Source organism: Condylura cristata, unplaced genomic scaffold (assembly GCF_000260355.1).
Source record: "Condylura cristata isolate star-nosed mole 26May11 unplaced genomic scaffold, ConCri1.0 scaffold00005, whole genome shotgun sequence".
NCBI lineage: Eukaryota > Metazoa > Chordata > Mammalia > Eulipotyphla > Talpidae > Condylura > Condylura cristata.
The window spans coordinates 2,830,486-2,902,574 of NW_004567106.1; positions in this window are offsets into that span (position 1 = coordinate 2,830,486).

A 72,089-nucleotide genomic window follows, 5' to 3' on the forward strand; every position below is an offset into this window, starting at 1 on the left:
TTAGATAGTGTTTATAATTGAAGACTGTTAATAGTGCTGCAATGAATATAGGACTGTATATATATTTTTTCAAATTAGTGATATTGCATTCTTTGGATTGACACTTAAGGAGTAGATCCACTGGAGCACAAAGTAGACTTTTGTTTGTTTGTTTGTTTTTACAACATTTGTGCTTTTTCCATTTCGGTTGTAATCCCCGTGAATTTCCCACCACGAGGTCACCCGTGCACCATCACCATAGTCCCATGCAATCCCCTCCTCCATTTTGATCCCACTCCCCATTCCATCCCTGTAAAATGTTTCTAGTATATAGTGGTTCATGCATTTTTCTTCTTCTTTCTGGCTTATTTCACTAAGTGTGATCGCTTCCAGCTTCATCCATGTTGCTGCAAAAGACATGAGTTTATTTATTTATTTATTTGGTTGCTGAGTAATATCCCATTGTGTATATGTACTACCTATTTTGATCCACTGATCTACTTTTGGATGCTGGGGTTGATTCCATGTTTTTCCTATTGTAAATAAAGCAGCAATAAACATGGGGGTGCAGGCAGGTGTCTTTTTGAATCAATGTTTTTGTGTCTTTTGGGTAGATACCTAGGAGTGGGGTTAGTGGGTCATATGGAAGCTCTGTTTTTTGCAGTTTGAGAAACCTCCAAGAAGCTTTCCATAGTAGTTGTACTAGTTTGCATTCCCACCAGCAGTGCAGGAGAGTTCCTTTTGCTCCACATCCTCACCCACAGACCTATTTTATTTTTATTTTTTATTATTATTTTTTTTCATACAAAAGCTGGGGTACAGGAGTGTGGTAGGGTGAAAGGATTTGTCAGAGACAGAATAAGGAGCAGAACAGGTACATTGACTGAAATACACAGTTAAGAGGGGCAGCAGGGAGACAGGAGAGGCCTGCTATGCCATGTGGGTTAACTCTCTGGACAGGGATCAAGCGTTTACTTCAGCCACTGCAGATAGCTTGATAGTGCTGAGACTCAAACCCCTACAGCACCAGGAAGGCCCTTGTTAATTTTTGGAGAAGACTCCATATTGTTTCCATACAGCCTGGAGCAGTCTACATTTGCAAGCAAAATGATGAGGGTTCTTTTTTCTCCACACCACCAACATCATTTGTTTTTTTGTCTTTTGATATTGGCCATTCACAAAATTCTGTGGTTAATAACTGTGGTTTTAATGAATATTTCCAAAATCATAAATGATAATGAACATTTTTTTCATGTGCCTTTTGCCCAACTGTATGTTTCCTTTGGAGAAGTATGTATTTAGCTATTCTGCTCTTTTTCTTTAAACAGTTTTCTCTATTTTTTTCTTGTTATTGTTGTTGAATAGTCTGAGTTCTTTTAGATATTGGATATTAGTCACTTGTCAGATGTACAAATATTTTCTCCCACTCAGTGTGGTCTTTTTGTATTCATGATTCTTTCACTGTGTAAAAGTTTTTTAGTTTGTTGTAATTCTATGAGTTTTTATTTCCTTTGTTTATATTGCCATTGGAGATAAATTCATAATGAAGTCAGTGTCATGAAGTGTTTTGCCTGTTTTCCTCTATACATTTGGTTGTTTTAGAGCTTACATACGAGTCTCATATACATGTAAGTAAATATGTAATTGTATGCTGTACATGTAAGTACACATGTACATATGAATAAATTACTATAATGCAATTATGGATATATAATTGTGCTATCAACTATATTCCATTGATCTATAAGTCTGTTTCTCTACCTGTACTATTGTTTTGATTATTACAGTTTGTAGTGTAGTTTGAAATCTGGGGTTACAATAACACCTTTCTTTGTTGTCAGGATTGCTTTGTCTGTTGAGGGTCATTTCGAATTCCAGATGTATTTCTGTAGAATCTGTTGCATTTTCTTGAATAATGGAGTTTTGAAAACTCCACTTTCACATATTGCTTCTTCTGCCTCAAACTGCCATTCCCTGAGTTACAACAATATTTCCATGACACTCCAGTCTAATCAAGTCACCCTCTTATTTTTTCCTTGGCATCTGTTGTTTTCCTTGTATATTTTCTACAAATTTATGTATTAATGTTTTCATTAGTACCTTTTATTCCACCAAAGGGAGGAAAGCTTTGTTCAAGGTCTGAGTCAGCTCAAGCTACTGTAATAAAATACTACAGATTGGTGACTTAATCAGAAGATTTATTCTGCACAGTGCTAGATTGCAGATGGGTTTTTTAAATTTTTTTTTTGTATTTTCATATAACAATGTATGTTTGTGTGTGTGTGTGTGTGTGTGTGTGTGTATGTGTGTGAGAGAGAGAGAGAGAAAGAAAAAGAGATCTATCACCTCCTCTAGACCTATCACCAAAGATCCTGTTTCAAAAATACAGAAAAATACCAGGAGTAGGTAAATATAGGATGGTTTCTTTGGTTACTTATGTCTTGAGAAAATTATTGCTTGCTTACTTTCTGGTTTATAAAGAAAGCATGACTTGGCCCTGGTGGCACAAAGGTTTAAAGTGCAGCACTTTAAGGGGGCTAGCGTTGCCCCCTTGGATGCGAGTTTTGATCCCTGCCCCAGAGGTGACCCACATGGCACAGCAAACCTCTCTGGTCTCCCCCACTGCTCCCTTCAGCAGTGTACTTCGTGGATCTTCCTGTTCTGCTCCCCACTCTGTCTCTGGTGAATCCTTTCACCACCCCTGCACCTCTGGCCTATACCAATATACATCAATATATACCAGTATACATCAATAAATAAATTAAAAGAAAGAAGAAGAAGAAGGAGAAGAAGGAGAAGAAGGAGAAGAAGAAGGAGAAGAAGGAGAAGAAGGAGAAGAAGGAGAAGAAGAAGAATACATGGCACCATAGGGCTGTTAGCACCTCTCTTTATTTATAAACATAGCACAAGGAGCCTTAATCCTCACATGCTGTGAGTTCATGCTGTTGATAAATGAATAAGTAAGGGACTTAACATTAGGGTGTACTGTCCATTAAACTTACTTACAAAACAGGAGTTCACAGTTAACACTGGCAGGATGGTAAAGAGCATGTTAGAGAGAGGTGGTTGGGATGATTATGAAGATGATTATGAAGTGGCCAGTTTCATGACATTCCACATATTATTTTTTTATTTGTATCCATGTTTCAACAGAGATAGGAAACATTTGATTTCTATTCTGCCCACCCCCTCCCCAAATCATACTGCTGAAAAGCAGCCTGCAGTGGTAAGAGGAAGCAGCTACCTTTGGCCCACTACACTAAGACCAGTAAGGCAGAGGAGATCATGAGACTGGCAGAGACAAGATATCCAGGAGCTGAGTTTTCCTTATGATTATATTCAAGACCTTTACCCTTTGTGAAGCCATAGAACTTCACTTTATAGCATAAAGTGTTTTTAAAAATATCACATGAACTTAGGCATTGAATAAATTGTTACATTAGTAAACCTCAGGAAATTTTTGTTATACATGGCAACCAAAACCAAAAACAAACAAACAAACAAACAAAAATGTAGTTAATATCACCTACACAAAAAAGTATTTTGAATGGAACAGATACGGTTTTAAAAAAATCTGTTCTGTAAATAATGATCTTAGATAATTATCCTTACCAGAAAGTAAAGATTTGGTATGTTTCTCATGCATAATCATTGACAACTAGTCTGTTTGTACCAATAGCATTATATAAAGCAGAAATAGCAACATTATATTATTAAAATCTTTTTTATTTTTTCAAAAAAGGATTCCACTATACTTTATATCACATAAAAATCTAAGGTAGCATGTGTGAACTGTTTAAAGAGCCTGTTAGAGATTCTTATAATAAGAAAGGCTGGGAAAAGTAGTCATATCTTATCAAAACAATCTAAGAAATCTTAAGAATGCTGCTTTTCTAGTAATACATAAATATACACGAACATGAGCAAGAATCCAAGTAAAGAAACAGTTCTTATTCATAGGATTGACAGTTTTATTATTACATCAGCCCGAAATAACATATAATGGTGTGTGAGTGTGCACTGGAGTTTCTAAAAGCAGCTTTTAAGATAGGCTTAATGTGAGAAGGGTTCAACTTTCTTCTTTGAATTCTGGAGGATGGGGTCTCCTGGGGATAAAGGGGAAAAGGGGAGATAAACTTTTAATGCAGTCTCTATTCCTGACACAATGTTTTATTTACGTTTTCAGCAAATGTATTATATAGCTACATATACCAGGTTCTGGGCATACAATGAGGACAGTGACAAGTACACAATTTGCCTTCAGAAAGATTGGAGCATTGTCAAGAAACATTGTGTTAGCATGGAGAATGACACAGGAAACTAAGAGATACTTAGCAACAGTTGAAGAAGGGAATCTAACAAGACCAAGAGTGGGTGTCATGGAAATCTTCCAGGAGGAAGAAAGATAAAAACTAAGGGGGTAGGGATAAGTAAGACACAATCAAGTAAGAAGTGGGAGAGTAGATGATGCTGAATCAATCCTGAGAAATCCTTTCTGGATGTGACTTTCTTAATTTATATTAACCATGAGCTTTATTCCTCTCAGATGACAAGCAAAATATGAGCAGAATAGACCTCTCTGGTCTCAAAACAGTGTTTATTACATTATAACTGTTGGTTGAATTTTGAATGTGTATAAATACTTGAGTAAGAGAGGTCATCTAACTGGGCATACTTAGTTGGGACCAGTCAGAAGGGTAAGTATACCCAGGGAGCTCTACCAAAAAAAGAGGGTGAAGTGCCACATTTTTGTGCCATACCTTCTGTTCCAAGGAACTCCCTCCTTTCTGGGTTAGGCGTCAGAAAATAAAAGTAGCTTATGAGTTGTACCTGAAAATATGTGTATGACTATTTCTTGTTGTTATATATAACTAAAGGAATCTGAGACACTTCTGTACTGAGGCCTGTGAGTGATTAGTCAAAGTTCTCCAGAGAAACAGAACAAATAGGAGATATATTTGTATATATATAGGAATTGACTAATTATAGAGGCTGGGAAGTTCCATGGACTGCTGAATGTGAGCTGTAGAAACAGGGAGTTACGTGTCTGACTCAGTCTGTTTGAAAGCCTGAGGACATTAGTACAAAAATTTTTTAAGACTTCATTTATTTATGCATACAGAACTGGGGTGCAGTCCAAAGGGCCAGGGTGGTGAGACGATTCACCAGAGACAGAGTGGGGAGCAGAACGGGCTGACTGATAAAGTACACTGCTGAAGGGAGCAATAGGCAGGTTAGGAGAGGTCTGTGTCTCCCCGTGGTTCACCTGGGGCAGGGATTCAACTTACACTGAAGTGCCTGCAGCTGGCTTGCAGTGCTGCACTTTAACCCTTGCACCACCTGGGAGGGCCAGGTTAGTCTAAACTCTAGTCCAAAGACTTGAGAACCAAGAATGTTTATGTTCTAGGAGAGAAGAAAATGGATGTCACAGAAAAGAGGGCAAATCACTATCCCTCAAACTTCTTAGGCTCTCACCAAACCGGATGTTGCTCCATCCAGAGGGGTGAGGAGGTATTCTTTGCTCAGTCTACTGAGTTGATGATATCTTGTAGTGTTAGTTTCACAAACACCCAAAAAATAATGGTTTGTCACTTATATTGGCATCTTTCAGTCAAATTAACAGTTAAAGTTAACCATCACAATGACCAAGTGCCAAACTTTAAGCATCTGAACACAAAATACAGTGAGTGTTCCAGAAAGAGGAAATAGCACATGAAAAGACCCAGGGTTTATGAAACACCAGCATCTTCAGGAGAGAGGGAAAAGGTGGGGTCAAATGTAAAGTAGTGAAGAGTGAAGGGTGAGGCAGAAAAATAATTCAACAGTTTTCAAATGTGTTGAGAGGCTTACATGCTGGTAATGGAAAACTTTTAATATTTTAAACAGGAAAATATGATTAAACTTACATTTTTTTAAATAATATTTAATTATTCTAAAGAGTTCTGAATTGTTTTTCTGCTATCTTGATTTTTTAGTTACTTGTTATGCAAGTACATGCAACATTTACATATTTATGAATATTTGATGAATAAATTCATGCTATAACTTTTGAAATGCATGCTGTGTATTTTTTAAAAAAGAGATAACCCTTTGGCTGTGGTGTAGTATACTCAAATGAGAAAAGACTCAATTGAGAACAAATCTGAAAGGAAGAAATGTAATATAAGACAGGAATGAGGATAGATGCGGGCATCCAAAAAATTTGAATTGACATATTTGGTGCTTTATTCTCTGTGTGTGTGTGTGTGTGTGTGCATGCATGTGCTTATGATATGAATAAAAGGAAGTTGAACGTGACCCTGAATCCCTTGTTTTCTGTTATGAAGACTGGGTTAATGCCAGTGCGATCACAAAGGAAAGGAATACAGAAAGGAGTAGAGGGGTCTAGGGTTATTCCAGAAATTACTCCAACTGGACTCATCTACTTGTGTGTGAAATAGAATGAGTGTTGTCAAAATAATAACTGGGAAAATTTGAAGGGAATGTTTTAGGAAATAAATGCATTGTCAGGGAAAACTTTAAGCAAAATTGACTTTGACCAAATTCATCTTTATGTCAACATCCGTTCCTATCCCACCCACGTTAATCTTGACCTTTGCTTCTGAGCTTTAGGTATGAACAAAACCACTGTTTTCTCCAATGTAAAATATAGTGGACCTCTAAGAACATCCAGCTTCAAAAAGATTTAAGAAAAAGATTGAGGCTCAATCAAAAGATAGCATTACTCATTACTATTCATTTTTCAAACACCAAAACCTATGTCTAGTGTCATAAGAAGGGAAGATTCATCTATCTAGTTATCTATCTATCTACCTAGCTATTTACCTTCAATATTACACAGTATTTTTCATCTCAACTAATAAAGAAGTGCTATCAAAATAACCTTACTAATGATGATAGCAACTTTAATTTCCTCTATTTTCTACTTGTGCAAGATAATTTCACAAACATTACATCTGACATTCACATAAACACTAAAGGCTGATCTCCATTTTCTGGATGAACAAAGTAAGGGCAAAGTTACAAGGATCACAAAGGGAGTACAGAACCTCCAGTTTGCCTCCTTTCTAAACCAGGTAGCCTACATTTGTAAGGCAATGAGAACTTATTACAAAAACAAATAATTTGAAGAGTAGAGACAAGGGCAGTAACTTTGGTTTTGCCCCACCCTTTCCTTCAAGACTAGGATATTTTATGCCAATATTCATTTTTTCTCTATGCAAAATTTGTTTTTCATTCATCTGTTGAAGGGCATTTTGAATGAGCTGTTGATAAAAAGTAGCATATTCAATGTTCATCAGATTTTATTGTTAAATCAGATTTCATTATAAGAATATTCCACAATTCCCCAATGAGTGGACAGCTCTCTTTCATGTAGTGCTGAGACTCCATATCTTTTTATGCCCTGATAACACAGAATACACAGGTATTGTCTGAGGCCTTTGCATTCTGTTGACAAACAGGTGTCGAGAATATGAACTCCATAGTCATCTTGACCTGGATGTAACTCCTTTACTGAGAAATGTGACCTTACCTCCGTGCAAGCAAGTTGGCAAATGTAGCTGAGGACAGCTTCTTCTAAGCAATCACTCCCTATGACACAGAGAGGAGGCTGAGAGTGGGGGACAGTTAAGTGTCCTTGTCATGATGTTTAACCCACTGAGTTTTTTCTTTACGGCTTCTAACTTTGGAGTCATGTTTAAAACATATGTCTACACTTAGTGATTAAAGAAATATTAATGAATTAAATATTCAATAGTTTCCTAACATTTACATGATCTCATTTTATTTAACCAGGTAGCCAAATTTCAATATCATTCAAATAATGTATTATTTCTCCCCACTAACTTGAAAGGACATTTATCAAATACTCAATTATACAACAATACACTATCAATAATACACTTGACTTTATTTCTGTACTTGAATATATTTTATTTTGCTTTTTTTTCATGGCTTTATACAAACACCAAAGCATTTTATTTATAAAATTTTTATGTTTGAAAAAAAATTCTATATTTCCCCCTCCAAAATTAGTCTTATTATGGGCCCTCCCTCATGGCACAGTGAGTTAAAGTGCAGCACTAAGAAGCTAAAGCCACTTTAGCATGAGTTCAATCCCCGCCCAGAAGGTGATCCACATGGTGGGGCAGACCTCTCCTGAACTCTTCTGCTCCCCTCAGCAGTGTACTTCCTCAGTCGGCCTGTTCTGCTCCCTGCTCTGTCTCTGGTGAATCCTCTCACCGCCCCTGCACCTCTGCTCTGTTCCCCAATTCTGTATGTATGCATAAATAAATAAATAAATCCTAAAAAAAAAAAATTCCCTTAAATGCCCATTTGTAATCGATATGTCACTCCAAATTTATTTCTGAGCCTTAAATGAATCAGTAGAAGTTTAATTAGAAATGATTAGATAGGTAAATTAATAGATAATAGATTTGACAAAAAAAAAAATATTTTCTAGGCTTGCTTTTCCATTTATATATATTCATTTATTTAATTTGTATGAGTCCTTCAGTTATGTCCACATTATTGAATATTCATTATGTAGTTCATAAATATTTGCTCAATAGATGAATATATTGTACATACTTCTCATAAAATGTATTTCTATATATTTTATCTTATGTTTTCGTTGCTTAGTAAAATTGTGTTTTACTGTTACAGCTTCAAATTGGTTATTGCTGGTACATGAAAAAGCTAATTTCTTATTTTGCAAATTATTCCTGTAATCATTTGGAAGAAATGTGTTATATTGTAAAGTTTCATAACCAAGAAAGTCTCTCTATTGCTTTCTTAGATGAATGATAGAGGTATAGAAATCTAGGCTCAAAATGTTTTTGTTTCACTGTGGGCATGAATCTTACTGTTTAATATTACTGACTGATACTGAGATACCTGGTGCTGACCATTTTCCTCCTTTTGTTTATCAACTTAGATCTTCCCTGTTGGATATTTTTACATCACCACAAATTAAAATATTGTACCAAAATCTGTTTATATATGATACTCTTCATTAATCTTTTCTTTCAGCATATCTGAAAATTAAATTTTCAACACAGGGAGATTTTTTCCAATGAATCAATATTTTTGGTCCTTTTTTTCATATGCCTTATGAATAATATGAAGTCCTATTTAATTATGTCTATCTCTTAGTGATTTCCCTTGTCTTGTTATTTTTGCCATACTTATCTCTAAAAAAAATTGAGAGTTGCAAATTTACTATTTATTTTGCTGAAATATTGAGTCTTCTGTTCACTGTATTGACTGATTTTTTTTTTAAGATTTATTTATTCATACATATAGAGCTGGGGTACAGGCCAGAGATGCGGAGGGGAGAGGATTCACCAGAGACAGAGAGGGGAACATAACAGGCAGATCTAAGATGTACACGGCTGAGGGGAGGGGCGGGCGGGTCAGGAGAGGTCTGCCACACCATGTGGATCTCCTCAGGGGCAGGTGGGGATTGAACTCAAGCGGAAGTGGCTTAAGCTCTTAGTGCTGTGCTTTAACCTGCTGCACCACCAGGGAGGGCCAGACTGAATTTTAACTTGAGAAATTTTAAAATAAAAGACCCAGTTTATTACTTGTAATAAGCCAATAAGCCTGCTAGCAGACTTATTTTCTGAGTTAGTTTATTTTAATTTATTTTCCATATATCACTGCTTACATTGTAAATAGTAAAGATTTTTATAAAACACATATAGTGCTATTTATATAACTGAAAGTTTGTACCCTTTTACCAACATTTGACTATACTGCATAGCCCCTGTCACTTTTCTACTCTCTCTTTCTCTCACTTTTTGTTAGACTCCACTCTTTTTTGGATATCTTTCTCTCACTTTTTGTTAGACTCCACTCTTTTTTGGATATCTTAATGTATAACACAGCAACTAGAGTTGAGAATCTGATATTGTATATAATTTATTTTACTGGGAGTAAAACTTAAAAATACATATATATGTGTAAGCATGTATGCAAGTGTGTGTGTGTGTGTGTGTGTGTGTGTGTGTTTAGATGCATTGATAGTGGGGGAATCGGCCCACAGTGAATATATATCAAATTATCACACTGCACACTTTCAATATTTCACAAATTTATTTGTCAATTAGACCTTGCTGAGGCTAGCGAGGAAGAATTATGTTTTCTTCCCTGTCATATTTTAATCCTTTACACAATGATAAATAATTATTTAGTTCTGCCAGTAAGAATATGAAATTGTCCACTGGAACATTGTATACTCCCAAATAAAAGCATAAGTCTTCATTTTAGGCAAATTTCATTTTGCACTTCTGATACTGAGGGAACAATAACCAGAAGGTGTTGGGCACCAACTTGTCTGGCTGGTGTAACTTCACAGTGAGCGACCTATAAGACACTCCTACCTCACTCAACAGACCTTTCTCCCAAATGAAAGACAGAGCTTCCATTACCTAAACCTTTGATGAATGGAAGTAGCATTTTTATTTTCATTCATACCTCTTTTTGCAATAGCCTAAAGATAGCCAGGTGTTCTTTTCCCTCTCTAATTGCAAACAACTGTTCTTTAAATGTTCAACCGACTGTCTCAATCTATCTGCTTTAGTTAGGATGTCATCTAATCAAAATCCACTTAATATCCCATACAGGGTTTTCCTTTGCATAAGAGTCAGGTTGAATGACCTTCACTACAGTCACTCTCACCTGGATTTTATGTTTCCAAATTCCCCTCAAGCTTCTCATTTGTAACTAGTGGTTGCCTTTCTCTTTTTCGCTTTTATTTTATGTACTTGTTACATGTATATAAAATGACCCTGGTTGATCAAGAGGTGGGGGTAACAGAAAAAGACTCAAGTGATCAGTTACAAAACAGCCACTTGTTTACAAAGATAGTTATGAAGAGATATTTTAATGGCAAGGAAAGATTAAAATCTGGTTATGCTAAGAGGTCCCATCTAAATTAACATTAGCAGATGGCCCTGATAATATGCCTCTGAAAAGAAGTATACATATAAGCACGGACTCTCAGCCATTTATGGAGTTCACTCCCATGATACTAAGCACTCTCCAAGTTTTTGGTGAAAGCCACTTGGAACTAACTATTGCTCTGAGAAGTGGCTATTACCTCCCTGTTGATGGATAGCTGCCAGGAACACTTCAGAGGAGCTCCTATACATGATGCATCACCAGTCCTGTGAGCCTTAACAAGAGGCTCATAACCTTCCCCCTTTTACTGCCAACTGAAATGTATGCTTACATTGTTGTCATGTGGATTCCACCCAATAAATTGTATTGTGGTTACATGCATTTGGTTTGAATAATAAATGAACATTTTCTGTTCCAGTGGAAGTTAGTACTTTAGAGAGATCTAGACCCTTTATATGACAATACTTAAGTATTTTTTTTTTATTTCTTTGGTCCTTTCAATGGAAATATTATAAAATATGATGCTAAATGGGTGGCATCATTATTATCATGAACCTGAAGTCTACTTTTCTGTATTAGTTGGCATGGTCAGTAACATTAGCTCTAAATAGAAGTATTTTTATGCCATGAATGGGAAGAAAAGAAGGAATGAAAGAATGAAGAAAAAGTATCTGGACAATGAAGTAGAAAAATACTGCAGTGACTCACAAGATTATGATTAACTTTTTCTAAATGAGAGTAGCTTGGTAACCAATAAAAACAGTGGCAGATACCTCATAATACTAGAATATTCTGAAGGGAAATTCACAGTAAATAGAAATGTACTAATATAAGTCTCATTTCACCAAGATAAACCATTCAATCTGCCAAATTCATCCTCTGAATTTACAATAGCCCAAAGTCTAGGCTGACCTTTGAGTAACAAACAGCTGAAGTTTATGTTCTTTTTGCAAAACAATGGGGTACTTTCAGCTTAAAAGTTTCTCTCCACAGCTTGACAACTTGCTCAGGTGTTGCAGATTTAGTCAACCTCTCATCTTGCTCAGGTGTTGCAGATTTAGTCAACCTCTCATCTTTACAATGCAGTCATTTAATTACAAAACTTCACTTAACATATAATGGAGTAACTCATTGGAGGGGAGGAGGGGGCCCAGTCAGCTCTCAGCCTGTTGGCACCAGAACTCTAGGAAGACAGCTTGGTGTCCTGCAGCAGTTCTCTGTGCTGGGTGGGCTCAAATGCTCCAGCTGTCCTCCCTTCACACATGGCTTCCTGGCCCTTCCTTCAGCCTTTCCCTGTATTCCAAGTTACCTGCTATACTAGTCTCTTGCATCTTACAGAATTTCCATTTTAAACAGTTAAGTGAAACCAATTCTCTAAATCTGACTCATAATCAAGCAACACCATTTTTAAAATGTAAATTGTAAATAGTTTACTAAATGATAGTAGAGTATGAAGCAGCCATTGAAAATGTCGATGAAGAAATTTTCAATGCAAAATTTTAATACTATGGAAAAGTTCTATAGGATAAAGAAAAAAAAAAGAGCCATAAAAGAAATATATTTTGCTATATAAACAAAACATAAAAAAAATGTTTCAGAGAGTGAAAGCAAATATACCAAAATTTAGAAGTTGTCCCTCAAAATGGTAGTCTTACTCATTTTTGCTTTTTAAACATCTTCAAATACCAATTAAATTTACTGTTTCCCAGAAAAATTGGATTTTTAAGAATTTTGTAACCATAGGTTTTTTTTTTATTAACTTGAGTCTCAAATAAATCACAGTACATTTTAATATTAAAATCATAGTATTATTTCATCTAAAAATCACATATAGGTAAGAGACTTGAATATAATGGGAAATATAACAGGAATTATCTACTCTATATGGAATAATGAGAGGCTGCAATTTCACTATGTTTTATAATAATAACTCCACTTTCAGACCATGAACCTTGGTGATATAATCATTTTCAATATAATGATGATGATCATACAAAACAAAGTGTTAGGGGGAAAATATGTCCTGAACGAATTCTACAGATACAGGTTTGTGGACTCCACCTCCACCACAGACATCAGAATTACAAATCCCATCATCAAAGGGATGATTCTTAGGACCTGAGGTTGGAGTTAAGCATCCATTTTTACAACTACCAATCCCATCATCACCAAAGGGAGGATTACTAAAACCTGAAGGAGGGGCTAAGCAGCCATTTTGTTTGGATATAAAACCATGTTTCTTGGCCTGTGGCTTGTCACTGAGTTATTGGCTTTTCACTGGTTTTCAGTGTGGCATTGGGGTTCCAGGGCAGTGGAGCAGGTAGGATGCATTAAACAACTTGTCTCTCTCTCTTTTCCCCTGAGTTATTAATTTCCTTTTCCCTTAACCTTGTGTGTGTGCCTGCAGTTGAATCTTATTTTAAGTTCCTTTAAGCACATGAGTGAGGACTCACAACCAGGCAACCCAATTCACAATGGGGTAGCCCTGTAACAAAAGGAGGATGAAAACAACAAAAGCACTAGCTTCCTAGTGCTTCTAATAAATTGATACCTTCCAAATACTTTGGGTAAAAGAAACAAAGTAGTCTTTAGAAATTGAAGATCTTCACATCACATATCTCAAGATAATATATTTCACACTCCCTACTTCACAAGCAGCAAATAGTTTTTCAAAGTTATTTTTATCTGAAAGTGAAATCAGCCAAAATGAGAGGAAATCCTGTGAGAAAAGGAAAAAAAGAAAAGAAAAGAAAAAACTAACCAAAAACGCATCCTAAAACAAAAATCCTTGCAGGATTCTGGTGTGGAACGAAGAGGTACTAGGAAAATACACTTAAGATTAAAATACAGGGCCCCACTACCTGCCTCATATACTTTTTTTTTTTCTATTTGTTTTTCAATTTTGGAAAGACATATTCATCTACAGAGACAGGTGAAGGATTGGCATGTACTGTGCTTCCACAGTCCAGGACATTCATTGTTTACAAACATCCAATTCACCTGATAAGTGTCATCCTCTTTGTTGAGTGCACAAGACAACAAGGTGAAAGACTGACCTAAATTAGGGGGGGAAATGTTGCAACTTCTAAAGGAAGGAAGTGTGAACATTTTCAAGAGCAGTCACCAAATCATCAGAGTTAACCAAAAGGCTGCACAGACTTGACACTGGTTTGAAAATGGATATAGCCTATGCCAAAAATGAAAGTCATCGTTGATTCATTCATCAGCATACACTGACGTGTATGATGTGATATTCAGAAGACAAAGATAAAATGAAAACTACTAAATATATCAGGGAGTGTTAGGTGTTGACCAGAAGTTCACTATGTTTGTGCAAAGCAACAAAGGATTAAATACATATTAAATGCACTTCTTTATCTTGCTGTAACTCTCAAAGTAAATATTATTTTTTCTATTATGAGTAACAATACATTTTAAACAAATACTGAATCCTGGCAGTAAAACCAAAATTTCTTTTTCATTTAAGAGAACTTATTTCATGATTTATTTTGAATAAATTTACACCAAATTGTCCCTTTATTATGCTTTCTTTTCAAAACAGGAATTGATACATTTAGGCATGGAAAAATATGGCAAATCATAGTATTTTCTTTTTATTTCATATACAGAGCAGCACTGTTTTTATTTTAATTCAAAGATTCATCATCTAGAAGATAAACAGAAATATATTTAAATACATCTGGAGCCAAATAAAGAAACCAATAAGGCAAACACTTGCTAATATACACATCCTACGCTCTTGAAGTCCCATACCAACCGAAAGAATTATCATCTATAATGTATTATTACAAGTTACAGAATGTATTATGCCTTAATTTTTTTTCAAATTTCAGAAATAGATAGAGGGAATATTATGAAAAGCTTACAACAGAAACATTTGATTTATATTACCAAAATCATTTGCTTCAAAATTACCACTTCTCAACTAAAAATCCTAAGGGAGTTTGAGGTTGCTCTTCTGTCATATTTTTAACCAAAATCAGAAAAACAAAAACAAAAACAAAACAAAGCCATGGAAGCTTCAATACTTTCAAGCTGAAATTTCAGCCCACTGTTTATTTGTCTTTGTGCTTCCAATGTGCTAATTAAACAGAGAACTTGACATTCAAAGTTGGTTTGGAAAAAGAAAGAGGGGGCACAGCCTGTGGGGATTTGGCCCAGTTACCAACAAATATGGATGACAATAGTCATCATAATAGCTTTATTTATGACTTACATGCCTCCACTAAATTTTAAGATAGGAAAATAGATTGTTGGGAAAAGGAGAACATCTCATAATTCCCTCATTAATGTTTAAGTTGAGCCAATAAATCTATTTAATACAAAAATTCAGGATGGTTCATATCAGAATCCATTAGTTTCCAAAGAGATTATCATATTTATTTTCATATTGTGTTCTACTGCCCTGTATTTTCTCCTTAATATTATTTTTCTAGATTATCCCTCTATACAAAATCAGAAATATATTCAGATAAATATTTTGGGAAGCTTTTATCTCTTTTTTGTAATAGAATTTGTACTAAATTTAGATAAGCATTATATTTGCAAAAACATTTGATCAGAAGAAGCTGCAAAAGACAAAACTACTATTTTGCCTCACTTTTAGGTCTATAATTTTTGTTCCAATATTTGAAAACACTATTTGAAAAAAAATACATTTAGTCATTCAAATAATGAAATTTTTCTTTTTTAAAAAAGAAGATTTATTCATCAAGCATACAAGAGCTGGAGTGTAGGCCAGAGGTGCTGGGGGTGTGGCAGGGCAGGGTGCTGTTAGGGAATAAGAGGACTTACCAGAGACAGAGTGGAGATCTGAAATATATTGCTGAGGGGAGTATCATGGGAGACAGGAGAGGTCTGCTGCAGGATGTGGGTCATCTCCCTGGCTGGCCATCAAACTCATGGTACAGTAGCTGCCAATTACTTCATAGAGCTGGGACCTAACCCCTCACACCACCATGGAGGCCCCATTACAAAGTTTCTTTATAAATTCCCATCACTGGTTCCTTTTCCCTTCAAATCTAAGGGGTAGGTGTGTCTTTTTACCGTTCCTTTTAAAATGTGGAAACATAGCTAAATATGCATATATATGTACATGTTGCACATGTATCCACAAATAAATAGGGACATTTATTAACATACAGAGAATGTTCTATATATGACTTGATAATGTAATTTCTTCATTTCTTTTCTCATCCTTTCATCATGGACATAAATCTGTATGAAAATAAATGATGAAATTATATTAATAAAATAGATGAACTTTTTTTTTCTCAATGGATTTAAATAATTCATTTTAGGGTTGTGCAACTGTTTATTTAACCAAATTCCTGTTGGTGAGAGTTTCAATTTTAGTCTTGAGCATACAATCATGTCAAAATATTCAAAATACATGAAATAGTCTAAAATATAGGGTAAGCCCTCCTGTTTCTCTTCTAAAATATAAAGAGTTCTTGTTTAAGACTTCTAATGGATAGCATTACAGCTTTTAAATAATAAGTGATTCTATATTATTTGGTGCAGATTTTAATTGTTTTAAATTAAAATGAAAACTTAACTCTTGCTTTGCTTTCCCTTTCTTAATTGTCATATTTTTCCTTTTTTTAAATTCTTAAAGTGAAGAACTTAACTCTTGCTTTGCTTTTCCTTTCTCTCTCTTAATTGTTGTACTTTTCATGTTTTTGAATTTTATCAGTTTTACATTCTATTGTGTTTGATGAACAGATGAGTCTTCCCTGACTAGCGTATGAAGTAATTCCTTGATGGCATCTGTGATGCTCTGACTGAGGAAGGATGCAGGTCATGGAACCACGAGGAGAAAACACAGCCCTTGGACTTCTTGGTGACACAGAAGTCATAATGGTGCATAAATACATGCAGCTTTGTCTCCAACACAGACATCCAAAGGACTCTTCTCTAATTTTGTGGTAGCTTTTCTAGCACAATCAAGTTTAACGAAAATATGACCAATTATTGTGAGCAAAACATGGGCCCAGCTCTGGAGATACAAAGTTCTGTGCCAGACAGTGCTGCGTTTCAGTATTTCCATATCTTTCTTCCCATTTGTAGGCTGAAAGATAAACAAGTCTGTCTTTGCTAACTTCACCATGTTAATATCTAGAGTATTGAACATTATATAGGTAAACCTTTTAGGTAAAATAACACTGCGGGCCCAGAACAGAGTACTTACAATCTTTATTTCTAGTTCCACTTTTCTAAATGTTCTAAATAATTACCAAAGGCATTCCTACTTAATGCCTTCCTCATTTGTGTTACTTGGAGATATTTTGAAATATGAGGCAACCACTCTCCTTAACTACAAAGATTATTTGTGTTTGCCCAGAAGAATCTTTCTAATAAATCCTAGCATATGCATTTTAAAATGTAAATTTATCATTTATCCCCTCATCATCATCAGTAGAAAGCCGGGATATGATTCGATGTTGTAATAAATGGAGCAAACGATACTTTTGTTCCTGAACTTTTCCTCCGAGGACCTGCAATCATTTTCATCTTTCTCTTGGAATAGGAGCTGTTGATTCAAAAAGATGCATTTGGGTACACAAGACAGAAAGTTGCATGTGACTCAAGCAGGGCCTGCAAGCAATCCTTCAGTAATTCCATCAAGTCAGGAATCATTCCTGGTAGATCTATCACCTCCAATATGTACTCAAAATTTCCCTCTCCGCTTCCTTAGAGGAAAGGCCGACCTAACACTTTGGCCTTAGCAGCCCCCACAGATGCTGCTCCGTGTCTCTTCCTGCCAGTTTTGGCTCAGCATGGTGTCTCCTGGGCCCACTGACTGTCGGTTGCCATAACGACAAATCGGCAGAGGAGGGAGGCCTGGCGGAGCCATGGTTGGGCCAGGTGGAGAGGAGGAGGTAGAACAGAGAGCTGAGCCACACCAAGTCCCCAGTCCCAGCAAGAATGATCTGGAGGCAGGTGGCCATAGGAAATGAGGAAGCTGCTGCAAGGGTAGGGGTGATGTGGAAGAAGCAGAAACAGTCGTTAAAAAGTCAGGTCTCAGATGCTGCTGACGTTAAAGAGTGGTAAGAAGCTGGTGAGAAAAGTAGAAGAAAATGAAAGGGTTCAAAAGCTTATAGAGAAGCATAAGAAAAATGGAAACCAAAAAACAGCATTCTGCTGCTAGAAAAATGTCAACCTCAGATGTTATGACTGAAATAAAAATATGGGCCTTCTCCATGGCCCGTTTGTGCTTGGACTACCATGTTTTAACACAAAATTAAAGTGAAAGGAGGGAGACCAGCTTCAAGACAGAAAATATGCACACTGGTTTTGATTATCAAAGACTATTGGTGCAAATCTTATTTAAATTTGTAAACTGTGTTTCAAAATACTTAATTTGCCTTCTTCCATGAATTGTTAATGACTTTTGTGAATTGTTGAATATGTAAATGTTTGATAAACTCTAAAATGGTCTTCCAGTGTAAGAGTTTATCATCTTCTCTTGATTGTATCATTATCAATATTTAATATGATGCATTTTAATTCTCCTAATCTCCTTTAAACTATCTTTGGAAGGTTCTTTTTTTATTATTAATTATAGGATATTTTGATTCATGTTTTTCCCACAGAAGTCATAATCAAACAAGGTCAATAAGCAAACCTTTATCTATCATAGCTACTGTTATTAGAAATTAAGTATAGGTGGGATATAACTTAATTAAAATACTACTGTTAAGCAAATATGCCTTTATGCTGCTTATATTTGATTGATTGATTTTTCTCTGAAGCAAAGTACCCAGGAAAAGAAAGTCCAATAAGAAAAGATAACAGTAAATAGCTATCGCTGAAAATGACATTACAAATCAATTAACATAATATTCTTTAAACTTGAATTTGAGATGGTTCACTATAAATATTGTTAAAAGTACAAATTCTGATTTGGTAAGTTTTGGGTGGGAATAAATCAAGAGCCCTGCTTCTGTTGGACGTTAAGTAACATGAATCTATTAGAGTTTATTTAAGTATTTTGACTTGCAGAACATTTTCTTTTAATACAATCTGATAAAACAACTGAAAGTGCACTTAGGAAGATTGAAAATTTTGTGGAATGTTCATCAACCTATTTGGGTTTCTGTAAGAAGTCATAAACCTATGAGTTTTTGAATTGTTTTTTAGGCACTTCTGTGTAAAACCCTGGAAAAATTATAGCATGATAGGAAATGCATAGACTAATCTTAATGTGTCTTTAAAGCACAGGAAAACAGGACACCCAAGAGTTTAAAAAGCAGTAAACACTTTACCACATTCAGTACCTATACATTCACATATACCAATGAGCATATACTTAGAACATTGAGATGAAAGTGGTTGTACATATATTGTAAAGAACAGTTGCAGCTTGTCAGTATCAAAGTTCTATTTGGTAGGAAACTTTTCAGAAGATTAAAATGCACTCTCTACCTCCTGTTAGGTAAGATGAAAGCAAGAGACCTAGGCTCACCCAATCTAAAACTCATATTTGCAATTAAAGATATGGATGGAATGAAGATAACAGTGGAGAATAATTATACATCATTAATGGTAGTGATTGAAGATGCGGTTTAAGAATGATTTTTTGAGGAGTTATCATTCCAAGGCAATCATGGGAAATGCATGATGGAAGTAGAGACATACCAACTGAGCAAATAGGATATAAAAAAAAGTGGGAGAACAGAGAAGCGAAGATGATTGGAGAATCATTTTCAATTTGCTACGTACAGAGAGGCTCACATTTGGGCTGTGTGGACTAGGCCAGCTTCACAAGAGTGTTGAGGATAACATGGCACATCAGCTAAGACGTTAATATTTGCCAAATAAATAGCTAAAAGATATAAATCTAAATGAATGTATTCAACATTGTTTTTTATCTTCCCTATAGAAATATATAGAGCATATTTCACAAGACACTGACTAAAAGAGCGTATGCACTTCTAAAGTAAGAGGAAATGGAAGTGAGACGAATTGTTCTAACACTATCAACAGCTCTGAATGATGCTGGTAATCTTGAAGGTAATAGGACAAGAATTAAGGAGAGAACTGCAAAATGTGAATATATTTCAGTTTGCATCAAGAAACTTTCCAAATAGAAGCAAATGTAAAATGCATTAGGACTGAAATGAAAATAAATGAATTCTGAGGGATTAGAGGATGATCATTCTGTTTAGTATTTGGAAAGAAGAGTAATTTGAAATAGGAGTAAGTATTCATAAAATTTTACTATATTTACTTATGATTTTTGGTTTTAACTTCATAATTCATCAAAATTTCTGCTTCACCAATATTTTATTTTTTTCTATTTTTAGATTTGTCCCTTAATTATTCCAATTTTCTTTGTTTCATTTACTACTTAGAATTTAGAAACATTTCCCCCAAATAATTTGCATGCAAAGTATATTCACATAGCTTCATTTAATAATATACATTTAATATTTTCAAAATTTAAATGTATTTGAAAAGTTTCACCTTACCAAAAATAATGAAACTTTTTTGCAAGCAGTTACACTCCAACTCTTAAGATTTTGTTGATATAATTTAGATTTCATTTCCAAATGTTATAATTTTTAACGTTTTTAGTTTCTTCTAGAAAAAATAGTTAAAATTGTTCTGCTGTTTTTAATTTCTCACTATATTAACAACAAATATTGAAATATTAATTATTTGGTTTTAGTTACTCACTACCTTTTTTTTTTTAACACAATCTAATCTCCATTGGCTTTAACTACTCACCATATTTTCTTTTATAACACATAATCCTCATTTTTAGATTTTTAGTTTGATTCATTCCTCAGTCAGCTGGAATGCTTTTTACTTTTTTTTTTTTTAATTTTGGAATAAAATTTGGAATGTGGTTAAAAATGTTTGGAATCCTTTTAAATCTAATAATATCTGTATTGCTCTCAAATATAAGTGATAGCCTGCCTAGCTATCACATTTTTGTGTTTCAATATATTTTTCTCAAGTCTCTTGTGTTCATTTTTCCTCCCTGTGTTCAAATTGCTGAGAGTCTGATGTCAACATGATTTTTTTCTTTTTATAAACTTTTTTCCTTGTCATATTTGTAGCTTGATTTTTTTTCTTTGTAATGCATTACTTTCATTATCCCATTTTTAGATAAAAACTCTTCCCTGGGTTTTAAGTCCCTACCACCAAGAAAATATTCTCATATTATTTCTTTGGTAACTGCTTTTCCTATAATGGTTTATTTTTTTCTTGCATGTGTCTGAGTTTTATCCATTGACATCGATGCCCCTCATATTTTTGATTTAAAACATTTATCTATTTTTCCTTTTACTCTAAATTCTGGGATAATTTCTCAGTCTTTATTGTAAGTCACTGATTCAGTTTTCTGGAATATTAAACATATATGTTCTGCCTTCATGCCATACAAATCTTTGTTCATAATCCTCTTCATCCAAAAGCTATATTTTCTGATAAGTTACTTGTTCAAAAGACAATATCTCCTGAATCAGAGGAATTTTCAAAAAGTACTCTCTATTTTGAATTAAATCGGTCCAAAGGTTTGCAAAAGCATTCCTCCCACACTGAAAACACTGTGGTCATGGTAGTCATACATATTTTTACTTATCTTGCAAGAACAGCAAGATGGGCTTGTGACAATTGGTAAAAACTATCTCTACCCCTTTTAAATATGGGAATAAGTCCTTGATTTTTCATAAGTTGGCAAGTTGTGCCTCAGAGTGTAGGCCTAAGTAAAAAGCCTGCTGTCCTCAGGGGACAACTCATTGCCTGGACAGTAACAGCCATACACAGACTAAGATGTCTGACTCGTGATTGTTAGAAAGCATTCAGAAGCAGAGGTGCTCAGTCTGCTGCAGTTCCAAATGTAAATTCAAGCCACACCACAATTTTGCAGATACAAACTAAAAAGGTTCTACCAACTTTTGACAGTTAGATAGTATCACTGTACTTTCTCAAGGATGTCAGCTCTGCCCACTGACTTCTCAAAGATTCAACTATGCCTCTGGCATGACACCTGTTAGAAGTTTCTCAAAGCCTGTGAGGTCTTCTGTCTTATTGAATTCTTATCCCTCAGGCAAACTTCTCTATTTGTTGAATCATAGACTGATCAGTCCTATGTGTCCTGTTTTCACTACACTATGTTTTATGAAAATCCCTGTGAGCATTTGACATAAGTTATACTCCTATTATTTTAGTACTTTATGGAGTTTATTCAATTTCTATTTCTTTTATAGTCATCTCAATGGTAAATGGATGAGTTATACAGTACATGAACACTGCCATGTCTATCCTGTGTTGTGTTTTTTTTTTTATTTATTTTGCACATTTCTGACATAAAGGAACAACTTAATTCTGCTTTTTAAAGTTGCTCAGTGAACTTCTGAATATAATTGGAATTCTGGAATCTCCAATTCAGCTATATCCAATAGAATTTTCTGCAATGAAAGCAATGTCTTTTTGAGCTGTTCAGGTCAGATGTCACAGGCTCTTGCAGTAATTGTGTAATTAATGTTGCTTGTGCAAAGTAAAAGAGGAACTGAAACTTAACATTAATTAATTTAAATGTAAATAGCCACATAAATCTAGTAATTAGTATAGTGGACAGCACATTCCTAGATAGATACCATTTAAATTTAAACATCTTTGAAACTAAACTTACAAAATCTTAACCCTCTGTGTTAGAGAGAAGCCACATCTTTAAAGATTGCCCCCATGATTTTTTTTTTAAATAATATAACAGTTTTTTTTTTTTTACATTATTTGTGCATTTTTTTCATCTCAGTTGTAATCCCCATGGGTTTCCCATCACCAAATCACCCATGTGCCATCATCATAGGCCAGTGTATTCCCTTCCCCAAACTGTTTTTGAGCCCATTCCCTGCTCCACCCCCATAAAATGTCTCTGGTATATAGCTGTTCATTATTATAATTATTATCTCATTATACTCCTGCTATGAGAGAAAACATCCGGAACTTTTCCTTTTCTTTCTGGCTTATTTCAGTAAGCATGATTTTTTCTAGCTCCATCCATGTTGCTGGAAAAGGCATGTGTTTTTTTGGGCATTTGGGCTGTTTCCATGTCTTTCCAATTGTAAATAAAGCTGCAATAAACATGGGGGTGTGGGTGTCTTTTTGAATCAGTGTTTTTGTGTCTTTTGGATAGTTAGTAGTGGGATTTCTGGGTCATATAGAAGCTCCATGTTTAGCAGTTTGAGGAACCTCCAAACAGCTTTCCATAGTGGTTGTACTAGTTTGCATTCCCATCAACAGATCAGGAGAGTTCCTTTTCTCCACATCCTCGCCAACATTTGTTGTTGCTAGTTGTTTGAAGATGAGCCATTCTCACCGGGGTGAGGTGGTATCTCATTGTGGTTTTAATTTGTACCTCCCTTATTGCAAGTGATGCTGAACATTTTTTCATATGCTTGTTGGCCACCTGCATTTCCTCTTTGGAGAATTGTCTTTTTAGCTCTTCTGCCTATTTTTTGATGGGGTTGTTTATTTTTGTTGAGTTTCATTAGTCCTACGTATATCTTTGTGATCAATCCTTTATCAATAGTTTTCTGTGAGAATTTTTTTTTTTTTTAAGCAGTGGGCTGTTTGTTTTTTGTAATGTCTCTTTTGCAGTACAGAAACTCTTTAACTTGATGTAGTCCCATCTATTTATCCTTGTCTTCACTATCTTTGCACTGGGTGTTGTATCTTTAAAGATGTCACTAAAGTGTATGTCGTGTAGGGTTTGGCCCATCTTTACTTCCAGGTATTTTATAGTTTCTGCTTTTATGTCTAGGTTTTAATCACTCCAAGTTGATTTTTGTTTATGGTATGAGGTAGTGGGCTAGTTTCCATTATTTTCATGTAGCTTCCCAGTTTTCCCAGCACTACTTGCTGAACAAATTTTCTTTGTTCCATTGTAGTTTTCCTTCCTTTTCGATTTTTTGGATGGGTCTGTGTAGAATAGGCACTAGTTCTTTTCTGAACGTTCGGTAAAATTCATTTGTAAATCCATCTGGTCTTGGGCTTTTATTTTGGGGGAGGGTTTTGATTTGCCAATTTCCTTGCTTGTAATTGGCCTGTTTAGTTGTTCTATTCCTTCTTTATCTAGCTTTGGGTGGTTGTAGAGTTGTATGAATTTGTCCATTTCTGCTAAATTGTCGAACTTGTTTACGTATAGCTGTTCATAGTATTCTCTAATTATTCTTTTGATTTCTGCTTGATCTCTTGTGATTTCTCCTCTTTCGTTTATGATTCTGTTTATTTGTACTTTCTTTTGTTTTTCTTTTGTGAGCTAGTTTATGTTTTCGAAGAACCAACTTTTGGTTTCATTGATTTTTTGGACTGTGTTCCTAGCTTCTATTTCATTTATTTGTGAGTTGACTGACTTTTATAATTTCCTGTTTTCTACTGGCTTTTGGGTTATTTTGTTGTTCTTTTTCCAGTTCTTTAAGGTGGGACATTAGGTTGTCTCTTTGAATTATTTCTTGTTTCTTTATGTGAGTCTGTATTGCGATATATTTTCCTCTTATAACTGTTTTTAATGTGTCCCATAAGTTTTGAAGACTTACGTCGTCATTGTCATTCTTCTCAAAGTATTTTTTAATTTCTACTTTGATCTCCTCATTGACCCAAGAGTCCTCCAGTAGTGAGGGTTTCAGTTTCCATGTGGTAGGTGGGCTTCTTGCTTTCTTCACATGATTTATTTTTAATTTGATTCCTCCATGGTCAGAGAAAATAGTTGGTATGATTTCGATCTCAGTGTACCTGTTGATCTTTATCTTGTGACCCAGTCTTTGATCAATCCTAGAGAATGATCCACATGGATTTGAGAAAAATGGGTACTGAGATTTTCTGGGGTGTAGTATTCTATGATGTTTGTTAGACCAATGTTATCCAGGTCCTTGTTCAGAGCTTTAGTGTCTTTACTTATTTTTGTCTTATTGATCTGTCCATTGTGGAGTGTGTCATGTTGAAGTCTACTACTATGTATGTATCTTCTCTGATATATATTTCCATAGGTGACAGAGTAGTTTCCTGATATATTTTGGTGCTCCTTCATTTGTTGCATATGTATTAATGATTGTTATGTCTTCTTGTTTTATTGTCCCCTTAATCATAATGCAGTGGCCTTCTGTGTCTCTTTTAATGTTTTTTTTTGTTGTTTTGTTTTGTTTTGTTTTTCTTTTTTAGTTTGAACTCTATTTTGTCTGATATAAGTATAGCTGTTCCTGCCTTCTTTTTTGGTCCAGTTGATTGTAGGGTATTTTTCCATTCTTTTATTTTCAATCTGCTTTTATATTTTGTAATTAGATGTGTTTCCTGTAGACAGCGGAATGTTGGTTTCTGCTTCTTAAACCATCCTACCTCCCAATCTCTATGTGCCCACTCTAAAGCAGTTCTTTCCCTGAAACTTGGGTTCCATTATATATATATATATATATATATATATATATATATATATATATAAAGATAGATTTATTTGTTTATGCATACAGAACTGGGGTACAGGCCACAGGTGCAAGGGCAGTGAGATGATCGACCAGAGAGAGAGAGACAGAGTGGGGAGGAGAACAGGCAGACAGGCAGATTGACAAAGTACACTGCTGAGAAGAGCAACAGGAGACAGGGGAGGTCTGCTGTGCCATGTGGCCCACCTCCGGGACAGGAATTGAAACTTTCACTGAAGCAGCTGTTGCTAGCTTGCAGTGCTGTGTCCTAACCCATTGCACCATCAGGGAGGTTCCAAAATTTCATATAAATTAAGTAATTATTAGATACACTAGAAGAAATTCCACTGGAAAAAGCTGAACTGTGACAGCTCCCTCCCTTGTCGAAGGTAGACATCTGTGTACTACCCTTCCAATCTAAAAGCAGAATCCCTTCTAAGTAAAAATCTTAACAACCCCTGAGGATCAATTCCAGATAGGAAACATATTGCTGTCTAGATCAGGAATAGGCACGCTTTTACTGTAAAGGTTAGACAGTAAAATTTAAATGTTGCTGTCGGAATGCTTTTGGTCACTATAAAATCTGCCGTTGTAGCATGAAAACTGTCATAGACCATAGGTCATTTAGTACAATGTGTGATTGTGTCCTAATAAAACTTTACTAATGACAATGAAATCTGTTTTATAGAGTTTTCTCACATAATGAAATATTTTTTTTCAATTATTTAAAATATGAAAACTTTCCTTAGTTCTTGGGCACATGGAAAACAGTTATCAGTCTGGATTTAGTGGTTTGCCAACCTCATCTAGTTGACAGCTAAGTGCTCTTCAATGCCTATATTTTATAAATCAAAAATATTTTGCTGTACATTTTGCCATATATTTTTGGAGTAGGACATTATTATTATATAAGTAACATTATATAAGTACGTGTTGATTCTTTATATCTTCTTATAAAATCAGGATATGTGCATTTCATTAGGTAAAACACATAGTAGTGATAATTTCCTGAGAAATTATCAAAATCTTGCAATAAGCATGGTTAATGTGTATCTAGCTATGAAAGGAAATATAATGATATTTTATTTATATGCCCTTTAATCTATTTTTAAAAAATTTGAAAATATTTTAATAGAAATTTGAAAATAATCTATTGATTCTATTTTTACAAAAGAACCAAGATTTTATTTATATCTAAGTTGCAATCATGTTCAAGTTAGAACTATATTTATTTCTACAACTCTTCTACTAATTTTAGTTAACATTTAACTTCCTTCTATGTATATTAATATAGATGAATAAGCAACAAAAGCAAAGCTTCTTAGAGACTTGCTAAGAGTTAATTCTGAGAATTCCCCTAAACATCAGTACTATCACCCAACTACCTCTGACCTGTAACTTGCTCTCCCGTCTTACATTTCTGGTTTAGAATGTTTGCTAGTAGTGATTTGGTGGTGGGTAAATTATGGTGTAATACTTGACTGAGGTATGTAGATATTGCTGCACTTAACAATTAATTGATTAATTTAAAAAGGAACATGGAATTGTAACAGAGCATCAATCTCAGCAGAGTTCTGAGCACAAAAAGAACACCTATTTTGTATTTCCCTAACAACTGCTCACTTTACACTTTGTTGACCATTTTTCTATCATTATTATTGCCTTTACCTAAACTTTGAACTTTATGATTTACTATACAGTCAAGATAAAAGAAGACAAATATCAGTATATGATATGTGTGTACTCAAGCTTTTGATATAGGGATGTTCTATTATTCTATTATTGTGAATTTTAAGATTTTGTTTTGTTTTCCTAACTAAAGACTTGAAACACATTCTCATAAATACTAGGATTTCAACAGTCATCGTTCCTATAAATACTATCATCTTTTGAACTCTCCTGTTTTCTTTGCTTTAAAACTTAAATATTAATTTTAGTTTTCTCATTTCCTTTTTTTTTATATTCTACTATATTCAGTGAAATTTCAAGTCTTCTCTATTTAGTATTTACTTATGATTCCAACTTCCTTAATAATATTCTTTCCAAATAAATGGAAATTACTAGCAACCTCTGACTGGGCTGTTAATTACTATCCTGGGGCCAAGTTGACATAGGTAGCACTGTCAGTAATTCTAAAATAGAAAATCAAAAGTGCATACAAAATCTTACTATGCATTTTTAAGTAAATATACTAAATTAAAAATAAAGATTTTTTAAGTTATAGCTATTAGTCAGCTTTTTCTTAAATAAAATTTGCTAAAGCATTGAAGGACCAATGCAGAAAAATTATTTTTAAGATAAAATACAGAAGCAACACTCTGTCCCTCTCCTTGAACTCTAAACATAAGAAATACAAAAGCATTACATTGAAATAAGAGGAAGGAACATCATTATATTGAAAACAAAATCTGAGCCCTATTCTGATTAATCTACAAAATGATATTTATGGACCAGATATAAGAATTTTATAGCTAAAAGAGACTTTTAGTAACTTTTTTTTTTTTTTTTGGTACATAAGAAGGTTAAGTGATTGGTGATTGCGGTAGAACCAACATAGAAGGACTTAAAGTATAGTTCTTTAGATTGCTTCTAATAAGTGAGTTCCACTAAAATGACTCCATTTCAGATGGCTTTTGGGGGTCACTAACAAATTTTATATTTAAAATGTAGCTCACATTTCTATTTCACCTGCTGTTGTATGACTGAGATTATCAATATGTTAATGTTATCTTGAGCCCCAGAATATAAGTAGCAATCCTCATGTGGAATTATTCCATTTGATTTAGCAAATAGGTCAACAGATATGAACAGGTGACAAACACTCATCAACATCATCTTTAAACAAATTTTCTATACATTTTGCTAAAACCAGATTCCTTATACATGAATGATCAAGACTATGTGATAAGTATATATACATCAACCTGTGTAAAATGGGGACATGACACAGACTTCAGAACCTGAAATCTCTGGTCCAACTGAACACCTCCCAATACAGCCGATGGTTTGGGAAAACTAACGTCCCATTTGGCAAACAAATGTATACACAATTGTAGAGTATTGTTTGTGATGATGATTGAAGTTATATGTAAAATACCTATTAGAGTGCCTGACGTAATGTTAACTCAAATGCAATTTTCTTTCTTCTGTAACTCCCTGTAAAAGATCTTGCAGTAATTTGCTAAATATTGCCATTTTGGTCTGACAGAATTATTACAACTTCACATACCTAACTGCTACAGTTACTTAAACAAGGATGATATATAATTGCTGAATTATAAAACCACTAGCCCAAATGATTAAAAACCATCACAAGAAGCCCAAACTTCTCATCTCTCATGACTACTGAGCTGAAAGTAGAGTGAGTGATTTCCCTTCTGCATCCAATGAGGAGCACAGAAATAGAAGTTTGGAAGAGTCAGACTTCAGACTTCTTGCAAAATAAAACGAGTAGGCTACTTTTTTTTTTTCTTTTTTAGAAAGAAGAGAGGTTGGGGATTTGTGCTCTGACAGCTCATTCAATGACTCTCCTGAAAGTGGTGGGAAAGAACTTGAGAATCTAAACTTCAAAAGGAAATAATATGAACATAGCTCCATGAAAAAAAAAAAAAAAGTAGCCCTGCTTTACACGCCAACCCTGACAGCTATTATTAGACCCCACTGGTTAATTAGACAAACATATTTGGCTAATTTCCCTTCAAATTCACCATCAATGTCAACACATTTGGATAATCCTAAAAGGCTGGGAATTTACAAGTCATAAACATTTAACAAAATAGCTAAGCTTCTTAAAATACTTTTCCCATCTGTGTTAAACCACAGAAAATCTAACCGGAACGGCATATCCCCCAGCCTACATGGGTTTTTATTAGCGATAGTAAGTCACTGAGAGCTCGATGCTTTAAGTGTAAGGGGAAATGAACAATAAAGCAAAACAAAACAAAAATGCAGGTCTTGGATATGTTTATAATCTAAATATGTAGGAAAAAAAAAAAAAACACCTATTTGTTGTTCCATGGCCAGTTTTCACTGGGCCAAAATAGACATACTAAAACCCTAACATATTAATGTTTGCCAATAGGGAATCATGTGCCAACAAAGCTCTCCTACACCCTGGCTCCAGCTAGACCTCCTTCTGGGCTGAAGCCAGCCCTGTCTCGTGAGCTTTCCTTAAATTCACCTGTTTTCTCCTCTCTGGGCATTTTACAGATGCATACAATACTGTCTAATTCTTTCTTCTATCAGGTTTCTGCTTAAATGCCTCCAAGAGATGTACTCTGAGTACTTTCCTAGTAAGCTTTTCTCTCTTCAAATTCTCTTACATGGTACTATATCCATTTCTTTTATTCCATGTCCCATAATTTATAATTACACATTTTAATTTGTTCTCTCTTCAATGTCTGTGCCCCTCCGTTCACCCTAGTATGTTGCCTGTGCACTACTCAATACCTGTGCTCAGTAGACACCTTCTGAGAGTCAATCCACAAGAATGGATGGATGATTATATATCAATAATTTTATTATGTATCAATAAAAATGATTAAATCCATCATCCTGTCAAACTTCCACATACAGGAAACAGGATCTCTATAAAACTCTGACAAATTACTGTTTAGATTTCTAGTAAGTTTAAGATTCTACTGTTTAAATGCACTTTTTAAATTAGGATACTTGAAATATCCAGTGTATACCATGCCACACAATAATAACAACACTAACTAGAATCTCCACAGTAGTTCTTTTTTAAATCTCTCTCTGGTGTATATATACATACCGTCTTCTTTATATATGCCTACAGAAGAACTGGGGTACAGGCCAGAGGTACAGGGCAGTGAGAAGATTCACCAGAGACAGTGTGGTAGCAGAAAAGGTAGATCAACAAAGTGCACTGCTGAGAGGAGCAGTGGGTGGGTCAGGAGAGCTCTGGTGTACCACGTGGATCAACTCTAGGGCTGGGGGTCAAACCCACACTGAAGTGCTGCAGCTAGCTTGTGGTGTTGTGTCCTAACCCTTTGTGCAACCAGGGAGGGTACACAATCTGCTTTTATAAACTGAAAGAGACACATACCATTACTGCTACCTTTCCAGGTGTTCAACTCTCTCTGGCCCTCTGAGTTTTAACTTCCTAAGCATCCTAAGCATCATTCTCAAGGTCATAATGGTTCTGGCCTAAGAACACACAACTAAAAACCCACTGCCAGAGTGAACCTCACCCTCTTCACTCACACTATGGAGGTGAGTACTCAATGGAGGGCAACTGTGTTCTGAACCCACCTATTCCCTGTGCATCTCTCCCTGCTGGCACCTTCTGATAATCCCCTTTGAGGCTGATGATGATAGCTGGGGTGAGGGTTCTGCATTTTGAGACTTGTAACCACCCCCTTCATGCCTGCACCCCCAGAAGGAGCCCCCAGGCAGTCTAACAAACAGTCCAAGTCATGAATCTACAATCGTCAATCCAGCAGAACTGGATCATGGAGAGATGGGGTGAGGTATGGGAGTAGGGACTAGGTAAGTGACTTTTGGCCCTACACAAAACTTTGTTTTTGATCAGAATAAAGTATTATCACAAATAGAGGAAGGAAAGAAGGAGCCACTTTGTTATAGGACAAGGAAAGGGACATTCCAAACCCTCAAAACTACGCACACTAGATGAAATCTGCTATCTGCTGTGTCAAGACAAAACACACTAAAGTATACAAGATTATTTAAAAAAAATTATTTACTTAAGCATATAAGAACTGGGGTACAGGCCAGATATGTAGGGCAGTTAGAGTATTCATCAGAGACAGACTGGGACCAGAATAGGCAGGCAATTGAAATACATTGCTGAGGGGAGCAACAGGTGAGACAGGAGAGATCTGCTGCACTATGTGGGTCAGCTCCCTAGCCAGGGATTGAACTTGGGCTGTAGTGGTGTTAGGAGGAGAGGATGTCCTGAACGAACTCTAAAGACACAGGTTTTGTTTACTCTACCCCTTACTTCAGTTATTGAAGCTACAACTCCACCCCTACTCCATTCACTGAAACTACTACTCCCAGCAATACCAAAGGGAGGACTACAAGGACCCAAGGGCTGAGCTAAGCAACCATTTTGAAACTTTCTGGGACACACACACACACACACACACACACACACACACACACACATGCCTGTTGCTTGGTTTTTGATGAGCTTTCAGTGTGCTATGATGATTCCAAGTCAGTAGAACTGGTAGGATGCTCCAATTAACTTCTCTCTCTCTCTCCCTTTCTCTCTCTTCTCTCTCCTCTCCCCCAGGTTGTTCCTTTTCTTTCCTCTTTGTAAATAAACTCATTATTGACCTTTGTGTGTGTGCCCGCAGTGCAGCTGAATATTAACTGTGTGGGTGAGGAGCCACAGCCAGGCAACCCAGTTCACATTGGGGTGCCCTGTAACAGTGGCTGCCGACAGCTTCACAGCGCTGTGTTGTGTAACTGCTTGTGTCACCAGGGAGGTACAAGATCATTAATGGAAAGGAACTTTAATACAATTAGTGTACAACAAAGAGAAGGGAAAGAATATAGTTTCCAAATCAAGCACCTGAAATTACCATCCCCTGGGTAATTTGTTGGGTAAATGCCGGGCAAATAGGATTGGCAGGGCCACTGAGGCCCGAAAGTCTACCATAAGTGTAAAACACCTTCTGCTGCGTACCTATAGAAAAGGCCAGGGTCTGGAAGGAAAAGAGAAAAATCAAAATCAAGATAAAGGCTGCCATTGTTAACCTCCCCATTGGTTAGGTGATAGAAACCCACATCTGATTTAATTAATCTAGGACCAAGAAGCAAGCATAGTTTCTATACAGGTCTCTCTGCTGTGTGTATCTCCTCCAGGTCCCTTGGTTTTCTATCCTTCCTTTCTCCAGCATCCTATCCAGCTTTTTCTTCTCTCTGCTCAGAAACACCCTTCTGGGGTGGGGCAGGAAACCAGGAACCCCTTTTCCTGGGGACCACCTTGTTCAACTTCACTCACTACAAATCCTATGTACATATAAATTATTTTCTGTGATTTCTTATTTTTTTAAATTGAATATTTTTTTTTACATGCATGTAGTCTTCCTTTTCTATAAAGAATGAGCCAATTTTGGGGATGTCTTCCCCAGCAGGGGTGGATCAACCACATCTTTTCTGCACGTGCAGACTCTGGTAGAACTACCAGGTACCCTGAGAAGCTCGGGAAATCTGCAGCCCACGAAGAGGACGTCTCGGCTAACTGGTGTTCAAGGGCTACAGGGCCAGCAAATTTCAGAGAAAGCAGAGGGGAAGACTAACTTAACATGAATCCTGTAAGATAAACTTCACTTATATGTTTCAGGAGCTTGGGAGCCTCCCGTCCTGGCCCCTCGAAGATGGCATCTTCCTGGTGTCTCTTGGTGACAACGGGTTTTGGGGAAAGAGTCTGGGTCTCAGGCAGCAGGCAGGGGAATGGCTCCATTTCCTAGTTTGTGTTTCTCTTTCCTCTAACCCCTGTGCTGAATCTTTGATTGCCTTCACAGGAAACACAAACTTTCAACTTGTATGCAAAAGAACTACAAAAACAACAAGAATATAAAAGTTTGGTATATAAGGCCATCTGTTCAAGTCCACTTTGGAAACCTGTAACAGATATTTAAACACTACAGTGAAAAGGCATGTTAATATACTTTTTTTAAAAACATCTAAAGTAATCCGCTAAGATTAAGTGTGTCTTTTTTTTTTTTTTTTCTCCTTTAATTCCTTTTAAGGGCACTTTGCCTACTGTAGAAGGGAGAGGCTGGGATGGGGCTGACGGAGGTTCCTGCTTCAGCCAGGAGTCTGTTGCCTGGAAGCCTCTGGCCTGTCCCTGCCTGCCCTGCAGGCCATGAGGTGAAGCAGGCTACAGACATGGGCAGTTTGGTTTGGAAGTTCTCACAGGCATGGGCTCTGGGCATTTTCCCAGGAGATTGGTCTGATCATTTGTGTCTGAGCTGTAAGTTTGCTCAGGTAATATGAATAGTATATTAGCAGCCTGTGTCATTGTCTTTCTATATGAGGGGCCCGTGGTTTTCCACCAACTTGCTGCTGAAAACTGCCCGGTGGTTGTTGTGGCCCTGCCTTTGATATTTGTTAAGTCAGTCCACTCCTTTTCCTTCCCACTTTCAATCAGCCTGTTTGCTTTTTTCCTTTCTTCTGACTGAAGTTCTGTTCTGATCTTCCTTGAGCTTGGTGGAAATCTAAGATTTCGCACTTCTCTTGTGTTTTCCTGAGGGGTCTGTTTACCCTTGACAAACTTTTTCAGTGCTTCTTTGGCAACTACTTTGGAGGAGTCATGAGGTCACAGTTTGGGTAGGTTCTGCTGCTTCATGTTGCTGGTCTGGAAATGGAGCCAGGAAACCTCTCCTTGGTGTCTTTGAACTTTTCCTTGGGATTCACAGCACTGCTTCTGCCTTCCTAGAGCTTCTTTTTTTCCTGTAGATGCTGGTTTTTTTCTGTAGATGTTGGCTTCCTCTGGTGTATGAATTCATGATGTGCAAGGTCTGGTCCTGAAGCAAGGAACATATTCCAGAGGATTTGCTTGGACTCATGTAGGAAGAGATCTGTGACTGCCCCACAAATACACCCTCTCTGCAAGTGCAGAACTGCAGGGTCCCCCTTGCCCCACCCCCACCATCTCCTGTCTGGGGCCTGTACTGCTGCTTACACTGCCTCCAGGCTATCACCACCTAGAATTTCCCAGAACCAAAGCTTTCAAAAAAGATTATGTCATCTCCTTTTGACCCAACCTTTAGGAACTTTCCTTCAGTAACATCGAAGTCTTGCTCATTTATGAGCAAACTTGTTTTTATCTGTGAATGTTTTTTCATTATCTCCCTCCAAATCATTACGTATACTATGAAGTGTGGTCTTTCCCCTCATGACTCAGTAACTTTTCAATGTTCTTATGGATTCTTTCATCCTCCTACTTCTCTTAATGTACTAAAAAAACTTTCCTCCTCATACAATGTTTGGGTTATGGATCAACATGTTGCTGCACTTTCCAACAGGGTAAACCTCTAGGTTCTTTTCTTAATCAAACTTTCCACCATCCTGTATCACTGCCACAATGACCTTCCTCAGCCATTTTGAACATGATTCACCATTTTCCTTTATGTCTCTTCTGTCATTATTAGTGACCCACAAAAATGCAGTTGATATTCCGATTCATGCCCCTTCACTTTTTTAGTGATCATTCAGCTACCATCAGCCCCAATGAACAGAGTCACATACTGGGTCTTGATTGTACACCTTGAAGGTTCTATTCTGGTCTTCTCTGAGTATGATCTCATTGTAGATCACATAATCCTTTATTTCCATTTTTTGAATTATTTTTGGTTTTCCTTAGACCTCTGCTTATTCATTTCCTAATGACTTCTCCTGGTAAGGTCTAGTTGGGTCTCCTATTAGTCATTTTAATGTTCACCACATTCTGAGTACATAGTTCTTGATTTCTGAGACTGTACTTTTCCCAATCTTTATTACTTATTCCTCCTCTAGTGCTTTATGAATGAGTGTCTAGAGATTATTTCTTGGTCTCCCCAAAGTGCACTCTCTCCATGGAACTCAGCTTAATAGAATGTGGGAAGATATCCTTCACTCACTGTCTGAATCATCATCCCCATCGTGACAGGACTTTAGGTTCAAAGTTTCACAAATTATATAATGAGAGAGCTCCCATTTTTTTCCATTCTCTGTACAAACTGATCTGTTACATATACTTCTGTAAGAGATACTTCTTACAATATACAACCAAATGACCAACAAATAGGCAAATCGAACTAACAATTCCATATCAAAAATAACAACAATAATGTTGCAAATACCATTTCAGGTTTGTTTTCCCTATCATGATCTTACCAAATAGAAACTTGGAATATTATATAAAATACATCCTTTTCTCTTCTATGCAAAATTTGGGCTTATTAATAAGTGCTTAAGTCTTCACAACAAGATGCAAAACTGTTAGCTTATATATTTTTAGCATTTTATATTTTATCTATCACATTGAAGTATTTAAACCTCCTGGCCTTTTATTTTGTGCTTTTTGTTTTGTTTTGTTTTGTTTTCCTGGAAAAACTTAAACTTATTTTCTTCCACAAATCATTTTCTTCAATATTATCTACTAAATAATCTATTCTCTGCTGAGTTGTATGTTCTCTCTAAGTATATTGTTTCCATATGTACACACATCTGTTTCATTAAGCTGTGTGTTCCCTCAATATTGTGCTCATTGTTAATATGATTCTACTTTGTCTGAAATCATTGTAGTGCACATTATCTTCTTTGATTCTTCCTTTTAAAAATTGCTTATTTTTATTCTGCATCATGCTAATTATATAGTGAGCTTGTAAAATACTTTAAATGTCCTAATAGAGTAAAAAAAGTGACAAATTTATACATGAATTAAGACTAATTCATTTCAACCATAAGTATTCTATATCTCTCCATTTACTTAGATATTCCTTTCTATTATGGAATAAACTCCCAAACTTAGTTCTTATTTGTACTATGATATATTATATTGTTTTATTTTCTTCCTTAGGATGCTATTGCTCACATAAAGGAATACAGTGTTTTTAAGTTAATCTTGTATAAATTTTTATGTGCTGTACTCTTTATAATTTCTAAGGGTTACTTGTTGTTTTTGATGAATTTTCTTTGACAAGTTATCATAAAATCCATAAAAGAGTTTGTATCATCTCATCAGATATTTGCTCTGTTCCCTTTTCTTGTTTTACTTCATTGTTTAGACTTTTTTTTTTTTCATTGTTTAGACTTTTAAGGCTATCATGAATGATAGCATTTGCCTCTGGTCTCTAATCATTACAATAAATAAATGTCCAATTTAAATCTTTGATACAGGCTTTATTAATAAAAAAAGCTAATCATTGTAAAGAGATATTTTATTTCTGATTTTTTTTAAAGATTTATTTATTTGTACATACAGAACTGGGGTACAGGCCAGAGGCTCAGGGGCGGTGAGAGGCTTCACCAGAGACATAGTGGGGAGCAGAACAGGCAGATCGAGGGAGTACACTGCTGAGTGGAGCAGTGGGCAGGTCAGGAGAGGTCTGTCACGCCATGTGGTCACCTCCCGGGCAGGCAGGAATAGAACTCATATGGAAGTGGCTTTAGCTTCTCAGTGCAGTGCTTTAACCTGCTGCGCCGCCAGGGAGGGCCTATTTCTGATTTTTAAAAATTATAAATATGTGTTTTAAAATCAGATGCCAATTTTATTTTCAATTTTTAGATAATCTTGTGTTCTCTCATAGTTCATTAGTGTGGTGAATTATGTTAGTTGATTTTTGATGGCAAAACATACTTTCCTTCATAGAATAAACTTGAACGTTCTATATTGCAATATATTATATATGTAGCCATATGTATGACTATATATTATGCAAAATACATATATACTACATATTTAATAAACTGCATATTTGTAAGCCAATGACTGTGTAGAACATTGCATGTATTTTACTTAGTGAATTAAACTGCATTTAATTTCTTTATATTAACATTATTCAATATTGGTATATTTCCTACTATAAACTATTATTGGTGTCAATGTAAAACAGGCCATGTAAATTGAGAAGTTTTACTTATGTTTTTTTTTAAATCACTGTATAAAACAATGATCATCTTATTCCTGGATTCTGAAAAGAATGGACATATAATGCCATCTAAATTCTGCATTAGGCAAAATTTTTGAACATTATTTCAAATTTATATAATGGTGCTTCAATTTTTCTTGCATCATGATGCAACCATATGGTAGAGATAAACATATAAACAAATTTAAAATGAGTTGACATATAATATTCATAGAATTATCTTATTTTAAAACATCTTTTTAAATTATTGTTGTTAAATTCTAACAATTTACTTTTACTAAATGACAGATTTCCCATCTTACTTTCTGTTGACACCCAGACGCTTTTAATATTTCTATTGTCCTATCATTTTTATTTTGATGTCACTACTTTCTGTCAGTTTTTGTTCTTAAATCTCTGGGTTTATTTTGAAACTCTTCTTGAATTGAATGTTTTGTTCATTTGTTTTCTATACGTCTTTTTAATTTTTAAAATATTTATTTATGTATGCTTACAAGAACTAGTGTGTAAGCCAGAGGTGGATGGGGGTGAGAGAATTCACCAGAGAGAATGGGAACCAGAACAGTCAGATCTCCTGAAATACATTACTAAGGGGAGAAGCAGGTGAGACAAGAGAGGTCTGCTGTGCCATATAGTCAATAGTCAGCTCCCTGGATAGCAGGAATTGGAATTCCTGCTGTTGTGGCTAGAGGTGGCTTAATAGCATTATCTTTAACGCCTGTGCTACCAGGGAAGCCCCTGAATATGTCTTTTTAAATAAATGCATCTAATGATTTTAATTTTTCTCTGTGCTTGAATAACTTTATTTTCAAAGTTTCTACTTTTTTATTCATATCTAAAAATGTTGATTTTTATGATTGAATCAAAATAAACTGTTAACTGCTGCATTTTTTTTGTTTTTAAGCTAATATTTCATATTGATACTATCAATATGTTTTTTGTCTTAAGGGTAGAAAAAGATCTGTATAATTTGATTTGTTGTAATCTCTCACAAAACTTGCATATGTGGAGGAAGAGTTTATATGTATGAATCAAATATGATATGGAACATCTATATGTTGGGTATAAATTTCCTTATTTGTTAGACAACAAAATGGTTTGCCTTAAGGATAACTTCACTTTCTTTTTTGTGTTTTTGATGTTTCAAAATTTCATTTTTGTAATATGAAAAATTTTCCTCTTAAAAACATTATTTTATACTTTAGATCATTTTGATCTAAAATATTTCATTTGTCTTCAATTATGGCAAAATCTCTACAATTAATTTGACAATTATTTCCTTCTACTCTTTTTTACCTCCCACTTAAAACTCTATTGTAGAAATGCTGCCAATTCTATTTTCAATGTCTCTCAAACTTTACTTAAAATTTACATATTTTTCTTTTTGACGCCTATAAAAATGTAGTTGTATGTATTTACAGAAATTTATTTATTCTTTGGTTGTGTGCATTCTAAAATTCAGTAAGTTTTGGTTGAAATTTTAATCTATTCTGTTATTTCATACTTAATTTTTCTAGTTGGCCCTTGAATATTATTTACCCCTGATTTTTAAAATTATTATCCCATCTTACCTCCTTGAGAAACCTACTTGAGATCCTGAAAGTTATGTCTCTTGTTTGTAATCACAACTGTGCTGTGATCAGGCGAGGACTAATAGGAATATTCATTGACTATACCACTTGCAACCCACACACTGACTCCACAGAGTGTGGCTCAGACTCACTAGACAGCTCTTGGCCCAGTGTATCTTGATTTTTGCCTCACAGTAGGCTTGGAAATAACCCTGACTCAACCAGCAATGTGAGTAAGAAAGGTTTGCAAAGCTAAACATGCATAGCAGCAATGGAAAGTTTTACCCTGCCTCCAAATCCTAGATTTTCATTGTTCTTAGTTGCTACAACACTCTGCATTTAATCTCACCTTCTCTTCTCAGAGGTGTCTCACCATACAGCCATAGGATTCCTGTTTCTATGGCATCAGAGCTCAGGCATCTTCTTTCGACATAGTATCTACAGGATTGTCTTGAGAACTATGTCAAGCAATATGTCAAATAAATATTTGCTTGCCATTTTGCCATAAACTAAAATAGATTCACAGGTATTTCTCAAAGGTACATTTATCACAATGCTAAAATATTTTAGTCCAGTATAAGTTCACTACAAATAACTTGGACTATTGATTTATAGATGCTTGGTTTTTCTTATTAAAAAATAAGTGTGAAAGTACTTTTATAATTATTTTATAAGAAACATTGTTTTTTAAGGCATGAATATATAATTTTCAAGTTATCTATAGTAACTTTAGGCCGATGATATTATACTGATAATATAATATTAAATGTATTATTCACATATATTATTTATTATGCTAGATATTTTTATTATATCATTTACTTTGGATTTCTTTTAAGGTTTTTCTCAAGTATTTTATAAGTGAAATCTATCTCTCTTTTCTCAAACTATCTTTATACATGCAATTATTTAACAATTGCCACATTTTCTTCAACGAATTAAAACCATGGTTGCTAAATCCATCCCTGAGATGCTGAGGAATTAACCAGCTAACATATCAGTGGACTGGAATATGAACTTCCCAAGATGCAACAATTTTTCACTTATAAGTAAACATACATTTCATTTTGTTTTATTCTTATGAATATTAGAGGAAACACTCCTTGATATTCTAATGATGTTTCTATTTCCTTGTAAGTAAACAATGATATTGTATTATTGTTTTCCTGATTATGCAGACAAGTACTCTTTATCTACTCCCAAATCTACCACACACATTTGAGATGATATACAGATGTATACTTTAAGAAAAGTTCTAGAAAATTTACTTAAAAAAAAATATATCCCTTCACTTACTAATCTTATGGCCTATGATGTTTTAGGCAAACAATAAAGCAAAATTTGTGTCCTCTGTCTAGTACTTATCTTATTCATTTTGGTTTTTCTCGTAAGGCAAAGTACATGGGAAAAACAAAACAAAATAGTGAAATAATAACTCAGGGGAGAGTCTTTCCAGTTCATTTTCTGGGTGAATGCTTCTCTACACGACCACCAGAAGAGTGCAGCTTCCAGGAAGTTAGAGAATTGAAAAATAGAGAAGAAGAATGAGTCACAAGAGGGTCTTACCCTTTTAAGAGGAAGAATGGAGAAAGAACTTGGAAAATCATTGTAGCTTCCATAGACAAGTGTGATTATCATGCAGTATTCTATTTCTCAAATTAAGCATATACTATAATTATTTTGTGAGGCTATAAAATACTTCTAGACAAAAATAAATAGTGTTAAAATGCCACAGGTCACATTAATGTTGTAAAAAGCTTTGTGTGTGTGTGTGTGTGTGTGTGTGTGTGTAGTTTTATAAATGAAACTGTTTGGTCGATTTTGAAGGATTTTAATAATGAAGTCTCTTTGGATAGAGTCCAGGATAGGCCTTATACATAAAACATAACATTTTAAAAGTGAAAGATGGAAAACAAGTTCTCAGGGAAAATTACAAAAAAAAAAAAAAAAAAACTGTATGTGGCCTCTGTGTTAATCTCAATTAGTTTGTTTTTTTTTCCTTGATAGGAAAGACTTAAAATTATTGCCATCTCTAGAGAAACAAATTTATTTCTTCTGAGAGAATACTTGAAAGGCTATATTTAAATTTGTATTACTTTTAACCCATCTTTCTTTGTATGTATGATCATTGTGAATTTTCTGTTATAGAGGTAAAACTGAAAAAAAAAAAATCAAGCATTTAGAGTATTTACAGAAAAAAAGAAAATCAATCATTTAGAATACTAATGGCATGGTAGTTCCATAGAGGCTGGACATTGTTGAGTGGGGGTTTTCAATTTTGAGTCTTTGCATTACTTTATTTAAGTACAAATAATTCACAGGTCATTATTAAAGTTTGCTACTTCAATATATATTAGTGTCCCCTACTTCACAACTTGGGCTGCTTTTTTGAGAGAGGGTAATGGGACAAGATTAGAATAAACATAGTAGCATGTGTTCAACCCTGGAAAAGGGGCTATTTTTCTCTTGTGTGTTGTGGTTGAAGAAAATCCACATATTATCTCTGCCTTACTTCAGATAATGGACTGTCTGTGTCACCTTAAAATACTTGTTTTTCCTCATGGTGATGTTTAAATTAGGATTCTGTTCAAATCAGAATACAAAAGTCAAGAATAAGCTATAGGAAGTGTGGAAAGAGGCCAGGAGGGCAAAGTCTGGCTAGAGAGAGACCAACCCTCTCTTTGCAGCTTCCATGGTGCCTGCAGTGGCTGACCTTCATTTACAGGCACTTAGACCCAGCGACAGGTCAACTGACATATGTAATGAGGTTAAGGGATTGTGGGCCAGGATCTGATAGAAGCAGAAGCCCTACTCAGCACCTGCAGGAGTGGTATTAGCATGGGGCCTGCCGGAAATTGAGTCCCTTCAAGTTCTCCCCATGATCTGGGCTTTCTTTATCACTCTGTACCTGAGATGGCTGTAATCCTGCTCACTCAGCCCAGTTTGCTAGGCAAGTCCTTTGTCCTTGTGAGTCAGCCATTCTCCACCTCCAACATCACACTTTCCCCCAACCATAAATATCCTTAGTGGCTGAAAGCTACAGAACTAGGCCTTCGGGGTCTGGTAGGTCTGAGCTCCCATTTGCTCTTTTCTGAACCTCTCATTCAGGTGACCGTGGGATCTCAAAACTGTCACCAACAGTGCAGAGAACAAACTGATTAGAACTCTTTGAGTCAGTGTGGATCTGTCACCTGTTCTGGCTCACAGATTGTGGAAGAACTATTTTCTGTATTTCTGATCTTCTCTGGGCGTGTAAATGACCCCAGATTCATACTTGATGGCCGATATAAACTGGCAGCAGTGGGACACTGTCTACTCAGCAGCAAGAGGAAAGGCTAGTGCCTTCTGGATATACCTTGGTCATAGCTCCCATTTCTGCACACATCTCTGCTCTTCAGAGGGCTTCTTTGAAAACTCTACATAGTGATATATCTTGAAAATTCCTATTAATTCTAAGTCAAAACTCACATTTGCAAAATGAGATGAGTGTAAAAAATTGGGACAGAAGTGGAAATAAATGACTGAAAACAATACACTTCAAGTTTAGGGAAACTGATTGGCAAAAATAAACAGTAAGGTGAATCTGGAAACAAATTGCACTTATTAAAGTTCCTCTCCCAATCACCTAAAAAAAATCTTCACTAATACCTGAAAGAAATAGCAGTGTTTCAGCATGTAAGTTCCAGGGACATTGGACTGTTTTTATAGACATCTATATGAATTTAGCCTGTAGTGTTTACTAAGTGTAGAGACCTAGTTACCAATACAGTGGAAAGTTGTCATCATACACATTCAGCTTCTCTTTGAGCTTTGCTTTTGTTTGTTTGTTTGTTGTAGCCAAAGGCAGGTACAGTGTTTGTGTTACTGGCTACATGAATTACCTGCTAAATGGAGCACCATAGCTACATTTTATTTTAATAAGACAATTATTTGCTGTGATTGCCATTTGGTTTAATCAAATAGTGAAAAACTAGATAAATGCTCCATCAGAGATTATATTTTAAAATCCTGCCCTGGATTAGAAAATAATATCCCTCTTGATAGTAATACAAACTTCCAAAATGCATAGAGGTTTATAATATACCTGTGTCTGTCCATTTACCCCCGTTCATTATTTTCTCTCTTCAAATGGGCTCTGATTATGTGTTTTCTTTTGTCAACTTACTTGACCTTGCTGAACAACTTGTGAGCACAGAGGAAAACATAGTGAATTGAAAACGCATGAAACGTTCAATGATATTTAATACCATATGTGGTTCTGTTAAGACACATTTGGGACAAAATTTCTGGTTCTATCTTATTCTTCACTTAAGTTCCTGAGTGTTATTATTTATTTTATTTATACCTATACTCTCAAATGTTTTGGCTGATTTAGAAAATGAATAATAGGTAGGTCAAATAGGAATTCTCAGAAAAATTCCTGCATTTTTCACAGATGAAAAACACGACTATCTTTGGACATCTTCAATAATTTAAAAAGTACACCCCACTGGTTGAGAAAAATAATTTAAATGATGGCCCCAAGCATGTTTAGACATCATTGGAACATGAGGCAAGTTTTAAGGAATTGCAAAATAGCTCTTAAATTTTTTATTTTTATTTTTACAAAGTTTTATTTTTCAATTAAGTACTCCCTGCCCTGCATCCCACTCCACCTCATTTTTAGAATGTTCTCTTGTAGTGACAGCAGTGCAGTTACATATGGCCAAGGGGCTAATAAAATATTCCACTGGGGTTTTAGGAGCTTAATTTGTGGCATAAATCTCTGTTCTCAGGCCTCTGCTCTCAGACCCCACAAGGCTGTCAAGTGGTGCCGGAGGGCAGTAGGATTTAGTTATAAGTTTTAACTTTTATAGCATTTCATATGACTCTCACACAATTGTTTTCCACTGCATTTCAGATGAAGCTATTAGTTCCTCAGGAGTTCCCCCATCTGGGCTTCCATTAATCTTGGTAACAGGCTCAAACCCTTTAACACTCAGATGCTTTGTCTACATCTGTAACAGGGCAATGGTGGATGGAACAAATTACTATCTTATTGTTTTCTGGTATCCTTACTTATTACAAAATCTTCCATAAAAGATGGTACCTTGTGGGTGGGATTTGTAAAAAGGGCAAAACAGGACTGTTTTAGAGATTAAAGCATTGACATTTGCTTTTGTATTAAAATACATCTTTCTAGAAAGAACTGTATATGTATGTGTGGGGTTATGCTAGGATTACTGATGCAAACTTATAATACAGAAACTCACCTATTTAGGTAGACAGGTCTATGAATTTTAAAATAAGCTATACCATACATGAAACAAAACCCATTCTTTTTAGTGCTTAATAGAAGTTTTCACAAACCTGAATGTAGCTATGACTGAAATCAAGCTATATAATATTACTCATATTCCAAAATATTTTTCTTGTGCCAGGTTTGGTCACTTGCCTTCTCACACTCTAGTCCCTCATGACCATGGGTGTGATTTTTGCTCTCATTGATTTCCCCTTTCCAGTAACTTCAATATATGAATCATACATGCGTATAGTTTTTTGTGCCTTTCACGTAGCATAATGCTTTTGAAATTGTTCTGTATTCTCAGATACATTGGCAGTCTGTTCTTTATTACTGTTGAATATCACTCCATGGTGTGGATACATATATTCATTTTGGGATGGATATACTACAATTTGATTAATTCAGTAACCGATTAATTTGTTCACTGTTTCTACTTTTCAGTTATTAGGAAGAAAGCCTCTATAGCTTTATTTACTCACATGCAGATCTTCTCTGTATAGACAAATGTTTTAATTCTCTTATGGATAATACTTAGAAGTAGGGTCGGTGGATTGTATAATTGTATATTTAATATTATAATAGACTGTCATCTCTTCTAACATGACTGACGGTCCATGCTTTCCACTCATAAGATGTAAGCATTCCAATTGCTCCCAATTGTCACAGCACTTGGTATTGTGAGGTTTTTGGTTTTAAATGTTTCCTTTCCCCTTCTGTGTGTGGAGTACCGTTCATTGTGATTTCAGTTTGCATCTGCTTAATGACTACTGATACTTTATATCTGTGTATGGTTGTCTGTGTGTAATGATGATACACAGGTATGCACCTATTTATTTAAAGTGGGTATCAGAATGCAAATACTACCTTACATAATCAGGGCATGTGGGCCTTCCTGTTGGCCTGTGGGTGAAGTATCATCACAAGTTCACCAATATGTCCTGAGTATTGGCTCAGCAAACCTCCCCTGTCTCTGCTGCTGTTTCCCTTAGCAGTGAACTTCAGTAAATTTGCCTATCCTGCTCCTCAGTGTCTCTGGTGAGTCCTCCCATTCCCCACCCCCACTGCACCTCTTCTGCAAAAAAAAAAAAAAAAAAGCATGGAAAAACATTAAAGGGAAAAAAAAAAACACTTTTTTTTTGTAAAAGTTTTCTGTTTAATGTATTCTATATAGTATAGAGAAACAAAAAATATGTGGTCAGTATATAAAGATGCTGGACTAAATTTAAAGAAATTCAATATTTTTATGAGTACTACTTTTATGTGAATTGTATCAGTGTGATATTAATGTTATTAATGTGATGGAATTTAGGTCTTTAATTGTTTACCTTGTTTTGCTGTGGCAATAAAGAAGCTAGGTTTGAAAAAGGGAGACCATGTTTGGTGCATTAATGATAATCAAAGTGAATCCAAGCTCTCTGTGCCTATAGTTTAGGTTTGTCAGTTTCATCCTGCCTCGCAAAGGATGAGTTTCCTTTGAACAGTTGGGATACTTGAGCTTCAGAGAAAGCAAGAAGGAGAAATATGTACTTTTCCATACTTCTTGGAACTCATCCTTCAGGTTTTCAAACTGTATATGTAACACCAGCTAGATACAATAACAACCCAATAGTAAACTTGAACTCTATAATACAAGACAACGTTAATACTCAGTTCTATGACAAAACCGTGTTTCCCTTTACCATTCCTCAGGTTGCAGGTACAGCATTGTGAAGCTTCCAGGTGACCTCAAGCCAGACATAATATTCAGTGATACAGAGGTGGAGAGAACATAGAGCCATCCTCAAGAAGCATGGTCTAGTGAGGGGGACACCTATTGATACTTATAATTAAAAAGCACAACAATAGTGAAGATATGAGTTGTGGGATCCAGAACACCTCAGAAGAACATCTGACTCTTTGGAAGATCATTACTTGTTTTCCTTTCATTTCCCAAGTCCTCCCCTCCCACCTTGGGCATTCAAGAGACAAAGTTCTTAATTCCTGAAATTTTAGATATCATATGTCTATGGAGGACATTTTTGCGGAATATTCATATGTATTGAGGTCAGCGTTATCTAAGGGAAGAAAGGTTTGCAACATCCTGCCAGCAGCCTTTGATGTGTTATCCAATGTAATTCTCTTAATAATTATATGAAGGTGATGTTATAGCTAAAAATAAACAAAGTAATAAGAGTATACAGGTTTATAGAGCTAGTCAGAGTCTTAAGGCTTATCTGCTGATTTCAAAGTGCTCACTCATCCTACTATGTCAAACTCAATCCCCTCAAATGGGATTATAATGAATAACACGTTTTTTGTTTGTTTGTTTGTTTTTTAAGATTTACCTATTTATTGTGTAGAAGACTCATAGGCCAGAAGAAGATAGGCCAGAGGTACAGAGGGTGAGAGAATTCACCAGACAGACTGTGAGAAGAACAAGCAGGTTAAGAAATACACGGCTGAGGGGAGCAGCAGGCAAGACAGGAGAGGTCTGCTGTTCTTTATGTGGGTTGGCTCCTAGCTGGGGATCCAACTTGGGCCATAGCAGTGAAGCACCAAACTTGTACTGAGATTTAGGCCACCAGACAGGCCCCATTTCTATCTTTATTTACATCATCACTTCTTTTCAGACTTTCCCATAGCTCTTTTGTTACATGTTTTTAATATGATCAATGTCTTTTTGAAGTATGTATGTAACCACAGGCTCCTTGGGGAAAAGGAACTATTTCTTTAATATCAAATTATTATAATAATTTCAAATAATATCAAAATATTATAATAATTTATTGCTATTTACTTTTAAGACCCCTCACAAAGTAACTACACATGAATTGATTTTTCCCAAGGAAACTTTCATCTTAAATGCTTGAAAATGGGTCAGAATGACACTTTCTTTTTATTTTTGCCTTTTTATGTTTGTAATATTTTTATTTTTTATCTATATCTTTACATCACTGCTCAAGAAAACAATGCATGTTTTCTTTTTTAGGTGTATTCTCCATTAAATTCTCACCACCAATTCACCTGTGAAGATCACCATAGTCCCCATGCTACTTTCTTTAGCGAGTTCAATGGCAATATTTCTAAACACTTTAGAGTATTTCCTCGTGACTCTACTTTATAAACACTACAAACCAAAATGTCTCAAATCAAATTCATTATTTTTATTATCTTGTCCTCCTAAAACAATCTTCCAAAGATTAGTAAATGATGCTATGTTGAATGAGGAGAGGGCTGAACCCATAAGTACTTTGTTTCTAATTATTGGACAAAAGTCGATGTGGGACCTGAAGTTAAATCAGATACTAACTAGTTCTTGTTAGATCTTTTATCTTTGAAGTGGGAAGTGTTATCTGGTTAAACAGATTTTAAGTTTTATGGCTTATCAATTGTTTCATTGACTGAAGCTGACATGTAATCTGCCTGTTCTCTGTAGTTTTAATTTGGAAGTATGGCCTGAGTGACCTTTCTCCATCAAGAAAATTACAGGCAAGTTGTTGTACATTTTTTTTAATATCACAGATGTTGTAACTAGACAAACAGCATAGTTCTCAATACCCTTTTGGTGCAGAGTTGGCTTCCAGGAAGATGTGACAATAAATTTGATAAGAAAATTCAAATTTCAGGAGACAATTCAATTGAGGCCACAACTCCTTCCATACTGTGTTTTTGTATTATTGGAAATTGTATGAATGATTTCTATGTTTGCAAATTAAATTCACTGTCTGAAGTGAATTTTTTCTTTAAAGTTTATTTATTTGGGCCCTCCTTGGTAAAACAACAGGTTAAGACTCAGTGCTGCAAACTAGCTGCAGCTGTTTCAGTGCAAGTTCAATCCCTGGACTGGGGGTGATCCACATGGCTTGGCAGACTTCTCCTGGCCCACCTGCTGATCCCCTCAGCAGTGTCCTCCTCAATTTGCCTGCTCTGTGACCTACTGTCTCTAGTGAATTCGCTCACACATTAACCCCCTCCTCTACACCTCTGGCATGTACTCCAGTTCTTGTATGAATAAATTAAAAAAAAAATCTTTGAGGGCCCTCCCTGGTGGTGCAGCGGGTTAAAGCACAGCACAAAGAAGCTTAAGCCACTTCCGCATGAGTTCAATCCCCGCCTGCCCCGGAGGAGATCCACATGGTGAGGCAGACCTCTCCTGACCCGCCAGCTGCTCCCCTCAGAAGTGTACTTCCTCAATATGCTTGTTCTGCTCCCCACTCTGTCTCTGGTGATTCCTCTCACCCTATGCATCTCTGGCCTGTACCCCAGTTCTGGATAAATAAATAAATCTTTTAAAAAAATGTTTAAAAAAAAAAATCTTTGAAAGTATGTTTTTGGGCCATCCCTGGTGGCATAGCAGTGCAGCAGGTTAAAGCACAGCACTAAGAAGCTAAAGCCACTTCAGCATGAGTTTGATCATCACCCCAGAGGTGACCCACATGGTGCGGCAGACCTCTCCTAACCCACCTGCTGCTCCCCTCAGCAGTGTACTTCATTAGCCTGCCTGTTCGGCTCCCCGCTCTGACTCTGGTGAATCCTCCCATGGCTTGTACCCCATTTCTTGTATGCATAAATAAAACATTTCTTTAAAAACTTATTTATTTATGCATACAAAACTGGGGTACAGGCCAGAGGTGCAGGGGCCATGGGAGGATTCACCAGAGACAGTGAGGAGCAAAACAGGAGGATCTACTGAGATACACTGCTGAGAGGAGCAGCAGTCAGGACCAGACAAGTCTGCCAAGTAAATGCTTTCTGATGTGCCTTACTTTTCCCCAGCCTAAAGAAGTGACAAAAGGAGACCTGATGATAAAAGGAGTGTTGACTAATGACTAGACTTCTAAAATCCAGAGCTGGCCTTTTCTGTTGTGTGAAGAGGTTAGTGTGACTATAGCATTTGACTGAGACCTGACACTTTCCATAATCTAGCTAGTGGGTTTGTTTCCCATAGCTTGTGGGTTTATTTAACAATAGTGACCTAACCTCAGGTACATGGGAATATAAATTAATAATATGATTAAGTGGGTGAGGTTCACAGCCAGTCTGATCATTTAAAAACCCATTCTGGGCAAATTAGATGCTTCATGGATCTATTGTATAAGAATACTAATATTCATACTTCCTTGGATTGGTATAAATAAATTCATATTTGGATGTATGTAGATGAATCTCTTGCATGCAGAGTGCTATGTCTGTGCTTATTAAATACAATGAAATATCAGGAAGACAATTGTATAGCAACTTCATCAAATATGTCAGTGGTTGCACTGTCTTATCTCTTGGAGCTAGACTTGTTTGACAAAGAATAAAATATCTAATACTTTAGTTAACAAATTATACTCTGATCTTTCACTTTACTTTTATTTTTTCCTAGAGTACATATTAATGTTTAAAAAAACTAGAATAAATAATACCTTTGAGCTTTATTTTAGAATCCATAACTGTGTATCCTCTGACAGTTCAGGCAATTTTTCCTGGCAATAGTTTTTTAAACAAATAATAAAATGTAGATATTTTTGTTCATAAGTATTACATAAAGCTGTGTCTTTGGCCTTGTAGATATAAAGGCATAGATAGATAGATACATAGATAGATAGATAGATAGATAGGCATAGATATAGATATAGGTATAGATATAGATATAGGTATAGGTATAGATATAGATATAGGTATAGGTATAGGTATAGATATAGATATAGATATAGATATAGATATAGATATAGATATAGATATAGATATAGATATAGATAGGTGTGGATGTATATATGCATGTACGTTTGGCCAGCTCCATCCCTGGTTATAATCAACATCAAACAGAAAAGTGTATTGTTCTGAGGCCTACCCCATTGTCTGAAACTGGGAATCGTCCCATTTTGTTAATCTAGGAGATTCTTATTAGACATTTGGTTATCCCTTCATAACTAACAGTATTATTATTCATTTAAAAAAAGCCTTATTGAAACCTCCCAGTAATCATGATGAAATGGCAACATCAAGCAAACAAGCAGCACGAATAAATTTGAACGTGGTATTTCTTGTACTTGCTTGAAATATCTGCAAGACCAAAAGAACTACTGTCTATAGATAAGGCTGTCCTTTTAGGAGAAGAATATACTTTTAAACATTGCACCACAGTGAGCCGGTCATTTATTTGACCCCTGCTTCTACACAGACACCTTGAATTCAAACCCCTTTGCATCATGGACCGGGCCTCATGAATGGAAGCAACAGGGAAGGAGGAAGGGTGAGGTGAATATAGAATTTGAGATGAAATGAAGAATAAATGAGAGAAAGGAGTGGGAGAAATGTGGTGAGAGCCTGCTTCCAGTCCTTGGTCCTTCTTCCTGGTGGCTTTATAGCATTTTGACAGAGAAAATGGCAGCCATTACCTTGATTGTGTGGTGGATAATATATAAAATGTTGAATGTTGGGATTCTTCAGCCTCAGTTATCTAGGACCTGCCTAAGACCCTTTTTTATAGTTTTCTGCTAGGGGGTAGCTTAGACCTGTGGCAAGCTTTCAGGCCTCAGCCATCCAATTTAGAATTGAGTCTGTTTGGCTAACCTTTCAAATCTCCACTCTTCTACTTTCTCTTCCCCATCTCTCCCATCCATACCAGTTAACCCAATTAAAGATATTTGAGTATGCTAAGAGTTGGTTTTCATTATCTCTGATGCATGGAAAGTCAAAAACATTGAATAAGCAATATATATATACTTTTTCTTCCTAACAGGATAGGGGTTTCTGGATAGCTCTTGACTTTACATGACTTCAGTTTGGTACCTTGATGGGAAAAGAGCTTTGCAGTTTCAGTTTCTCAAATATGCAGATTAGAGTGTTTACATGTTAGAAAGATAGGGCTAGAAGACATTACTGTAATCATGCCATTACCTGGTTGGACTTGACAGTGCGAAAACAGCATAAAAATTAGATATTGCATCTCACAAATACCATGAGGCTATTGAGTTTAAAGACAAGTAACCATTCATGGTTTGATAATACTAAATAATTTTCTAAAAAATACAAAAAAAAATAAAATAATTATTTTTAAACCATTAAAAATAAGCTAAATTATGCCTAAAATATTTTTAAATGCATTTTAGGAAACTTCCATTAAAATATATTTGGCTTGGGTGGTGTAATGTGGCAAACTCATATAACTGAAAATAATCTATTTATATTCACAGCTTATTCTTTGTAGCTATCTTATAGCTGTGTGTTAACCTAGCCACACCATTTAGCATATTCATCTAAGGTTTTTTAACATCATATTCTCATTTTTAAGTCAGAAAAATTATGAATAGTATCTATGCCATATAGAAAATTTGACAGAAAAAATATGAGTTTGAGCCTTGAGGATTCATAGTTATTTTAGAAAGACCTCACTAGAATTTCATCTATTTTCAGAATCACAAAAGTGAACAAGAAGATGAAAATGTTTTCCTTCTAACACCTTCTTCTTGTAACTACCACATCATTGAGAAGTTCACTTTCCCTAAGTCCACCCTCACTTGTCAAAACAGAAAAATTTGAAAAGGCACATTTTTAACTGTGGAGACAGCTAGAAGTATGGGAACTGAAAAGGAAGCCAATAGCTGTCCTTCCTAGAATGTACCAGAAAAAGATATGAAAGAAGTGATGACAATGTGAGACATTTTCCAATTGAAACCAGATTTCAAATATTACGCTTCATTAATATAAATAGGTGTTAGGATGCCCAGTTTTGAATGGCTGAGGAAAACTCCAGAAATTCATTTGTTGTATGTCACAAACTAATACAAGTTATGTATGTTTCCTCTGCCAGTGTACATTGTAGCAAAAACACTCCAAAATTCAAGGCCAAGACAGTGGACACTTTCAGATAGACCTTTGTTATCACTGCTCTTGCTTTTCATAGGTGCCCTTATGACTTCTAGGTGGTATATTCTTTCCTAGAGCTAATGATAGTCTCTAGGATTCAAATGAACCTCAGTAGACAAAGTACATTCATTTTTTTAAGAAATGTTAAAAACTGTCCTTCCATCCAGATAAGGAATGTCTTAAACAGAGAATGTCATTCCTCGTTGATTTTATTTATAATTTTTTAATACCATTCCACATCCAAACTGTTAGTTCCATCATGAACTAGCCATTTACATTTATCTAAGCAAAATAATATAAATCCTTTCTCCACTCTTACTTTTTAATATACTTGGGGAAAAACACCAGAGATGATTGAATTGTGAGACCTGAGGCATACAACATATTCACTTGCATTCTAAAAGCTGATTTTGATTTGAGTTCTTATTAGTTTGTTAATATATCTCTTTGATGGGACTTCTCATTGGTTTGAATCAAGTTTAAAGATATCTTTAAGCATTCACAACTGATTTGTTGGAGATGTTTTGAATCTGATTACATTAGCTTCAATGAAAATGTCTTATTAGAATTTTATGAAGTTTATATTTGGTGATAATTTTAATGTATGTAAGCTTTAACAACATAAGTTGCCTGCACAAAAACACTTTTTACATAATGGGGTCATTGAGTAGGTTGGAGTTTTATTAGCTCAAGCCTTGAGTAAAACTGGCATTGGTGACTTGGTTTTGCTATTCATAACCTCATCTCTTTTTTTTTTTTTTTTTCTTCTTCTTTCTTTCTCTAAACTTTGACACAGCTGATATTCTTTCCGGCCCAAGTACCTCTGTGTGCTTTCTTTCTTTCTTTCTATCGACCCATAATTGTTGCCTTAGGAAATGTCTGACTTAAGTTTTCATCTCTTTGTATGAATTTAGGTCTATGTGTTACTCATATTGTGGAGGCAAAATTGATTGATTGGTCTCCTACTTAAAGTATTTCAGGCATCAGTGAAGGTGGCAGAGGGGGCAGAAGGACTTCCCAGTGACCTAGGGGTAAGGTCAGATTTGATGACAGGCGCTCATGTAGTCCAAAGAGGTGGAGGAAAAGGGAAGCAAACTTATCAAATATTAATGAGTTTTGAGGAATTAAGTTTTTCATAGAATTTTTTGCACTAGAATTGGCAGGTTGAAAGTCAGATTCTGATTTATTTTGTTCCTGTTATAGTCACTAGTTTGATTCAGACAAACCATTTTGCAAATCTCTCAGTATTTATGTGTTTTCAAATTGAAATTTATCATTCTGTTCCCTTATCCAACTACACTAAGATCATGGGTCAAAGAACATTAATCTCGGTGTCCAATGTAGCTGGATGTTTACAAGCAATAGAGAGATTAGTGAAGAAAAGATTAATGGGTAGAGGAAGAAAGACTTCATTATCATTAGGAAGATGTTTATCAATTACCTGTTTTTATCTTGGTATAATCAACTGCTTTACATAATTAGATTTCATGTCACAGAACAAGCATATAAAAAGATGACTTTGATCAATTTATAAAAATCTACATCTGGTCCTGTTGTAGATTCTGAAGGGTCTTTGTCTGATGTTCACCAATTAATTCCCCACAAAATCTGAAAGAGCCAGTAGGTTTCAAGAAACATTTATTGTGGATTATACAATAGGAGAGGGGCAACAAGTGCCTTGAGCAATCTGAGAGCAGAGGGGCTCCTGGTTACATGGGGTTGGTTTCCAGAGTTGGGTAGCGGAGAGCAGTTCATAGTGCAATTGAGGCGAGACTACACCGGGGCAAATACAAAGGGTTTCATGCTTCTCCAGAGGAGGCATGTCTCATTAGCATCTTAGTTCTCAACCCCAGGGAGCTTGGTTTAGTATGTCAAGGAGTCCTTGATTACTTCTACATAGGTCTTCTACCATTAGATTTCAGCTAGTTCTGGAGCCATTGCCTGAAAGCAGAAAGCCACTGCAGGGTTGAAGTTCTATTTCTCACTGGCAATTCACTGGCCAGTGTTTTGTGGGATTCTTATCACACTGGGGACTCAGAAAGAAAAAGCTAAACAAACAGGGTCTAGGCCCAAGGGACCCTATGGGGGCCCAGTTACCTTACTGATCTGAATTTTTCATGGGCAAAGTTCATTTTCAGCCTCGTCTCCAGGAACAATTTGGCCACGCATCTTTATTTGTCATAAACTCAAGAGTAGGAGATTGCAAGGTAGATAGGGCAAACACGATGCGTATGAGCTAGTCAGGATATCTTTCAAAATACAAATACTCTTTGATCACAAAAATATACGGAGAACTGATGAAACTCAACAAAAATGAAGTAAACAACCCCATCAAAAAATGGGCAGTAGAGCTAAAAAGACACTTCTCCAAAGAGGAAATGCAGATGGCCAACAGGCATATGAAAAAATGTTCAACATCACTCGTAATAAGGGAGATGCAAATTAAAACCACAATGAGATACCACCTCACCCCAGTGAGAATGGCACATCTTCAAACAACTAGCAACAACAAATGTTGGCGAGGATGTGGAGAAAAAGGAACTCTCCTGCATTGCTGGTGGGAATGCAAACTAGTACAACCACTATGGAAAACTGTCTGGAGGTTCCTCAAACTGCTAAACATGGAGCTTCCCTATGACCCAGCAATCCCACTCTTAGGTATCTACCCAAAAGTCACAAAAACACTGATTGAAAAAGATACTTGTACCCCCATGTTTATTGCTGCTTTATTTACAATTGGAAAAACATGGAAGCAGCCCAAATGCCCAAAAGTAGATGACTGGATTAGGAAGATGTGGTACATATATACAATGGAATATTACTCAGCAACCAAAAAAGAGAAACACATGTCTTTTGCAGCAACTTGGATGGAGCTGGAAAAGATCATGCTTAGTGAGATAAGCCAGAAAGAGAAAGAAAAATACCGGATGGTTTCACTCATAGCAGGAGTATAATGGACCAGGCGAGAAAATAACAAAAATAATGAACAACCATAGACCAGAGACATTCTATGGGGGTACAGTGGGGAATGGGATCAAAAACGGGGGGGGGGAAGGGAGGGAAATGCACGGGACTATGGTGGTGGCACAGGGGTGATTTGGTGATGGGAAACCCGTGGGGATTAAAATTGAGATGAAAAAAAAATGTGAAAAATGATGTAAAAATAAACTTTTTAATAAAAAAAAATACAAATACTCTTCATACATACCTTTCATACATACATCTTATGATACATCCTCTTGGGACTTCAACTTTCCTCAAGAAAAAAATGATTTTAAGTGTTATCCAGTTTTAAAACATTATTTATAAATAAATGTAGGTATAGTTTGGAATAGAATTCCAGATCTTACATTTTAAAATAATAAAATTCTGCTTTAAAAAGATTATTTCTTCTCTTGCTCTGATCTTCCCTAAAATCTTTCACTCTCTTCTTTAGGGAACAATCTGAGAAATATTCCATTAGGTCCTCAGATTTTTCCTAGGTTTCAGTCCATTCCAGATTCGTGCCTGCCACTGTAACTTTGCCCATGAATTCAGTCCATCTGGAAGCCCTGCACATATTACTTCTAGGAGAATCCTTACTCAAGCATCGGGTCTGGATCAAAATGTCTCCTGCTTTTAATTTTTTAAAGATTTATTTATTTATGCTTACAGAACTGGGGTACAGGCCAGAGGTGCAGGGTCAGTGAGAAGATTCACCAGAGACAGAGTGGAGAGCAGAACAGTCAGACTAATGAAATGCACTGCTGAGGGAAGTGGTGGGTGGGTAGGGGGATGTCTGCTGTGCCATGTGGATCACCTGCAAGGCAGGCAGAGATCGAACTCATGCTGTAGTGGCTTTAGCTTCTTAGGGCTATGTTTTAACCCACTGCACCACCAGGGAAGGCCCTTAATTGTTTTTTAACTTTCTTTAAACACAGCCTATTCTAACTTCAGGAATATTTTTTTTTCTTAGTTATATTCTGATCCTTTAGCCTTTATGAAAAAATAATATATTCTATTATATTATAATAATTAATTAAGCATGTTTCCCTCTGGAATGAGATGAGAAGTAATATGGGCTTTTTTCCCTCATATTATTTATAATGTCTAAACCTCAGGAGTCTATATGATATTTCTTGAGAGATTAAAGAAATTGCTTAAACTAATAACTATGACAGATGGTCCTCACACATAAATTTAGGTAAGGGGGTAGGCTGGTGCCTTGTATTAATGAATTAGAGATAGCAATTATTTTGAAAACAGTTCCGGGTTGAATCCCAGTATTGCTAGTTTCAACGTGTATAAGTTTGGGGGAATATTTGACTTATAAACACCTTAGTGCCCTTATCTTCAAAATGAGCATAATGATAATTAGTTCATAATGTGGCTTTGTGATTCTATTATGACCCAGGCCAAATATCTGGTAGGTACTAAGTCTTGTTTCATCCTGTATTCATAGCAATCCTTTCTTACATGATATAATTTGCAGAGTTTTGAATAAAACCCTAGCTATGTAATTGCCCCTAACCAATGGAGTTAGTGTTTCAGAAAGAAATCTGGAGAAGTGGCCTAGTTAAGTTGAGTAAGTGGCAACTGAGACAAGGGGGTGAGCTAAATGAAAAATCCTGGTTCCAGGGGAGATAAGAATAAGAACGAATACAAAGCTGAGCATATACAACTGAACATCTTGACTAAATATTTTAAGCAGGACAGGAGGAACTGTCTCTAGGGGAGGTCTTCAGATCACATTCTACACATCAATATGGGTGAGGGGAGCAGTTTTCACTAACTTTGTGAGAAAGGTATGATCTGTGAACGATTTTTAAATATTTAGAAACTTACCCCAAAATACAACCCCCCACAGCTTTAAATCTACACGTTATATGTCTCCTCCTTGGGTAATCTGTTGCAAGTGGTCATTTTTCAAAATTGAATTAATAATATCTGCCTTCAAAGCAACTTGACATTGACCAAAGTTGTTTAAAAACAAGAGTACTCTGCCTGCTCTTTACCAAGCACAAAGTAGGGATCTAATGGATTAAGGAAGAAACCAGATAAGTGTTAAGGGAACAGAAAATGGAAAAGTATTTAAAAATGATGCATTGTCTAGTGATGGGTGAGTAAAGGTGAGCCCTGTGCTAAGTTGCACACAGGAGGAATTTAAAAGAGAGGAGTATGGGTTTGGGAAACTGAAAACAAGTAAACAAGTCCTGAAAAAAAAATCACATTTTTCCAAAGCCTTTTAAGTTAACTCAATCCTTTATGAGATTAGGCAGCTCTTCTTGGACCCCAAGCCCCCATTTTTTTGGGCAAAAAGAGGAGAAATATTCCCGCCTGTCAGTGAAAATAATTAAAAAAAAAAAAAAGTCCAAGAGAATTTTTGAAGGATCATTCCTTTCTATAATTACCAGATAAAACCGAATTGTAGCCAGTTTTGTGAAACCCTATAACTGCATTCTCTTATTTTCACCCTTCATTTACATTATCTCTCCCTCTACCTACCTCCTGCTTCACAACATTGATACATGGACAGCAGAGCAAGATGAAGTTGTGATCTTTTCCAAAACTGACACAAAGTACTATGTAGACCCACAATTTCCTTTTCAAAATTTCTACCTTTATAACTCCTCAAGCTGAAGTCCTCTTTATTCCTTACCCATCTCTACTAACCATGGTACTTTTTTTTTTTAAGATTCCTTTTATTTATGCATACAGAACTGGGGTATAGGCCAGAGGTGCAGGGGCCATGAGAGGATTCACCAGAGACAGAGTAGGGAGCAGAACAGGCAGATCCAGGGAGTATACTGCTGAGGGAAGCAGCGGGCGGGTCAGGAGAGGTCTGCCATGCCAGTGGGTCACTCCTCCCGGGTCCGGAATCGAACTCATGCTGCAATGGCTGCAATAATAGCTTCATTGTGCTGTGCTATAACCAGTTGTGCCACCAGAGAGGGCCTATAACCATGGTACTTTTAACAGAAGATTCAATAATATTTGATATCTGATGCCCTACTTTGAAAATATGCAAATATAAATTGATCCATATAATGGTCATATTAATGTAATTAGCTCATGGTCTCATTTAACAAAATAAGGGTAAACTTGCTCATCAACCACTAATCTCCCAGCAAAATGTTCCCACAGGGATCTCTGTAGCTGATATATCCCTTTGTTTTGAGTTAAAGGTGATTTAAGGTGACATCTTGAATCATAAAGGGCTAATTACCCAGTATAGCTAAGTAAAATATACCATGTCTTTGTTACTGACATCGATGTAACATCAGGGGAATCTTCAATAAACTAATTATTGTACTTACAAATGTCACCAACATAATAACATTTGTGGGCATCTTAGGAAATGTGGTCATTCAAAGCATGGAAAAACAAATTATCCACTTGTGAAATAAATAGTAAAGTCATTCATTGAGATACATTTCTTGAAAACACAGTTATTAAAACATCCCATCATATTACATAGAATTTACTGATAACTTTGGGCAATGTTAAGTAGCTGTTGACTCATTAACTTCAGAAGACCTTTATGGGACCACTTAATTAAACTCTTTCACTTTAATGATAGAGGTACCCAAGATAGATAGTTTTCTAACATTCTGCTAATTATATTTGAAACCAGATTTTTTTTTGTTTTTTCATTTTCCTTCAATAAAACAGTGTGAGGTAGCTGAGTCATTCCTTGACGTTACAGGGTAGCAGTGAATCTGCAATGCAGAGGTTGGAATTGGTCTGTTCCCTCCCTGCCACAGGAAAATAGCTGGGAGGAGGAGAATGAGCTGCAAGGAGGAGCAGGAAAATTGTGGCTATCCCCTGTGGAAAGGCTGAGTTTTACTTGAGTTGCTGAAATTTATTACTTGGGAGTGTTAGGAACATGCTTGGCATTTATCAGGGATAACTTGATCTGATTTAAATATATGAGCACTGCCACCCACTGTTACTACTACCCACTGTCATTGGGGGATGCAGTTACACACCCAGGCAGCTCATGCCTTTTGTGTATAATTCCATAAAATTACTGTTACATGCAAAACTGCTAGTTGGATCAGAGGGACTTTATTGGTACCTTGAAATTTGTCCTGCCAAGGCATCATGAAAAAGTTTGTGTGCCTGAGGCCTTTGGCTGCTCCATGACAGCCCAGTTCCAGCCTTCATTTTATCTGGAATATAACCCCATGAGAAAATCAGGGGCATCGAGGACATAGGGATATAAAGCACATGAAATCCTGCAGGCAGTGCCAGGGGGTATGAGGACTCCGGGGTGCCCATTGGTGAATACCTCAGTCACCTCTGGTCACTGACATTACAAAAGTAGCAGGTGTAGCTGGTCAAACTGAAGTCCATGCTTGTTCTTTCTCTCCAGCCCCCCCCCCCCCCAGCCTTTCTCTCATTTTAGAAACAGCACTGCCAGGAACAGGGACTTTCACATATACAGTAAAAATGTACAGTATCGTCAATGCAAAGTTGGATGGGTGCCAGCCCCCTTCCCCCTCCCTCTCCAGAAGCATCTTCATTTGAATTTAAAGGGGTGGATGAGTGACAGCAAGACTCTGTTCTCCTTCTGACAGGGCTTTGGCAGATCATTGGTTGTCATCAAACCTATTCCATTTCTTGCTCCCTGCCAGGAATTCCACCTACATGCCTGATGGCAATTAGTCCCTTGTAGGTGCTAATGAATAAAACGCAGCACGTAGACTTCACAAGGATGAAAAAGCCTACGATCCACATCCAGAGAGTTTCTCAAGTATCAGTACCCCCACCACAGTGCCCCCTCAAATGTAGCATACATTCCCATCGTCCAGGGCACACTGGGGCCAGGCAGACTGCAGCTCCTCTGTGCACTTCAGTGTAGAAAGTAGAAAAGAGCTATCTAATGAGGACACATGTCAGCAGCAACTACATTTTGGAACTTGAAGTATTACCTATTATTTCCTATTACTATTACTATCACAGAAAAACACTGGGGTACTGCCAGTTTAGGTCTGTCCGTGTTGGGACATACATGCAAGCTGAATCTCCAAATCCAAACATGGGAAGAATTGTTTAGCGATCTTGTCAGAGAGCATTCTGCACTGAGGGAGGGATTGCATGATCCATGGTCCCCAAAAGGTGATAATCAGATGTCCTCAAGCAGCCCTTAAAAATACAGTTAATAGGCCCTCCCTAGTGGCACAGCAGGTTAAAGCACAGCACTAAGAAGCTAAAGCCACTTCACCATGAGTTCGATCCCTGCCCCAGGAGGTGACCCAACATGGCGTGGCAGACCTCTCCTGACCCGCCTGCTGCTCCTCTCAGCAGTATACTTCATCAGTCGGCCTGTTCTGCTTTCACTGTCTTTGGTGAATCCTTTTGCCGCCCCTGCACTTCTGGCCTGTACCCCAGTTCTGTATGCATAAATAAATAAATCTTTAAAAAAAAATATGGATAACTTGGTCTTTTCTCCAGGGATTCTTGCTTGAGAAGACTAGGGTAGAACCTGAAGAGCTAAATTAAAAAAAAAAAAAAAAAAAAACCTTTACAGATGAATCTAATTCTCTTTCCAGGTTTGCTACTCTGGCATTAGATGAGCACCTGTGTCCCATTCAACTCACAATCTTCCAGGACTAGGTGTCAAATAAAAGTTTCTTTTAATGGTTGTGCTCACTAGTCATCTGTACCTTTCCTAAGTTTTGAGTTTTTAAAACAAGCAAACAATTATTATTATTATTATCATTATTATTATTATTATTGTAATATGACCACATATAAGAGATGAATTAATGTTCAAAGATTCTTTTGAAATAAAGCTGTGGGTTTTATATTTTTCTTTATCCTTACTTTGTCTTGATTTTATACCTTTTCTGATTCAGTATGTATTTTTAATAATAAAAAAGGCAACATATGTTATTTTTTCAAAGTTCTTTCTGCATTCCAAGAGAAAATAATTTGTTCACTTATTTCTTAGTAAATGGTTCCAAGGATCTGGAGCAGAACATCATTTTAAGAGTCCAATGGAGAAAGAAAAGGTTAAGAACCCCTGATATGCCAAAGACCAGTTTACTAGTCTTACTTTGCACTCTACCTTGTCTTTCTAGGATCTCAAGACATGTTACAAAACAATGGTAACTTGAGCCCTGCAGTAACATGTGCTGGCAGTTTGAGGTCCTCTAATGCTAACAACGCAAAGAAAGTGGCAAAAAAGAAATATTTTTCCAGTTTTCATGAAGGTTAAAATAATTTGAGTACGATTCCCTGGCCCCCATCATGTTTATCAGAATGAGAACTTAATCCAAACCCATTGAGATTTGTTCTTCTCTAGTCAATATCTATTTCGGCAAAACAATCAAGGTTCTAAAGTATAACAGTGAAGCAAGGAAGAAAGGAGAGATTTTCCTTTCTGATAGTGAAATGGGCAGGTGCAGTTGAGACTGGAAGGCCATAATTAAAACATTGTTCAGCTGAGGCACTGTAGAAGTTCACGCAAGACTGCACAATTCCTCCCATGCCCCACACATCTGAGTTCAAGGTTTTGGCAGGAAAGGAAGCGGAGGGTGCCCTGCCATTCAAGAAACAGAGCTGTGAGTCTGAACTTTAGTACCCTTGAGGGACTCATAGAAGAAATTCTACACTGTTGGACCAGTAAAATTGGCTTGTTTAAATCCATACATTTTAAATGACATAGGAAAGGAAAGGAAAACAAACACTTAAATTGAGTAGTTATATGGCAGGACTTATGCACATATTGGAGTTTTAGAGATCTAATAAAGTAAGTATTGTAATTTCTATTATACAGATGCGGAATTAAACCCTTAAAGTTAAATAATGAATTCATGTCTGACTCCAACGTGTTTTATTTTAACTGGCTGAATACTAGTAAGGACATTGGCTGCATCTAAATATGAAAATATTAGAACATGCAGACTAAGAAAAGTGACAGAATCCAGAATTGGAAGAGTTGGAAGATTCCTGGCACATCCTCACTCCATACCTGTGGTAGAACTCATAAATCCATGCCTCTGTGTTTGTGTTTCCAGAAATCTGCTCAATGAAACATTTAAGGAAGTCACTACAGATCAACTGGAATTTGGTGACACCCTGTCCTCAGGGCAAGTAGGAACAGTGGGTGGGATGGGGCTCTAGAGGAGGTGAGAAAGGGCTGGTCAGCCTCTTTCTTCTCCAGGCTCCCAGACCCGCCAAAGGATTAAGCATATGAATTGCCTTTGCCTTCACCTTCTACTGCTTTAATTAAAATCACCTAGATAACTGAAAAGATGCTATTCTCAGGTAACAGTGTATTGTGCTAACTGCCCCATAGAATCACTTGCAGGATCTGTATTAAGAGAGAGAGAGAGAGAAAGAAAAGAAAGAAAGCTTTAAGACAAAGTATTTCATCTCTATGGGAGACATGCCTTACTCCTTGACTAGAGGTTAAGGCAGCCTTCTTTCATTTTTTTAATTTTAAAAAATTTGGTAGAGCTTTTCCACATCCCTTTGTGGGTAGTTGCCTCCTCTGCATATGTGTAAACCAGCTGTCCTTTGGAATGACACAGGCCCCCACAGTGTCATGGGGTAAGACTGGTGGGAGTTGCCTGAGAACCTTGAACAGTGATGGTGGATGGGGCCACTTGCAGTTGTGAGGCAGGTCAGACTTTGCCAGAGTTCAAAGCCAGAAGGCCAAGACCTCTAACCTAAACCACTGCCATCTTTCAGGCTGCAGGCCAAGGATTGCTGAGGCCTAATATAGGCAGGGAGTCAATCAGAAGAACTTAAGAGGGAAAGGAAAAAAAAAAAAAAAAAAAAAAAAAGACTGCCTTTGCTTAGTTCTCCAGATTGGCTCTCCAGATGGCCCTCTTTTCTCTGGTAAATTATGCAACAAGCTGCTTCAGCCGAGTTTTGCAGACCTGGATGATCTTGAACTGATTTCAACAAATGGGCGGACTCGTGGAATTGCAGGGCTTTCTCGTAGTCCTTTTATCTAAGGAAGAACACTGGGGAAAGAAAATCATATAATTTCTGGTACTAGTCATAGGAATAGAGCAACACACACACACACACACAATTTTTGCCTTCTTAAAAGAAATGATTTTGAAGAAGTTAAGAAGCTGTCTTATTAGGAGTGTTTAGAGTTCACAGAGATTGTTCAATAAAGAGGACTTTGGCCTTGCATATTCTCACTAATTAAATGCTAGAGTCATTCTATAGCAATACTGCTGGACTTGAAAAGTAAAAGGTTGCTTTGCAGTTTCAAGGGGGTTGAGGGTCTCACTCTCTGCTGCTATTAACATTTCCTGGAACCAAAATCAATAGTGTATGTAAATGAGTCTCTGATTATTTCTTTGATTTGCAGAATGCCCCCTCCCACTGTACTCGCCAAGTCCAGGCAGAATGCATTAGCTCATCAAGCCCAGGGGGTGCTTCCAGTGCTGAGGAAGACTAGTACTGATAAGGGAGGGGCCACAAATGACAAGGCCACTCTGTGCATCCCCCAGAAGCAGGATCACAGCCCCGACACAGCTTCTTCCTGTCCCTGCAGAGAGTAAAAGCAAAGGGCCAGATTTGCCACCAAGCAAGGAGGAAGGCAGAGTGAGAGAACAGGAGGCAAAGTCACTAGGCCAGGTGGCAGGGGGAGCAGATGGGTAGGTGGTAGCTGAGCTCAAAGCTACAAAATGAAGAATTTGGGGAAAGGGGAACAATCCACTAAGAAGTGCAATTTGGGAACTGAAAGAAAAGAGGAAGTGCGAGTTTCCATGGCAAAATTATTTCTTGAGATGATGAAAGTATGTAAAAGCCAAGTAACAATTCACCCAATTATCCATTCAACACACGCTTATTAGCACATTTCAGCCACTTCACTGTGTGAAGGGATTGTAGGGAGGAGCAAGGCCCTGCACATAGACCAGTGGGAACTTAAGAGATAATCAAAATACGAAGTGACACATTAAAATATGAAGTCTCTCTCTAGAGAAGCTACAGGGACACAAAGGAATACTAATTCATGGGGTGAAAATGGAAGGAAGCTAAACAGAAAAGGAGGTGTTCAAGCTAGATCCTGAAGCTCATCAGGATTACTCAGGTGGCAAGGGAAAGGACATTCTTTATCTAAGGAAGAACACTGGGGTAAGAAAATCATATAATTTCTGGTACTAGTCATAGGAATAGAACAATACACACATTTTGATGATCTCTAGAAAGTGGAGCAGCAAAGGAATGGCCTGGCTGAAGGGATAGGAAAGCCTACTTGTGAGCTAAGAATGGTGCACCTGAGATGATGAGACTGGGAAAACAGGCTACGGTGGCAGGAAGTAGCCATCCAAGAAACAAAAAGAGGTTGACCCTGGAATGACGTAACGTGCAAAGATTTTTGCGTTTGCCTTTGGAAAACAGAACATTTGAAAGAATTGAGGAAACGTAATAATGTATCTAAAAGGGGGAGGTTCCATGTTCCCTGAGCTGGTGGTAAAGGTGAAGCTGAAAAGGAATTGGGGAAGAAGACTAGGGGAGACATGTGGAGCAGAGAGACATGTGAAGGGGAAGGGGTGCTTATTTCTCCGATTTGCACCAGAGATGTAGGGGGCATGGAAGGAGACACATGGAACAGACATGGGTGAAATCCCATGGGGAGGCAGACAATAATAGCCTTTATTTTGACTTGCATTTTGATGTTCACACAGGCTAAGCCCCTTTCTTCTAGTCTCCCACAAGAAAGTTCTTAGACTCATGATAAGATTTTGGAACACAGTGGCATTAGTTTGGATCTACGCTGTTTGGCTAGACACTTAACCCATGAGTGGATGGACAACTTTGGGTGTTTTATTGGAAACCATTACCTTTCCTTCCCTTCTCTATGCATTCTAATTCTATTAAAGTTCTAATCTATAGAAGATCTTACACACTAAACATATGCTTTGTCTTTATGTGTCAAATGGCAGAACCCATTTAGAGCATGTAAAATTGGGGGTGTCAGTCTGTCCACAAACAAAAGGAATGCTATAAGTATTAAGAGGGTAAGAAAAGGTAGACTGGAAAAGGATCACCAAGTGACTATGTAAATGCTGATTCCCTAAATCATAGCTTCCTCAGTTTTCATTAATATGTAATGCCAGAAACTAGTGAAACACAACCTGATCCATTTGGTGACACATCTCAGTACCACTGAGAAGGACCATTGTATCCTAACAGTGAAGAAAATGCTCGTGTTAATAGTTACTATTTATTCATCCATGTATTCAAACACCACCTCTAGGAACACATCCTACAATTCAAGCAATGTGCCTAGCACTGGTTAAAGGATGAAGCACATTACAATAAAGTTCTCTGACTTCTTAAAGCTCTTAGTGAAAAGGGAAAAAACAGTAAACATGCCGGTGACTATATAATGAGAAATCGTGATACATCAAATGAAGGGAAAGACCAGAAAATGAAGGAGAAAATAGCAAGGTAGAGGGAGGGGACCAATTTTATGATATGTCAGTAGGAGTTTCATGAAAAGGGTAAGGCTGTAGGAGGTAGGGAGAGAAAGGTGTGGGAAAAATGAGTGAGATGGTGTTCAAGAAATACTCAGAGGACAATGTTTGCATGGTCTTGTAGGCAGCTTAAGGGGTTAGTCTATTATTCTACCTTAAATTGGTAAAGGGAATAGTTTGAATTTTTAAAAGCTTATTTTGGCAACTATGTTGATGGATCAGATAGAAGAGCGATTATAGGTGGAGAATACCTGCCTGAGGAAAGGTGTCCTGGGAAGAGATGTCAGTAGTTTAGAAATAATTGTTCAAGAAGAGGACAGAAACAGATGAAAATTAATATTGCTGAGGAGTCATTAAAAAGCAACCAGACAGGCCCTCCCTGGTGGTGCAGCGGGTTAAAGCACAGCACTGAGAATCTAAAGCTGCTTCCGCATGAGTTCGATTTCCGCCTGCCCCGGAGGTGACCACATGGTCACCCGCCGTTGCTCCCCTCAGCAGTGTACTTCGTCGATCTGCCTGTTCTGTTCCACACTCTGTCTCTGGTGAAGCCTCTCACTGCCCCTGAACCTCTGGCCTGTACCCCAGTTCTGTATGCACAAATAAATAAATCTTTAAAAAAAAATGTTTAAAAAAAGCAACCAGACAGTATTTTATTTAAAATAGAGGAAATCACAGGCCCTCCCGTGTGGTGCAGTGGGTTAAAGCACAGTATTAAGAAGCTAAAGCCACTTTAGCATGAGTTCAAGCCCCACCCTGGAGGTGATCTACATGGCACGGTAGACCTCTCCTGACCTGCCTACTGCACTCCTCAGCAGTGTACTTCATCGATCTGCCTGTTTTGCTCCCCGCTCTGTCTCTCATGAATCCTCTCACAGCCCCTGCACCTCTGGCCTGTACCCCAGTTGTGTATGCATAAATAAACAAATCTTAAAAAAAAAAAGTAGAGGAAAATAGTAGAAATCTGATCTATTGAGTTGCTACACAGGTGAAGAAAATGCTAAATCAGCAGGGGAAGATGAGGCAACTTAGAGCTTAAACAAATTAACTTCACCTTCCTTGGCTGGAGGAAGCAGGAAAGAGATCAGAACTATGGCTCCCAGATTAGAGTCACTTGGGGCGAAAGTGGAATAGAGGGAGACCTACCTGATTGTCTTCTTTCCTTCTGTTTTCTATTATCCTATCAGTATCTTCCTCTCCACACAGACAGAGACATCTGGCATGGGAGCCTGGAAGTATATTTTTCAGGCTAATTACCTGTTACAGAAGAGACAAGATTAAGGTAAAGAGTAAATCTAGCTACTAATAGATCCAGGACTGGTATAATGATATCTGTATTTTAAGATAGATCACACATGATAGGATAGCAAGAGTGATATTTTGTCCCTTACCCCATCAACTTATCAGCCCCAAACATAGTTTTGTTACAGAGTAGGTAGAGAGGGGCACCACTGAACACCCAAACCTGCCTGCTTTAAATGGGTTCTGCCATCCGCCGCATCAAAACAAAACATACAAGACTTTAATGACAAGGAACTTTAATACAGTGAGCATACAATATGGGGGACAAATAATATAATTTCTAAATCAAACACCTGAACCTACCCCTCCCCTCATGGGCAAAAGTCAACCCAAAAGGGATTGATCCAAAGCAAGGCCTGAAAACCTGCCACAAGCCTAAAGCACCTTCTGGGCAGAACCCATAGAAAAGGGTCAGAAATGGCCAGACAAGTCTGGGAGGAAAAGAGAAAAATCAAAATCAGTATAAATACTGCCACAGTCACCTCCCTACAGGTGTCTCACCCACATCTGTCTTAACCAGTCCAAGGCCAGGAAACAAGCATGGTTTCTTTATCACATGCTTGCTGCTCCATGTGGCTTCCTCAGGTGTCCTGGCTCTCCATCCTGCTTCCTTCTTCCTCCTCAGGTCTCCTCTTCTCTCCTTTTCTCTGCTTAGCTCCACCCTCCTTCTGGATGGAGCAGGGAATCTGGAACTTCCCCTTTTCCTAGAGACCACCCAGTTACAGTTTAGCAAATTTGGTACCAACCCTTCCCACGATCAATAATCAGTGGATAATAAGGGTTAGAAAAATTGGGTGTGGTATCTAAATTTCTAGGTGGGAACTCTTCTAAGTTCCTAGTGGATTTGGCAGCTAGAGTAATGTATTCAGATACTGAGAATACTGGCTATAAGTTCTATTTCTTGATAAAAAGAAACTGAGGTGAATAATCAGGAGAGTGATTGTTCTTAGCCAGTGGGGTAAAACAATGAAATAGGTGTTAAAAAGTAAGAGGGGGAGGGGGAAAGAATGATTAGATACCTAGAAACTGAACAGGGATAGATGAATCATCAGGATAAATGTATTCAGGAAGACATATATAGGTCAAGTTTTCGAGGGCACAGGATTACAGAATTGGAGCCACAGGAAATTTTCAGACCTTTCCTCGAGTCAAGGAGACAGTGTCCAGTTTTTATTGAACCAGCCTCTGGCCTACTAAAAAATCCTACCCACATATGCTAATCTGGGGTTGGAGCAGGCTGGGGCTGCTCCAGGTATGAGTGCTTTCATTCTCTCCTTTACTTCCACCCCTTTCTCTTATGGTCATATTACTTTGTGAAATAAATCATGTAATAATTTTCCATTTCAAAATCTGAATCGAACTAATATTTCAAACTTTTATGTCTCTCCACCTGTGCTCTCGCCCTTCTCTAACCAAGTATATAGGGTAACACTTGCTTTCATAACTGGGTAATTCAATGCCATTGCTAATGAAGTTCACAATACTGAAATTCTTGCCATTCTCCTTATCTATAAGATGATAAATATTATAATAGCTGTATGAAGCTATATGTAAGATGGTAATTATTATAGTTATGTGAATTATTTTCATGATATAAAAAGTATCTGGTGATGAAAGAGATGAAGACATTTTTTTCATAATCTGCAACATCCCACACAAACAATACTGAGAAAAGAGTTTATAGCAATATCAGTTTCAGAAAACACAAATAAGAAATCTAAACTTGCACCTAAAAGAACAAGAAAAATGAGAAAAAACAAGTGAGTTGACAGAAAGGAATAATAAAAATCAGAGGATAAATTAAGGAAATAGAGGTCAAAAATATAATCCAAATAAAAAACAAAATGAAAAGATTGTTCCTTGAAAAGATTAACAAAGTGATAAGCCTCTAGCTAGACTCACAAAAGAGAAGATAGAGCAAATACAAATAAATAAAATTGGAATGAAAGAAAAGAAATTACAAGATACTACTGCAATAAAAAGGATCATTAAAGATTCTTATGAAAAAAAAATTATGGCAACAAATTGTACAACTTAGATGAAATGGAAAAATTCTTAGAAACATACAATATTCCAGGACTGAATCAGGAAGAAATAGAAAACCTGAACAGATTCATCATGAGTAAGGAAATTGAAACAGTAATGAAAAGCCTCCCCCAAAACAACAGGACCAGATGGCTTCAGTAGTGAATTTCACCAAACTTTCAAAGAAGAATTAGTACCTACCCTATCATACACTTCCATAAAATTGCAAAGGAGGGAAAACATCCAAAGACATTCTATGAAACCGATGTTTGTTTGGTGCTGACACCAGGAAAGGACATTATAAAAAAAAACAAAAACTACAGTCAATAACTATACTGAATGCGGATGTAAAAATCTCAAAAAATTCTTAGTAAATCAAATCTTTCAATACATCAGTGAAGAATGCATTGTGACCAAGTGGAATTATTTTCACAGGAATGCAAGGATATCTCACAGAAACAAAGGAATATCTGTGTTAACCATATTAACAAAAGGAAGGCTAAAAATCATATGATCATTTCAATAGAAATGCATCTGACAAGCTCCAATGTAACTTTATGAGAAAAAAAAAACATCAAGAAATTAGGTATACCAGGACTTTAGCTCACCCTAATTAAGGTAATATACCAAAGATACAGAGGTAACATCATAATCAATGGTTAAAAACTGAAAGTATCTCTGCTGTGATATGGAACAAAACAAGGATATCTACTCGTAGTATTATTCTTCAAAATAGTATTGAAAATCCAGCACAAACAATTTGACAAGAAAAGAATATGTGAAGTATTCAGATTAAAGGAAGAAATTACTATTTGCAAATGACATGATAATACAGAGAAAATCTCAAAAACTAATAAAAGGTTATTAGAATAAATAAGTGAACACAGTAAAGTGGTAGGCTACTATATCAATACATCATAAAAATATGTTTAATTTTGATGCATCAATAATGAACTAGCAGAAGGACAAATCAAGAAAACAATTTATAATCACATCAAAAAGAATTAAATACCATGAAATGAATTTAACAGAAATGAGGAAAAAGAACTGTATACTAAAATCTACAAGACATTATTAAAAGAAATAGATGACAGAAAAAGATAGAATTATCCTTGGATGTGGAGTCAAGAAATTAACATCATTAAATCACCATATTATGAAAATTGAGACAGTTTTAATGCTATTCACATCAAAATCCCAACAACATTCTTTGCATAAATAGAACAAAAAGTTATGAAACTTATTTGTCACAAAAAAGATCCCAAAGAGCAAAAACATCCCTGAGAAAACATAATAAAAGTAGAAGTATCATGCTCTTCAAACTACACTACAGAGCAATTGTAATTAAAACTGTTATATTTTGGAATAAATACATAAATGCAGGTCTGTGAAACAGAATTGAGAGAACTGAAATAAAACAATACACATACAGACATATAATTGACAGTAATTAGTAAAGACCTTGAAGAAGAGAAGGGAAATTTTCCTCAATAAATCATGTTGGGAAACTAGACAGATGCAAAAGAATGAAATTAAACCACTATCTAACACAATATATAAAATTAATTCAAAATTGATTAATAAGTTAGATCTAAAACCATCTAATCTAGAAGGAAATATGTCCCTTGACATCAGTCCTAGAGATGTTTGGGGATATGACAAGGGAAACAAAAATAAACATACACAAGTGTGACACTGAGCTTCTGCATGGTGAAAGAAACTTCCTTCAAAACAAAACAAAGAAAACCATCCTGATAAAGGGGCAATCATATTTGCAGATGATGTAGCTGACAAATACTATTATCCAAAGCTTATAAAGAACTCATGCAACTCCAACAATAACAAATAAAACAAACAATCAGATTAAAAATGAGCAAAGGATCTTCACAGAATTTTTTCTAAAGTATATATACAAATGTCTAATAAGCACATGAAAAGATGTTTATTATCTATTATTATTAAAGGCATGTAAGTCAAATCAACATTGTGATATAATTTCATACCTGAGAGAATGGCTATTATCCAAAAAACAAGAAACAAGAAATATTGGAGAGGATGTAGAGAAAAGGGAATTCTTATATAATGTTGGTGAGAATATAAACAAATGGAGTCACTATGAAAAGCAATATGGTGATTCCTAAAAAAGAAAACAAAAAAATATATATATATGATCCAGTTTCCCATGTCCAAGGATTTACTAAAAACATGCAAACTCCTTGAAAAGATATGGTTACCCCCATGTTTGTTCAGAACTGAAAATAAGTAAGGTGCCCATTAATTAGCAACAACTGGGTAAAGAAGATGTGAAATACACACACACATACACACATATCACTATGTGTATATATTTATCACTATATATATGTGCATATATGTATACATGTATGTATTTATGTATGCATATATGTATACACATATATAACAAAAGCTACATTAAAAAGGCTGAAATCTTGTTATTTGTAATGATATAGATGGACCTAGAAAGAATTATGTTATGAAATAAACCAAACACACACAAAAAAACAGCTATGTGATGCACTCATATGTGGAGTGTAGAGAAAACAAACACATGATTTAAATAGCGATAATAAACATAAAAATTAATTTCTAAAAATTAAATGCGAAAAAAGACATCACAATACATATTATAATTAAATTTCTGAAAACAAATGATTAAAGTATACTAAAACATCAGCTGATTAAAAGGTCTAAAAAAAAGAAAAAAGAAGTTGCAAGCTGCACATAGATCGAGGTATATAGCACGGGGGGGGGGGGGAAGAGTGCACACGGGACTATGGTGATGGTTCACTGGTGTTAACGTGGTGGGACAACTACAGGGACTGCACCTGAGGGAAGTGTCCACTTAATGAACAAAATATTAAGTTATATAAGAAATTAAATTAATCAATTGTAAAAAATAAAAGCATCCTCTAAAAGTGAATTTTCTATACAGGAGTCCCCTATGTTCCCTATAATTTAATCTGAATGTTTCTCATTTGAAATCTTTCAGAAGTCTTAAAATTATATAAAGTCTTATATATTTAAATTCTGTAAAACATGACTTTCAACAGGTAATAAATTATCCTCTCAAATGACTTTACAATTGAAACTGGCATAAAATGTTTTGCAGGTTAAAAAAAAATAGAATAATTTATCGCCACCAAGCTGATTTTGTAAAATACTGAAGGGATTCTTAAAATGAACATAAATTACCTTAGAAGCACTAAGACACCCAAAACATAGAAAGTAAAGGGGGAGGGGAGTATAAATGAGGATTAGAAGTAGTTTGAGAATAAACTATTCAATAGGTCACAAGTATAGAATTATACACTTAAATTCCAGGTTCATTTCAAATAAAAACTTCAAAGGAGCGATACATGAATGAGTCAGCAAACAAAATCAATTTTGTTCTGTTTCTACAAGAAAGTTGTCAGTTTTCAAGACTGTGGTAGATTTAAAGTAAGAGGTTGAAAGACAATTAAACAAATAAATGTTCATCAATAAAAGTGGATACAGCCTTAACGATCTCAGACAATATTTCCAGCTGAAAAGTTAATGAATTCCCACTCATTAATGGACATTCTACAGAGATGGACATTCTATTAGTTTAGGGAATTTGATTTTTATTACTTATGCATACAAGAACTGGGATATAGGCCAGAAATACAGGGTGTGAG